The sequence below is a fragment of the Pinus tabuliformis genome, chromosome 1_1 (genome assembly GCF_031772625.1).
Source record: "Pinus tabuliformis cultivar Carrire ecotype Pingquan chromosome 1_1, CPIR1, whole genome shotgun sequence".
Lineage (NCBI taxonomy): Eukaryota > Viridiplantae > Streptophyta > Pinopsida > Pinales > Pinaceae > Pinus > Pinus tabuliformis.
This window is the reverse complement of record NC_142297.1, coordinates 938,635,344-938,707,432: the sequence shown is the minus strand read 5'-3', so window position 1 is coordinate 938,707,432 and position 72,089 is coordinate 938,635,344. Positions and strand designations below refer to the sequence as shown.

General features: G+C 41.1%; 1 pseudogene; it reads left to right on the top strand.

Annotated features, from left to right (window-relative positions):
* The first annotated feature begins 18,477 nt into the window (after positions 1-18,477).
* Positions 18,478-57,903, top strand: LOC149217564 (3-ketoacyl-CoA thiolase 2, peroxisomal-like; annotated as a pseudogene).
* Positions 57,904-72,089: the final 14,186 nt, after the last annotated feature.

Sequence of the window (72,089 nt, the reverse complement as noted above, 5' to 3'; positions counted from 1 at the left end):
CCTGGGTCAGGCCCCCTTAAGCGAACAAATGGTTCCATTACCGGGACTAGAATTTGCATAAGAGATGTGTGATGTCGTATCACTGGAATCCAATGAAGAAGGAGATCGGAGACTAGTTAGATAGGAAGATCCATGAATTCGTGGCACAGGAGAATAGAAACCCGCGACTGACAAAAGAACAGTGGCTGGACAGGTACCTGTATATAGAGATCCATGAGATATTTTTTTGCTCCTTTCCAGTTGAGCTATACGAGTGGATTGTGAAGCTAGAAAATAGCCAAGGAAGGTGGAAACTCAACGGTCCTATTGTTTGGACCCCGGAGCTAGTACAGAAATTGGAAGCATCTGAGGACAAGATCACCCGCACTGTCGATCATTGGCTCGATCACGTCATAGGAGGGTTTGTGACTGAGTTCGTGGTCGACACCTCAGTCAGCTACAGCAAGGCGGAGCGGTGCTTTTTCAAAGGACCACGAGGTAAGTACGTGAAATATTTGAATACCTGGATTAAAATGCTATTGTGCGAAAAATGGGTTATGCAGCTACCTTGATGTTCGGAACTACGTGAAGCAGAAAAACTTACAGAAACGAAGGAAAAAAAGGTCTGGAGTATAGTCCATTGATTTCACCTCCACGAGGTGATGACGAAGGGATAGCGAAGTTTTATCCGTGAAGTGATATTTAGTTAATAAGACAAGGATTCCCGTGAATACCACCTCCACCCACACCACCTCCAACTTCACCACCATCACCTGCAACTTCACCCGTACCACCTCCACCTCCACCATAGTTCAGTATGGAAAATTCAGTGAAGCTGCCTTTGTTCAAAGGCTTAGGAAATGAGGACCCGGACCAATACTGGTTCGTTGTGAAAGCGGTATGGGAAGCTCAAGGAATTAGAGATGATCATGTAAAGAAGGCGACATTGGTTAGTGCCCTGCAAGATCGTGTGCTAGCATGGTATTTCGAGTACTCTAATGATAACCCGAATGCTGGAGTGGCAGACATCCAGACGACACTGAATAGAGAGTTTAGTAGGCCTAAATCTGAGGCGCAGTCGATTGTGGGATTCAAGGAGATCACAATGCAACCAGGCGAGACACCTTGGGAACTAGATCAAAGGTTGAAGTGTACAATCCGCGAAGCCAACATGAATTTGACAGACGGACAACATCGCGAGTGGTTTGTGGCTTTGCTACTACCACACTTAAGGGTTGCGCTGTGACATCAGAAGATAACAACTCAGGCAGAGCCCTTGGAGATTGCAATGAGACTGCATGAAACACTGATGCAATATCCAAATCTAGGGATTCAGCAGATCCATGCGCAGTTGAAGAATCTTTGCCTTGAGATGGAAAGTCTGAAGCAGGACAGAACGGTTCAACCTGAGGTACGTGAAGAAGTAGGGTGCTTGAAATGCAAGAGTCAGGGACATGACAAAGACCATTGCCCGATCTTTGCGAACTATATTGCAGGAGGAGGACCGATTCCTTTGAGGCCAGAAGCTCAAGCAGGACCTAGCGCGGGGCTTGCATTATGGTTCACTATATGTTAGGTAGTAGGAAAACATGCCATGGATAATTGTCATTTGTTGCAAAAGTTTGTACAGACACCGCAGTAGTTGTTCTATAAGTTTTGTAGGTCGGTAGGGCATGATGAGCGTAATTGCAGGAGTTATGTATATATGATGGATAGAACTCCCGCCTATAGGGTTCAGGCAAAAACGCGACCCCCTGACCAGAGCGCGGGGATGACTCGGACAAGATTTCAGGGGCGCGGACGAGGTCGAGGCAGAGGAAGACTTGGCAGAGGTCAGGGACAGTTGATCTGCTACAATTGCGGAGGACCGGGACACTATACCCGCTATTGCACTAACCCAACACATCCATCGTGCAAGTATTTCACGTTGTTCAATCATGAAATGGAAGACTGTCCTACGCTGATAGCGAGGATACATGACAAAGGGGCGTTACCACCTCCATCGACTCAGAACCTGCAGATGATGAGGTCTGAGACATGCGAAGAGGATCCAAATGTAAATATAGTTCTCAGAAGTGGAAGCACGACAGGAGACGACAAGGGGAAACAACCAGAAGTCAGTACATGGGTTTGCAAAGCTTTGACAAAGGAGGCTGAGTTCGATTTGGAGCACACACATGAAACCTTCATGGAAGCTAAGAAGAGCTTCGCTGAGGCCTCCACCTCAAGAAGCAAGGATAAGCCTGATCTGGAGATGGACCCTTCTATGCTCACGACCTTCCTGGAATCCTGCATGAAGTTATTGCGCGATAGTAAGGTTGTGAAGGGGTTATGAGAAATTATCAATATATGCGTTGGGACCACGTCGGGTGATCTACGCGTAGTACAAAATATTGGCAAGCATAAAATAAGAATGGGATGGGAGATGAGACTGACCGCACAGATAGGAGAGTATGAAATGGATCAGGTTATTTTGGACCTAGGGTCAGATGCGAACGTCCTACCAAAGCAGACTTGGGAACGAATGGGGAGACCCGCGCTGCAATGGTCTCCAATTCAACTAAGGATGGCGAATCATTAAAATATCATCCCCATGGGATGGCTACAGGGGGTGACTGTGGATATTGAAGTTGCGAGCGCACTGGCTGATTTTGAAGTAATAGAGATAGTGGATGACTGCAAGCCCTATCCTGTGCTCCTAGGAATTGACTGGGCTACTGATATCAACAGGCTAATCAACCTAAAGAAGTGAAAGATGATATTCAAGAAGAAATCGCTACGCCTAATAGTACCTCTATACCCTGCTAAAGGATTGCGCTATACTAAACCAGTCTGTGATTATGAGAGTGATGGCAATTTGGACTGTATCTATAAGATAACGACGTGAGATCAAGATTGGGTGAATCCCATCGCGGATGTACGAATTAACTGGGATCATGAGAGTTCCCACACTTCAGACTCCGATGAATAGTTATAATGCTAGTAGAATCAGTTACATGAAGTGACTATGCTGAATTGCAACATGATGACCCGATCATTGCGTTGTGTGTCCTTAGAGGTAATAAATATTCCTACTTATGATGGCCTGAATGAGGTAGATATCTTTTTAGGTGCATTTGAAAGGGAGGTACCAGAAAAGCAGTGCTTCCAAGCGTTGGACTGGGCACTACGTGCTACGCCTGCAAGATGGTGGGGTACACATAAAGGAAGCTTTGATTATTGGCGCGAATGTAGGAGGATGATGAGAAGATGATTTGGGAAGCCTAAGATGTGAATGACAGACAAGTATGATGGGTAGTATGATCTGCGCATGCATTTGGCCAAATGGGCCCAGGCTTATGGAGAAAAGCCCCAACCTGAATGGGTGCACTTGTTTTGTCACACTTTGGGTGTTGTCCCGGTAAATTGGTATGTAGAAACAGAGCTTTGCCATGGTATAGGTGAATGGGATATTTTGCGCGAGGGATTCATAATGACATTCAGTTTTGAAGATGAGTTTGACTGTATTGATGAGGTGCTACAAGCAGTGAAAGCATCTATCTTTCGAATACCATAGGATCCTTTGGACTTGATTCAGCCTGAGTGGGCTACTTAGCTAAGTCACGCGTTGGAATGTTATAACGTGACTGCTGAAGAAGAAGATGATGATCCACGGAAGATTAACATTTCAGAAACAGAAGGTCACTGTAAGGTTAAAGGACCACAGATTGAGAACCCTGATTTAAACGCGTCATTGAAAATGAAACAAGTAAACATTGGTAGAGAGGCAGAACCCAAATTTGTGAATATTAGAGACTACTCGGATGGCTTGACAGTGGATAAGGTCGCTAAATTGCTCCGGGAATACCAGGATTTATTCCCTACCAAGTTTATGGATCTGAAGGGGATAATTGGGGACCTAGGTATGATGAAGATTACATTGAAGCCCAATGCGAAACTGATTAAGCAACGACCTTACCGTCTCAGTCCAAAGTATAAGGAGAAGGTCCACTTAAAGCTAGACAAGATGCTCGCTGTAGGCATCATTGAGCCTGTGAAAGAATCTGACTGGGTAAGCCCCATGGTGGTACAGGAGAAGCAGCAGAAGGATGAAATAAGGATATGTGTGGATCTCTGAAAGCTAAATGACGCTTGTGTACATGATCCTTTCCGACTCCGTTCACCAATGAAGTGTTGGACAATGTAGGTGGCCAGGAAGCATATTCCTTCACTAATGGATTCTCAGGATACCACCAGATCAAAATTGTACCGGAGGATAGGAGAAAGACAACCTTTGTGACTGAATGGGGTTGTTTTCAATACATTGTAATGCCATTTGGATTCAAGAATGCGCTTATGATCTTCTCGTGTGTAGTCGTTGTTGCATTCAAGGAATTTATTCATAAGTTCCTGGAGGTATATTTTGATGACTGGATTATGTTTGGGCTGGTTAAACGCCATGTTACAAGCTTGTGCTTGATGCTGGATACTTGTCGAAGATACCAGATCACGCTCAATCTAAATAAGTGTCTGTTTTGTGCTCCTTTTGGGACCCTGTTGGGGCATGTGGTTTGCAGACAAGGACTGATGGTATATCCCGTGAAGATTGCGGTGATACTGAACTTGGAAGCGCCGAGGAGTGTGAAGCAGTTGCACGGTACCCTGGGACATACAGGATATTACAGAAAGTTTATCAAAGGCTATGCCCAGATCACCGCGCCTATGGAGAAACTGTTGAAGAAGGATGTCACATTCTGCTGGAATGATGACTGTAAGAAGAGCTTGGATGTATTGAAAGAAAAGATGGTCACCACACCGATTCTAGTCTTCCCGGAATGGAAGAAGGAGTTTCATGTACATGTCGATGCGTCATGTATAGTGTTAAGAGCAATACTGACACAGGCTAGCGGAGAAGGCTTGGACCATCCTATCGCGTTCACAAGCCGAAGATTATCCAAAGCGGAGAAGAACTATTCCACCACCGAACGCAAAGGGTTAGCTATGGTGTATGCGCTCCAGAAGTTTAGGCACTACTTACTGGGAGGCCATTTTAAGATGTATACAGATCACTTCGCGCTGAAATACTTGGTCAATAAGCCTATGTTGGGGGGGATAATTTGCAAGTGGCTCTTATTGTTCCAAGAATATGATTTTGAATTTATTGTGAAGCCTAGATGACTGAATGTGGGACCAGATCATCTATCATGCATCGAAACAGGGGAAGAGCCCACTAATTTGGAGGAGGGATTGCCTAACACGCAGCTATTTGCAATACGCATTACGGATGGCATTTCGAGGATATAATACATTTCCTAATGACAAGTACTACACTGGAAGGATACATTGTCCAGCAGAAGAAGGAATTAGCGGTGTGCGCGGCAGATTTCTCTGTCATTTTTGGGCATCTGTACAAGATGGGGTCTGATGAGATATTGCGATAGTATGTACTTGAGTTCATAAGAAGCAGCATCCTCACAGACGCTTATGGGGGCGCCGCGGGAGGACATTATGCAGGAAGAGAAACCACGCAGAAGATTCTACGCATAGGGTCGTGGTGGCCAACCCTCCATTAGGACTCAAAAGCATATTGCAAGGCGTGTGATGTGTGTCAAAGGACTGGCAAGCCATCGCGAAGGGATGAGATGCTTTTGAATCCATATATGACGTTGCAACCCTTTAAGAAGTGGGCAATATATTTTGTGGGACCCATTCAGCCCCAAGGAAAGACAGGAGCAAGGTACATTATCACTGCGGCAGAGTATTTGACTCGTTGGGTGGAGGCACAGCCTATGAAGGATTACACAAGCACGACCACTGGAAAGTTCCTCTTTGAGCATGTATTGAAGTGATTCGGATGTCTGAAGATCTTGATGAGTGATCATAGTACACACTTCCTGAATGAGACGATCAGTGTGCTGACAGAGGAATTTCAGGTATACCACCAGAAGAGCACACCTTATCACCCGCAAGCTAACGAGACGGTGGAAGCGTTCAACAAAGTGCTCGAAAATTCGCTGACCAAGGTGTGCAATGCTCAGCAAAGTGATTGGGACCTACGCATACCTGCAATACTATGGGCTTATCGAACGACATGCAAAAAGTTGACTGGACAAACCCCCTTTAGCCTTGTCTATGGGGTTGAAGTCGTAATGCCTATGGAATTTATTATGCCTAGTCTGCATATAGTAGCACTCACAGGTATGACAGATCGCAGAGCCCTGGAGGAAAGGATCGCATAGCTAGATGAACTGGAGGAAGAAATATTTCTAGCTAGATTTCACCAATAGGTCCAAAAGCAGCGCGAAAAGGCATGGCACGATCTACATATTAAGCTTCGCACATTTAAGGTTAATGACCTAGTTTTTCTATATGACCGTAAGTTTGATAAATTTCTAGGAAAATTCAGAATGCACTGGTTAGGGCCCTATGTCATTAAGGAAATTACTGATGGAGAAGCGGTACAACTGGTCAAATTAAATGGAGAACCCTTCCCAGGAAATATGAATGGCAGTTGCTTGAAGCCATACACAGGCGGTTTGGCCATGTGACTAAATGAAGGTAGCATAGTCTTAACGCTCTAGGCAGCTGAAAGGAGGCGCAGGACTATAAACTACGCTACCTGGGTTGGGGAGCTACGCGATTGGAGGATGGTGTGAAACAAGGAGGTGTCACAGGGTCTGCGATAGCATGGAGAGAGCTGTGCTACCCAGGGATAAATCGCGCAGGTCGGCCGAAAAGTGACCGTTAAAGTCACTGTTCATGGTTTGACAGCAGAAGTGAGCCCAAATGGAGTGGGCGGCTGGCATTTGAAACGAAATTTATGGCTCAGATACTTGAATATCTGCTGCCAATCCGAAATTAATGAAACGATTTTGGGGGGAACAGTCGGATTTGAATTCAAAATTCCCTATAAATTACAAGTGGTTGTCCAGTAAGAAACACTTGGAATTTTGAGTATTGAGTTGTTGAGCTCTCAGACACCTATGGACCGAGAGTTCTTCGAGGCTTTCAAAGAGACTCCTGCATTTGCGAACTTGCCAGAGACGTCGTGAGCACTGTTAGAAAGCATTATGTCAGCACCCGCAGAAATTATAAATACCGAACAAGTAGTAGAGGAGCCGACACAGGAAATGGAAAGAGAGGCAGAAGTAGTTGCTCCGGAAGTGGCTGAAGTATTGGCAGAGGTCCCTAAATCACCGAGAACACTGATACCAAAACTAACCCCAACTAAGGAAACCATGAAGGACAAGAAGGGCAAGCAGCCTACCATACCGGTGCACGCATCACCAAGGAGAAACCCACCAAAGCCCACTGCACAGGAGAAAGGCAAGGCCATAAACCTAGCGTCAGAAGATGAAGATATTGAAGACAACTTGATGGACGATGAGGATGTGGGAGCTGAAGTGGAGGAGGTTGAATCCCAGGGTGCCGACCTTATTACTCGATTGTCAGAGTATGTCCCTCCACACAAGCCTAAGTCCAAGGTACCAAAGGACATCGATGAGAGTAAGACTCCCCTGCAAACCCCTCTGCTGCCGGATGAAATTGTTTTCGACGGTCCGCGCTTAACACGAGTACCGCTACTGAAGATTGAAGACTGGGACTTAGCAGACCACGAGAAGTTCCCACACCTAGCGACTGAGTAGCTAATGCACCGCATCATTGATACAAATACGAGAATGACCACATTGGAGCCACAGAGGTGGCTCAAGGGAGTAGAAAAGGCAGGGTTTCTCAACCTGCTCTGGGTGTCACACTATAACCACACCCCGGTGATAGTTTTGGTCATCAAGCAGCTGTTGTGCTTGGTGCATGATGGGTGTCTGTGGCTGGAGGAGCCGATACCCATCACAGATAGGTTGATTCACCGAATAACACGCCTACCGTATACAGGTGAGAATCCAGCCATGATCTTTGGTGGGAAGGGTAGTGAGCCAGCTCTCGCAGAATCAATAAAGGAAAAATTTAAACTAGTGAAGAATTTGCGCGGGTACACCATATCCAGCATTTGCGACCCCGCTGTGAAGGTATCCACATAGATCCTCGTAGGGAAAGTAATGAGGAAATGTCACGTCGATGAGGTGTCAGTGCCTGTCGTCGCGCTCGCACAATAGTGCGCTAAAGGAGTCAAGTTCAACTAGTCAGACTACCTTCGCGGAGAGTTCCGGGCAAACTATCACGAAGCACAAGATCTCGTCAAGACGTTCCACTATATGTGGCTCTTGATTTCAATTGTGATGGTAGCGCAGGAGCTACTAGAGGACAACCAGTTCCCTTCGGTCGCGCCAGACCTCCCTGAAGTAGTGAAGTACGCTTCACTGTGAGTGACCAAGGACGCGCACCGGGTTAGGGACAGCAAGATATTTTGGATCTTGATGGAAATGAACATCTGGATGGCCATCAATGGCAAGTCGCGATTATCACCCATAGTGTACACCAACCTATAGGGCTACACCGAATTCAAAGTCGATTTCCACCAAGTATCCATCAAGGCGTGGAAGGACCCCGCGCAAAAATGGTACGACTTGCCGTATCTAGCCACGGATGACGCCATTAATGCGGTGCTTGATCAATGGCCAGTGGAGCAGCGCATTACCAAAGAATTAGCGGTGGGCGGGAGAAAGTCCGCCACGCAGAAGAAGAAGAGGCCAAGCTAAAGATGGCACAGCTGGTTGAGAAGAGGAAAAAGTAGGCCACTGATAAGGTCCAGGCAGAGAGCGAGGCCGCGCAGCAGGCAGGAAAGCAGACAGGTGGAACAGAGCGGGGTTCTGACAAAGGCGTGAGGTCGCCTTCACCTGAGATAGAGGAAGAAACAGAATAGCACGGCGTGGACCCTCAGGAGATGTCCGCCCGCATCAAGCACCCAAGAGAGTTAGAGAAGGGAGGGTCTAGGAAGAAATCAAAGGCGACCAAGACCTCGCTGGACCCTATCACATTAACAGAGGGTGATTTACATGATATCGGTGACACAGTCATGGATGTCACCACGGAGGCCCTGCAACAATTTGAACAGCAGCAGCAAATCATCCAAGGGGCTATCTAGAAAAGGTTGTAGGAGTTGCAGACCACGCATCGCAGGATAGTACGGTGTCTACCAGCTTGGCTATCGACACTTCAAAGGCTACGGATATGCTACACACGAAGGCTTCCTGTGTGATAGTGCTGCCGGATGGAGCACTAACCACAGAAAATGACGCTAGCAGGCCCACTGTTAGCACCCTAAAGGGAGTTGGGTTGAACCTAGTAGCACTTCCGCACGAAGCACTCCACCTCTTGCAGGATGGAGTAATTGCAGAGCTGAAGGCCCGTGATCACCATGCCCTCCAGGTGACCAATGAATAGTGAATCAACAACGAGAAAATGGACTTACAGAGAAATTTTGTCATCACCACTGAGACCGAGGCTACCAATCAGAGCACGAGGATTATGCAGGTCATTGAGGAGGCATGTCGAATGGTCGTAGAGTTGGCCATTTCGGAGGAGGAGCTAGTTAAGGTATGTATCCGCAAGTTGGCCACAGGGGTTCGCGACACTCGGACTGAGATGGTGCGGGTTCAGTTGGAGCTGAACCTACAAATTACAGAGCTATAGTTGAGGGCCCAGCCTTCAACTCCGCTAGAAGTAAAGGAACAGTGGGCGACTGCTATCACAGAGGTAGTAGCGGTGGTGGACAGTGCAGTAGAAGAATTCAAGCAGTTGTTTGAGCAATCGTTTGAGGTCCTGAAAATCTTGCAGGAGGACCCCATTATACAGAGGCTAGAGATAGAAGCACGCGAGCTACAACAGTGCTACGATGAGGTTAAGGGCACAGCGCGAACCGTCACCTTGACACAAAGACTAGCCAAGTTGCAGGATGCTAAGCAGATGAAGGAATAGGTCGATGCAGTACTGCACAAGGAAGCAATGTTGAAGGCGAGACTAAAGCCCTGGCTGGAGGAGGCTTACGCAGTGACAATAAATATCAAAGGCAAGCTTGCGACGCAACAAAAGCTTCAGGCTGACAACACAAGAGCAATGACCGAGCAGATAGTGGAAGACGTGAAGCAGGTGGCAGCTCAGTGCACGGCTGAGGTAGCGGTCATACGAGTTGAGCTGGAAGGGCTTCGCACAAAGATCTCTGCGCCTACCGAGTGACTCGAGGGCGAGTCACGATGTTTGTGTTGGGGTCTTGTTGGGAGAAGGATCCCCCAAGGATAGTTTTGGGGCTAAAAGCCCATGTTTGAGTCAAATTTTGTAATAAAATTGTAAAGTCTCTGCATTTTGTGGTCGTGGAGCATGAAGTTGTCATGTGTCATAAAGGGTAGTCCACCCTTAGTTTTGCAAAGTAAAGTCAGTTGTAAGAGATCTACCCATGGTCCGCGGACCATGGGATTGTATAAAAAGAGCTAAGCTCTAAGTAGTTAGAATAACGAAGAATGTAATAGAATCGTAGCTTTGAAGTAAGAGGTCTAAGTCTTGGGTCGTAGCGGAGGTAAAGGCTTTGCAGCTGAGTGCAGAGAGGCCTAGGGTAGAAGTTCGCAGTTGAGTGTTCAGACCCCTACAGCTATGTGCACAGGGTGAATAGAGTCTGTAATTACTTGGAAGACATCAATAAAGAGAGATATTCTACTATTTTTGTGTCTTGGTTTTGTTAAATGCATATTGTCGCCTTATGTATGAATTTCCTTTATTTTTCTTATATGATGCGCAAATGAATGTAAGTACATTGGAAAACTGAACTTAATCAAGGATATTTGTTTACGCGGTGTTAACTATAATTGTTTGATAAAGATAACCAAGTCACTTAGATTAATTGGGGAATCTGCATGGTACGCTGCCGTAGCAGCGCGAAAAAACCTGAGCAGCAGGGCAGGGTTGCACAAAGGTTGATCGAACCCTTTCCCGAAGGTATTGAAGGGTGGGATAAGGGGCTAGTCTGGCAAGCCCTAGAGCTAAGTGACCTGCGTGAAGGCAGGGATAAGGGAATTAACCGACATCATAACCATCTGAGGGTGCAGAAACTTGGTTCCAGCATCCCCCCATACGGCTTCAGGTGAGACTTCGGTCCGCACTTTCCGGGCTGATGCCGAAAGGGCCAGTAGTGTAGGGATTTGTTTGGCTAATTAAAGTTGAACCTGGGTCAGGCCCCCTCAAGCCAACAATGTGCCTCCTTCTACTTGCCTCACTAATGGGCACCTTCCCTTACAAGAACTGGGTTTCTCGGAAGGACAAGAAGAGGAATTCCTAGATCTCACAAGGCTCACCTTCGACAAAGTCAGCCTAAAAATTGTGCAAGAAAGGAAAAAGTATTGTGCCATGAATCCAGATGAGCCCTTATCAATCACCACAACCAAGGAGATTGTGTAAAACATCACAGTGAACTTGGAAATGATCGCCTCAACCAGGACAACTTTCGTTGCCACCACAAAACACAATGTGTCTCAGATGAGCAAGTAGATCATAGACATTCAAAATACGCTTTATGCGTCTGAGAAAAAGGATGCCACTCCAGAGCAAGAGAGAAAGAGAGTAGAGGAAGAGAATGCAGATCTCCATTTAGTTCACTCAAGCATAGCAGAATTTCAGGCAGCGATCAAAGGAGAGGTTGAGACCCTTGGGGAAGCCATGGTGATGGTCTACGAAGAGATGTCTAAACTGCATCACACAATGGCCCCAATCTTGGCAATACAAGCTCACACAAAGGAAAGAGTCGCAATGCTAAAGGAGACTGTGATTTCTCTAGATAAAATAAATGAATCGGTTGTTAAGTAACCGGGAGCACTAGCAGTGGTCCCTAAGAAAGATTGGATCACCATGCAGAACGCCAAGGTTCAACTCCGGATCAAGATTCAATCGAAAGACAAATTAACCAAAGATGTGGACAGGGTATTAGCTTCCTAAAGACATATTTTCAGCGGCCTATAATCTATGATCCAACTTCATGGGGTCCCTTCTATTGGAGAATTCAGGCAAGTGAGGAGGCAAGAGGATATCTCAAAGGAAGTATAGGTTTTTGTGGATATGTATAAACAAGCAGCCCATGCAGAGGACATGCCAGTCACCAAAGAAAATATCAAACGTTATGTGGTAGAACCAGTAAGGATTTACACCAAACTGGTGACCTTGAATAACCAGGTGAATTCCAAACAGACCACCCTCATCCTAGGCGCACTCGAGTGCCTACACAGACATGATGAAGATCAGTCACATATCACTCCCATTGCAGCTGAATATAACTTATGAGGCACCTATTTGACAGAACAGCTCAATCTGGACATCCCAGAACTTGCTATTGCTAAATTGATTAATTAGGTTAATAGCTTATTTCTTTGATGTATGTACTTTGGTAGAATAAGACATTTTCGAATATGAAAGGTCATGAGGGAGACCAAGGGTTGTCAGGCAGATGAAGAGTCATAAGGAAGTTCAAGAGTCAAGGGTAGGCCATGAGTCACCCTCACTCTATAAATACACCCTCATGACACATTTGTAAGGAGATTTTTTTTGCCGAGGACATTTTTGGAGATATAATATTGCTTAGGAGAACTTATGCTCTTCTAATTGATTCAAGGAGTGATTGTAATATTCCACTATTGGATTCCTCAAATCTTTAATGTCATAATTCAATGAGTATTTTCTTCGCCTGTTGGATCGGATGTTCCTGAGAGTCCTTTGATGTGCGGTATTGTCATATGTTGTCTCATACTACAAACTTTGTGTTGCTTTGCATGGATGGTATTTGATTCGCTAACTCTATACTCGTGCTGATGAATTGTTTCGTTGGTATTGGTATAATCTATTTTTATTGTACATTTATTTATGCTCATAGATGTTTGATTATTGTGAACTACTTTACAATTGTTAAGCGCTTTATCTTGTAAAACATAAGTCTTATTTGAAGCCTGCTAACAGTTACTTTACATAAGTTTTATTCTGTTAATAGTCTATCTATTCATGTATGCACATTATAAGATATTTGTCAATTATTTCCCTGTGTTTATTAACGTTCATGCTTTTAATTGAGCTCACATCCCACCTCCGTTCAAAGCAAGCTCAACACACCTGAATGCTAGTCAGGCCTACATACCAGAAGGGATCCCTAAAGCAAATGGTGTAGGCTCTGGTTGGGAACCTACACCGGGGAGATCCCCTTTGCTGTTGGTGGAAAATTACAACCCGTCAACAAATTTGGCACTTGAAAGTGGGCCATGGCAATGCTAATCCACGCCCTCACACCGAAACTTCTCATCAACCTAGTAACCAACCCCGACCCCCCACGCCTCCTGACATACCATACATCCCCCTTATGGTTTGGCTTTCAAGAGGCTACATCAAGAAGAGTCCCAACTTCCCCCTCTTGAAGATGCCCTGGAAGGAGAGGAACTTCCCCTGTTCAAAGTCACCAATGAATAGCTCAAGGCCATGCGCCCTATTACTCAACAGTTTTCTAGGGGTTTGAAATGAATTCCTGCCACTAACTCCATATCCAACCCACGCACCTCCACGCCTCATCTCACGTGTCAAGGCGTCCTTGTTAACTCCATATCATAGTTAATCGGCCTATCACTTGATGACTATGTGGACATTGTTGAGAGGCTCTCCATCGAAGGGTTGGACAATCATCCTGAAGATGAGGGAGGTGACCCTAAGAATACCTTCGCCAATGAAAAAAACTGGTAACAATGGGGAGAGATGCAGGGAAATGATCGACGCCTCAAAAAGGATACCCCGGTCAACAATCAACCTCTAATAGGAAATACTAAGGGGACCCTAGGGTGGGGAAACAGGGAATACCTTAGAGGTCGTATAAACTTTTACAACAATCAGCGTCTCCTAAGGAACCTAACGAATACCAAAAATGTGAGAAACACTAGGGATCTAGGACACCTCAGAGTGTCTCGAGGGGAAGGCAGACGACCCTCTCACACCAGTGGGGGATCAGGCACTGATAGCGAATCAGAGGGAAATGATCGTCGCCTCCTATTCCACCCTAGAGGCAACTGTTTCCAATAGTCGTTGGCCTGGATGGCTCAATATCCATTAAACATTAGAGCCCAACTCCATGACATGCCCCACTATTCCAAGAAACACCTCCCAAAGTTCGACCCCAAAAAGGGAACCTTGGCTGACGACCATATTAGCAATTTCTACCTAGCATTGCAAATGATGAAGGTACAGTACGATGATGTGGCTTGTTGCTTATTCCCTCACACTCTCAAGAATAAGGCAGCCATCGAGTATTAATCACTGCTCGTTGCCTCCATCCGAACTTGGGATGAGTTCTAGAAAACCTTTCTCGATAAGTTTTCAGAAGACATGACACCTTTTATGCTCCTCACCGAGCTTAGCACGCTGAAGTGTCACAAGAAGGAGAAGGTGAAATATTTCAACCAACAATTCACCACCATTTTGAATAAGTTCCCGGTGGACGTCGCTCTTGATTATTCCATCACGATTGATTATTACACCAGGGCCCTGCCACGGGATATTGTCATGTTCGTTAAACATGAAGCAAAAGCCACCCTGTTTGAGAACTTTGCTATAACGCCCGTGGTCGAAAAGGATATTCTTTCAATTGGTGCCCTAGATCATGAGTCTCGGGATGAGGCAAAACCCTCCGATGAGAAAAATTAGGCCTCATCAAGTAAAACCACAGATACAGACAAGGATTCCTTCGATTTTGAAGGACTGGCCAAATCCTTAAATAAATTGACTAACGAAGTGTCTGAATTAAAAAGAAATACCAGTGATTCTTCGGGAGGAGGAAAACTTGAGAAACCCTTTTTTTTGGAAAACTAACAATCCCCCCTAAGCGTCGAAGGCCTACAGTTCGAACTTCAATGTGGAAGAGCTAGGACAGGATAACTTCTGCACTTTCCATCAGGCCTCTCACTCTGAGAAGACTTGTCCCCAATGGCTCCATAACATGACCGTCATAGTCACCCAAATTTTAGAAGACCAGGCCATGGGAGAGGGTGAAGAAGAAACTAATGACCCTGAAGAGGACAACTCCCCTCCCAGCAATGATGCTCCATCTGTCGTGTTAACTTTCGAAGTCATCTGTGGGGGAGAGGCACTGACCGCTCAAGAGGCTATTGTAGGAGATGCTCCCCCCAAACCCCCAAAAATATACAACTTTAGGAGTAAAAGTCTCGTGTCAGATGCTACGCTCGAGGATAAGAAAAGGGCTTTGTTAAGAAGGATTCTGCCACCTGCCCATACCAACCAACCATCCACCTCTTCCCCCAAAGGCACGAATGATCTAAGATCTAAGGAGTCCCCAACTGGTGCAAGAGGGGACTCATCCACATCCAAAAGTTCAACCAAAGGAGTGACAGCTAAAACTACCTCGTTAACGCAATGCTTGGCACCAGAGCCTTCGTCCATAGACTTGGATTACAATATCATCCAAGATATGAAGAAGAATCGAGCTAATATCTCATTGTACGAGTTATGCAATTTGACTAGCCAGCATGAGTTGATTACCAAAACCTTTGCCACCTCTCTTACCCCTTCAAAACCCTCCTCATCGGGTAGGGCGAACTCCTCAAGCCGATCCCCAGCCGTGATCAACCTTCAAGCCATAGTAAATGTCGCAAATGCAAACTCTAGAGGTTTGACCCCTCCTTTCCTCTTGACCTTCGAGATGTTCAACTATAATGTACACAACTGCCTCGTTGACTCTGGTGTGTCAACCAACGTCATGCCCTGGTCAGTATGCAAAAAGCTAAACATCCAACCAGAGAAAACTGACGCTAAAATCATCCAACTTGATAGATCCCAAGTTCCAGCTGTGGGAGAGTAAAAGAACGTTATTATTCGGTTGTCTGCTGATTTTATGGGTCATCATTGCATTGACATAATCATCGTAGACATTCTAGAAGCCTACAGTTTACTCCTTAGTAGAGATTGGTCCTGCAAGCTTCAAGGCTACTTCGGCACAGACTGGTCCCACTTATGGATGACCTAAAAGGAAAAGAATAACTAGATCAGGGTTAATAGTGAGCCCTGCATGAATCACATCGTAACTGACCTTGAGGGCTCTAACAAACCAATCATCTATGCCCAAGAAGAACTACAAGTGTGTCTGCTCGAGATCCTGTTTGGTTGCTATCAGCCTCAGACATCGACTGTTCCCCCGGATACCCAGTTGGAACTTCCAATGTAGACCCAAGCCATAATAATGAAATCTGCACCTTGAACTTGCATACGTTGGATCCCCCCTCCCTCAGTGCCGGAATCTGGACGTTATACTATGACGGATCCAAGACTCATGACGGAGTTGGAGCAGGTTGTGTCCTGCTAGACCCCAAAGGAAATATATTCTTGATTTCTTGCATATTAGAGTTCCAATGCACCAACAACACTATAGAGTATGAGGCATTGGTCCTCGGCCTCAAAAAATCCATTGATCTAAAAGTAGATTGTCTGAAGGTAATCGAGGATTCTGAAATCATCATGAGGTAGGTACGTAATACAATTCACTGTTTGTCCCCTCACCTCAAGAATTACCAACAAGAGGTATGGAATTTGATAAACTCATTTAAAGCTTTCAATATCATTTCTTTTCCTAGATTTAATAATCTCTTTGCTGACACTTTAGCTAATGAAGCATCTATATTCACGCCCCTTAGGGATGGCTTTTCTATTAAAATTATGTATAAACCGTTAGTGCCCGATAACATAACTAACTTGAACGTTTTCAATGATTACCAATAGATGCTGGAGTTCATGACAAGTGCAGAAGTGTTTAAATATGCATCCATCGACGAAGAACAACATGAGAGGTCCCTACAAGAAGAAGCAGACTCATAGAAAGGAAACGCCATACCTAAAGCGGTGGTCGTGTTAGAGAAATTGTTCAACCTTCAGATACGTTTCCGAGGACCGCCGAACACCAAGACTCATAGTTCCACTCTCTCACATGAACAGATCAACCTTGGGACCGAATTTGACCCCAAGTGTGTCAACATAGGGCTGGGATGCACCCCCGAAGAAAGACAAGCACTCATCATCCTATTCAAAAGTTAGCATGATATTTTTGCTTGGACATATGATGACCTGAAAACATATGATACTCGAATTATCCAGCATGTCATCCCTACAAAATAAGGGGCCAAACCATTTTAGCAAAAATTGAGGAAAGTGCATCCCGCATTAGAACCCCTCATCCAAAAGGAACTCAAGAAATTGTTAGATGCTTGCATCATCTTCAAGGTCAGACACTCTACTTGGGTATCCAATCTGGTTCTAGTATGAAAGAAATCTAGAGAAATATGTTTGTGCGTCGATTTCTGGAACCTCAAATGGGCATTAGATAAAGACAGCTACCTGATTGCCTCCATGGAGCATGTTCTCCAAACCGTCTCAGGATCAGAAGTCTTAACCTTGTTAGATGGCTTCTCTGGCTACAATCAAGTCCTGGTAGCTAAACCTAATCAAATCAAAACAACTTTTTGAACAAAGTGGGGAACATTTTCATTTCGTCGTATTCCCTTTAGACTGATAAATGTTGGGGCAACGTTCAAGAGAGCAATAGATATCACATTCTGAGGTTTAATGGGTCAGACTGTAGTGGTCTACCTTGATGATGTCATTATTTTCTCGAAGAAAAGGGTTCACCACCTTCACCATTTGAAATAGATTTTCGAACAATGATGGAAATATGGAATCTCTCTCAACCCCAAAAAGAGAATATTTATGATTTCTGAGGGAAACCTACTCAGACACATTATCACCAAAGATGAAATCATTGTAGACCCTGGCTACGTGAAATATATAGCACTGATTCCTCAGCCGAGCACCAAAAAAGGTATGCAATCTTTCCTTGGTAAAATTAATTTTCTTCGCAAATTTATTTCAGATTTTGTGCAAATTGTCAAACCTTTACAGAATATGATAAAGAAATATGCAGTGTTCAAATGGAATCAAGAAGAAAAGGAATATTTTGATCGCATCAAAACAACGATTGTTGAGGCTCCTTCCCTTTTTAGCCCAGATTTCAATAAGGACTTCATCTTATACACTTTCACCTCAGACTCGTCCTTGGCCACGGTCCTCACACAAAAGGATTGTGACCACGATGAACATCCTATATCCTTCATGAGTACAGGGCTACAAGGTGCAGAACTAAATTACCTGGACATCGATAAGCAGGCATATGCAGTCTATAAAGTGGTGAAACACTTTAGATCATACATCCTAAAAAACCACATCACAGTAATGGTCCCACGCCTAGCTGTCAAATCACTCTTCATCCAATAGGAGCTAGGTGAAAGGAGAGCCAACTAGATGACCTCCCTCCAAGAGTATTATTTTGATTTCAAACCCTCTCACACCGTGAAAGAACATGGACTCTATAAACTAACCATCGAGGTGACAGATCAATGGGTTTCAGAGGAAGATCAACTAGTTTCGGTGGCAGAAGGTTGGGAACATGAGATTGAAATGTACCATAACGAAATACTCATCTCACATGACTCCTCTTCATGGTACTCTAACTTGACACAATACCTAGTGCTAGGATCTCTACTCGAGACCATGCCTGCCAAGCAGAAGAGAGTTGTCAGGCTTAAGGTCGACTCATATCAAATGGTTCAGGGAAACCTTTTCAGAAAGCACCACCTCAGCATACTGCTAAGATGTTTGGAATACGATGAGGCTCAGCAAGTTCTGAAAGATCTACATGATGGACCTGCAAGAGCTCATTATGCGAGTGACACCACTTCCCACAAGATCATGCGGGCAGGTTTCTACTAGCCCACACTGTTCAAGGACACGCATACCTATGCTTAGAAATGTCCCATATGCCAGAAGCACACAGACAAGTAGGTGAGATCGTCCACTCCACTCCAACCCATGGCAGTTAAAGAGCCTTTCCAACAATGGGGGTTGGATGTCATAGGTGAGATCATGCCAAACTCATCAAAACATCACAAGTATATCCTCACGTCCACCGACTATTTCACCAGGTAGGTAGAGGCATTTTCGTTACGGAAATTCAACTATGATGAGGTAATATATTTCATTAATCAGTACATCATAGCCAGGTTTGGTGTCCCAACCTCACTTTTCTTTGATAATTCTACGTATTTTTCATCTTTAAAATTACATGATTTTTCTTTGGAAAACGGTATTTTGTTAAATCATTCAGCCAACTACTACCCTCAGGGGAATGGCCTATCAGAATCTATGAAAAAAACCTCATCCATATCCTCAAGAAAACCCTCCTTTATCATCAAAGGAACTGGCACAATGCACTCAACAACGCCCTGTGGGCTGACTGGGTTACCCCCAAACCATCCATTGGCACATTCCCCCCACTTCCTAGTTTATGGGAAAGAAGCCATATTGCCACCTAACCTGTACCTCTCGGCCTTCAAAATAGCTCAAGAGTCATAGGGCTCCTCGTGCCCTACCATTCAAAGTCATACTAGCACACTTATGACATTGGAAGAGGAGAGACTAAATACCAAAGAGAAATTTGTCGTTCACCAAGCCAGGATTAAAAGGTGGTTTGAAAAGAGGTCTGTAGGGACTTGTGAATTTAGTTTGGGGTATTTGGTTCTTAAATTGGATTGAGCCCGTGAGGACAGGGGAAAACACACCAAGCTCCAACCTTTGTGGATTGGCCCCTTCCAAATCAAAGAGAAAATTGGTCAACACACCTTTAAGTTGCAGACACTGGGAGGGCGAGTTGAACCCCTCCCTATGAATGGCCAAGACCTTAAGTTCTCTTTTACCTAGTAGCCCCAAGGTTGCTAGCCCCGTCTTGTACCATAGCTCCATTTTTTTTCTTAGCGAATCGTCGTTTTGTTTTCAGTATAGTTTGATATTTATTTCCTTTCAAAATAAGAGTTTGGGATGGAAGGTAGAGGTTAGAACAGCCCTGCAAATTGGCTTGTGTGGATGCTCTATGGAACCGTTTGCTGACTGAAGCTTAAGTTATGGCCAAGATATAGTGTGCAATATTGGCAGTAGTGGGGAACTCAATGGCACACACATCCTCGTTTCCTTCTCACATCGTTCTATCTCATCTACTTGCATGGCCGATGAGTTTGAATTGTTCTAGCTCACCTATGGTTCTGGGAATGAAGGGGGGACTGAAGAAACCTTTTGAGCATACATACATTTCGGGAAAACAATAAGGTCTCTGAAAAACCAGAAACAACCTCTTTGCAAGTCAAATAAGTCAGGATCCCTCATCCACCCAGGCTTTAAGCCACCATCAAATAAGTGCACATAAGCACAAACAAATAAGTGCTAATGAGCACATCCAACTACTCATAATAAGGGCTAAAGGACCGAGAAATTCTTCCTATGCAAAGAGGTAAGCCAACGACTCCGTCGGGGTACTTACCAGGCTCGCTAGGAGCAAAGCAACATTTGTGATTTCTAGGTAGTGACTCCGTCGAGGTACTGTTCAGGCTCGCTGGCAGCGGAGCAACACTAGAGTACCATGACCACTATACCGAAAAAAAACTTTAAGCTCATATCATAACTTCAATTTCCCTTTTCCTTCCCACGATAGCAGGAGGTAGCACCCTACCTTTTGTGATAAAGATCGATTTTCGCAGATTGGGACAGTCGACCGGTTCGAAGGAGAGGCCCGACTACTATCAACGGGACCCGCAGCTCTATAAAAGCAACACTTATTTAGGTCCCCTTAACCTAGGCCAAAAGGCATCAGAAATCTTGTAGTTCTCCCAGTGAATCGCCAATTGTTGTAGCTGCTGCAACAACCCCTCCAAAAATTCTGAAATACTTACAATTTACGGAGCCCCTGTATCATGCAAGACTTCCTGCACCTTTGGGATCTACTAAGAAGTTCTCCAAACCAGAATAACCCTGTAAAAACCTAAGTTTTCCAACTAAGTGAAGCTAAGTCACAAGATCCTGTTTAAGTAAGTCAGTCGTAGCTTCGAAATGAGACTATGTCAAACACTTTTGACTGTTGCGACCCATGCAACCCACAAGTCGCTAAGTCGCAAAGGTCACATAGGTTGCACTTACCCCTCGATGCGACCATGCGACCCTTGCGCCCTCGCAATCGCCAGGTCGCAAGGTTGCATAGGTCGCATAAGTCTCACTTGACCCTCAATGTGACTATGCGACCCTTTTAACCTTGCAACCACCAGGTCACATGGTCACATAGGTCACAAGGTCACACTTTAGACCCATGTGACCTTCACATGTGCAACAAAAACTATAAATGGGGAGGTCTCCCCATTCATTTGTAACAGCTCCTTTGGTCACACGAAAGATGAAGAGGATTGCGACTTGGGCACGCACGCGTTTTATCAAGGTAGGCAAGCTTTCACCTTCCTAGTAATTATGTTTTTTAACCAAGTGTCATTCCATGCCTTCCCAACCTTCCACCCCAGAGGGATTTTTATCCCCTTTTTCTTAGGTTTTTCACGTCAAACCAAAGAAGGAATTTCCCTGGCATGTTCAGCCTTTCTTAACCCCTTCAATACCATTCTTCAACACCGATCATCCATGTTTTTGCTAGTAGGCCTAACCATCTTGCCTGGAAGAAGTACAGACCTCCCCAAAGCCTCAAATCTTCCTCCTTGGCCCTCCCAAAACCTAGGTCGCACGGCCCACGGCCGCGATACCACTTTTCCCATGACTGCGCGAACCCCATGACCCCTACGACTATGTGACCTAGTGATTATGTGACCTATGACTGTGTGACCTGTGACACTTACGCTAAGTCATACTCTTTGCCTTCCGACCATGCGACCTAGCTCCCTTTGTGACCTGCTAGAAAACCCTCCTGCCAGCTTTTAAAGTTGATTTCATTTAGGAAATTTTTACTCGATTTTCATGTCATCGCTCTCATCATGTGATTGTATTTTTGACATGCCAGGTGACATGGACCTCGAGTGCATATGCATCTCCTCCTTCGAAGACGAGACAGACCCCCCAACTACTAAGGCTGCTCGCAGGGGTTCGAGAAGCAGTTCGTGGGAGATCTACAAGGACGAGGAGCCACCCATCTATGGGGATACAACTTGCAACATTAATAAAACCACGAAACTCTCTTCGTATAACATCTACAAAGAGTGTAAATCTAAACATACCAGAAACCCAAGAGGATTTCCCAATATACCTAAATATCAAAAGGTCGAGGTTATACCAGATAGCATCACACCCTCCGATCTTGCCGTGCGTAGATACTATTGACTAGATCCTGAAAATTGCAAATATGGATTCATGGATGGTCAGAGACCACACTAGAGCATCCTTGGTTGCGATCTCCCCTACAGACATTGCCACCTACTACAGACTCCCAAAGAAATAGGAGACCTTCAATACCATGTGACTCTCAAGTTTTGTAACCCTAGTTAAAGATATCATGAGGCAATGGTGGCAGGACCCGTCAAGTTCTAGGTTAGATCAGATCAGACATATAGGACAAAGGGGTTACGGAAGGTATTTCAACTAATTACCGCTATGATGTGTCACTTGTATGGTAAGACAAACTGCGACGTATTCTATGGCACATGGGTGCCTCTCATGCATGTTTTCGCCACTTGAGGAACTATTTTCAATTGGGAAAACATCCTGGCCTCGTCTTTGAAAACAAACATAGCTGCAGCTAAGGACCCATAGCCAGAACAACCTCCAAAATTCTACATGGCTTCGTACCTCCTAGACGATGTTTGCACAATATGCCAATTTGAGGTTTGGAGCTATAACTGGGATACATCAAAGGCCGACCCCGTGCACCATCACTACAAGGTTTTCTAGGACACTGCCTATAGGGGTATGTTAGATCTAATTTCATAATCTTTTATCGCCCCGCTATACCAGCTGCTATTTGGTGAGCAACCACGATGCATGTCTAAGAGGGCTATTGAGATAGTGATCAAGGTAGCACATTGGTTTCCCATCCAAGAGGGAATGTTCATTAGAGTGTTCGATACCCATAAGGTCCCCCATACCCTACCTAGGTTCATCATGGACAGGACACTCCTGCGAGAATTTTGCTACCAAATGACACAGGGCTTTTCAAAGGTACTGAACAAAGGAAAGAAGAAACCATGGCCTGCCTTCCCTCTCACCATCAGAGCATGTGTAGTGGAAAAATTCAAACAAGTGGAAGTAAAGGTTGAATCATTGAAGGGCAACCATTTTATAAGTCTCAACTATCAGACTTACGATCCCAAGAGAGTCGTGACTGCCCACTGCAAGAAAGCAAAGTTCATCTGGTCATATTCGCACACCAGACAAGATCATGAAGATGGGGTGAAGAATCCGTATAATGCCACGAGGGAACTTAGTTTGAGTGACCAGTAAGCCAGAGATGAGAAGCTCCTTGAGGATTCCCAGGAAAATGTCAATCTTAAAGAAAAATCCTCCACCATCAAGACAAAACAGAGGAGACACAGAGCGACATTGGGGAATTCAACAAGCAAAAGGGGAAAGAGGTTGAAGATATTTTGAGCGACCCCGAAGAGGAATACATTAATGAAAAGTTGGAATAAATAAATGCCACCCTATAAAGAAAAAAGCAAGAGCTTAAGAGAAGAAGAGAGAAAGAGATCAAACAGTCTCAAGATTCCGGTAACTAAGGCCAGTTTAAGAAGAGGAGGAAAAGGAGAAATAGCTACAAGGAAAGTTGCAGGAGGAAAGAAGGGCTCAGGAAGAGACAGAGAATAAAAAATAGGAGGAGGAGCGCAAGGCTAAGGAAGAAGAGGAGAAAAGGAGAATGGAGCATGAGCTAAAAAATATGGAAGACGAGCTTAAGAGGTAACAAGCGCTCGCAGAGCAAGAAAGAAAGCAGCAAGAGGAACAACTAAGAAAGAGAAAAGAAAAGGAAACTAGGGGAATTGAGCAAGGAGAGCCTAGTAAAATAGTCGAGTTAGATACAGAGCAAAGTGAGCTATCCCCATTGGATGTGCCTCCTTATACTCCCCTCACTGGCGGGTACTTTCCCTTGCAAGAACTGGGTTTCTTGGAAGGGCAAGAAGAGGAAGTCCTAGATTTCACAAGGCTCACCTTCGACGAAGTCAGCCTCAAAATTGTTCAAGAAAGGAAAAATTATTTTGCCAGGAATCCAGTTGAGCCCTTATCAGTCACCATGGCCAAGGAGATTATGCCCAAAATCACAACGAACCCGAAAATTATCGCCTCGACCAGGAAAGCTTTTGTTTTCGCCACGGAACATAATGAGTCCCAGATGAGCAAGTAGATCATAAACCTTCGGAATAGGCTTTATGCGTCAAAGCAAACAGCCACCACTTCAGAGAAAGAGAGAAAGAGAGTAGAGGAAGAGAATGCAACTCTCTATTTAGTTCACTCAAGCACAACATAATTTCAGGAAACGATCAAAGGAGAGGCCCAAACCCTTGGGGAAGCCATGGCAATGGTCTATGAAGAGATATCTAAACTACATCACATAGTGGCCCCGATCTTGGAAATACAAGTTCACACAAAGGAAAGAGTTACAACGCTAAGGGAGGTTGTGATTACTCTAGATAAAATACATGAATGGTTCGTTAAGTACTCGGGAGCACCAGCAGTGGTACCTAAGAAAGATTGGATCACCATGCAGAATGCCAAGGTTCAAATCCACATCAAGATTCGTTCGAAATACAAATTAACCAAAGATGTGGACAGGGTATTAGTTTCCTACAGACATCTTTTCAGCGGCCTAGAATCTATGATCCAACTTCATGGGGTCCCTTCTATCGGAGAAGTCGAGCAAGTGAGGAGGGAGGAGGATATCTCAAAGGAAGTATAGGTTTTTGTGGATATATATAAACAAGCAGCCCGTGTAGAGGACATGCCAGTTACCAAAGAAAATATCACACGTTATGTGGTAGAACCAATAAGGATTTACACCAAACTGGTGACCTTGAATAACTAGGGGAATTCCAAATGGACTACCCTCATCCTAGGCGCACTTGAGTGCCTACATAGACATGATGAAGATCAGATGCAATATCACTCCCATCGCAGCTGAATACAACCTATGGAGCACCTATTTGAAAAAAAAACTCAATGTGGACATCCCAGAACTTGTTATTGTTAAATTGATGAATTAGGTTAATAGCTTATTTTTGTGATGTATGTACTTTGGTAGAATAAGACATTTTTGAATACGAAAGGTCATGACGGAGACAAAGGGTCATCGGGTAGATGAAGAGTCATGATGAAGTTCAAGAGTCAAGGGTAGGCCATGAGTCACCCTCACTCTATAAATACACCCTCATGACACATTTGTAAGGATTTTGTTTTGCTGAGGACATTTTTGGAGATATAATATTGCTTAGGAGAACTTATGCTCTTCTAACTGATGCAAGGAGTGATTGTAATATTCCACTATTGGATTCTTGAAATATTTTATGTCGTAATGCCATGAGTATTTTCTTCTCTTAATGGATCGTATGTTCCTGAGAGTCCTTTGATGTGTGGTCTTGTCATATGTTGTCCCATACTACAAACTTTGTGTTGCTTCGCTTGGATGGTATTTGATTCGCTAACTCTATGCTCGTGCTGATGAACTGTTTCGTTGGTATCGGTATAACCTATTTTGACTGTAGATTTATTTATGCTCATAGATGTTTGATTATTGTGAACTATATTACAATTTTTAAGTCCTTTATCTTGTAAAACATGAGTCTTATTTGAAGCCTAATAACAGTTACTTTACATAAGGTTTATGTTGTTAATATTCTGGTTATTCATGGTATGCACGTTATAAGATATTTGTCATTTATTTCCTTGTGTTTATTGAAGTTCATGCTTTCAATTGAGCTCACATCCCACCTCCTTCCGAAGCAAGCTCAACACACCTGAACGATAGTCGAGCCTACATACCAGAAGGGATCCCTAAAGCAAACGGTGCAGGCTCTAGTTGGGAACCTACAACGGGGATATCCCCTTTGTTGTTGGCATAAAATTCCAGCCCATCAACAGATTTGGCACTAGAAAGAGGGCCATGGAAAGTTCTAAGCCATGCCCTCACACTGAAACTTCTCATCAACCTAGTAACCAACCCCAACCCCCCATGCCTCCTGAGATACCATACATTCCCCCTTATGGTCTGGATTTCACAAGTCTGCATCAAGAAGAGTCCCAACTTCCCCCTCTTGAAGATGCCCCAGGAGGAGAGGGACTTCCCTTATTCGAAGTCACCAATGAACAGCTTAGGTCCATGCGCCCTATTACTCGACAGTTTTCCAAGGGTTTGAAATGAATTCCTGCCACTAACTCCCTATCCAACCCACGCACCTCCACGTCTCATCACGCGCGTCAAGGCATCCTCGTTAACTCCATATCGCAGTTAATCAACCTAGCGCTTGATGTCTATGCGGACACTGTTGAGAGGCTCTCCATTGAAGGGTTGGACAGTGATCCCGAAGATGATGGAGGTGACCCTAAGAATACCTTCACCGGTGAAAACAACCAATCACAATGGGGAGAGACACGGGAGGAAATTTATCGTGATCGGCAAGGAGGAGGGGCGATGGGACTTGGATATGGAAATCAGGGGGGGGGACTTTACGATATCTGATATCACAATCACAGAAGTTAAAAAGGGAGATGCTCGGATTTGTATCACAAAAAGGGAAGGGGATGATAGAAATTATGGTTTGTGGGTCCCGACTCTTTAAAAGGGTTTCGGCATGATTTCTGAATGTTTAAAAACATTTCAAAGGTGAATGGGAAACACGAGTAGAGTTGGATATACAAAGCGATTTAGGCTAGAGTTAAAAAAGGGTCACTACGGCTAGAGTTTAAAAAACAAAGGAAAAAAATGGGGTTTGTGAAAGAAATGGTTTTAAGAGAATATGGAAATTTCTCCAAAACAATTTATACTGGACATGTTCTTCCTCCTTTATTCTCCAATTTGCAAAGCACAACAACCTTTTTCAAAAAAGTAGCAGATAGGTGCAAATGATTAATCAACCTAAAATCTATCTCTAGGGGTTATCATGGATAACATATGTCTTGGAGGCTAGCTCCAAAAATCTATGTTCTTTTTCCCTCTTTGTACAACTAGAACTCTCTTTACAGAAGCTGACAACATTGGCTCCACTTGGGGATAGGGAATTTGGTTGCAATGTGTCAAGAACCTATAGACTATGAACTTCTCTTTTGGGCATGGAGTCTTTTTAAACAAGTGTAAAATTTGTGAAAGTGAAATTTTCAACAGAAACTGGAAATTTCATATAATAATTACAACACACACACCGGTATTTACAATGGGTGCAAGATAGGTACCTCTAATTCTGGAAATAGAGTTTGAGGAACTGACCATTTACTGGCAGCTCCAACGATTCACCATCCAGATTTTCGAGCAAGTACGTATTATTTCCTTTCTCTTCTGAAATTTTGAAAGGGTCGAACCAAAGTGGATCGAATTTTCCGTGTTTTCTTTTTTCTTCCCATCGAACGTCCCATCGAAGAACTAAATCTCCTGGTTGAAGAGGTCGATCCTTGGCCTTCTTGTCAATTATGGATTTCATCTTCTGTTGGTAATTTGCCAATTTATCCCCCACTTGTTCTCTATTTTTATGAAGTTTGACTAGTTGGGTTATCTTTCGTGTTAAGGCACTTGGCTCTTCCTCATCTTCTTGTAGTAACTTTTCCACTGACATTGCTAATTGGATTGGGAAGACTATAGCCTTACCATACACTAGCTCAAAATGCAATTTTTCAGTGGACAGTTTAGGAGTTACTTGGCTAGCCCAGAGGGAAAACTTCAATTGGGAGTCCCAGTCCGATTCTCGATGATGGTCTTCTTCAGCACTTTCACCACAGTTTTGTTTGAGGGCTCTACCAAGCCATTACCTTGAAGATAGTAGGTGGTGGAGTGTCGGATAATGATATTTAATTTCTAACAGAAGTCGATGAATTTTGTGGATTTGAAGACTTGAGCATTGTTAGTGATGATTTTGATAGGGCAACCAAAACGTGATAATATGTTTCCTCCATAAACTTAATTACCATTGAGTTAGTAGCATTTCTGGTTGGGATAGCCTCTACCCAATTGGTCAAATAATCCGTGGCTATTAATATCCACTTATGTTGGCCACTAGAAGGTGGGTTTATTTCTCCTATGAAATCTAGTCCCCACTAACTGAAGGGTTCTTCCACATGCACTGAAATCAGGGGGAGAGGAGAAAGTTTTTGTCTCTCAACAAATAATTGGGACTTCTGACATGACCTCACATGGGAATGAACATTTCCAAACAATGTAGCCCGGTAGAATCCTACCTTGAGGATTTTGTGATTTGTGGTCTTCCAGATGTAATGACCTCCACAAACTCCTCCATGAAATTCCTCAATCACTTTATGAGTTTCGTCTTCTACCAAAAATAGCAGCAAAACTCCCACCGGGTCCTTCCAGTAGATTTGACCATTGGATATGATATGATTTTGAGCTTGAAGTCTCAGAGTTTTGTATTTGGATTTATCCAGCCCTGGTGGGCACCTCAGGAATAAGATATAATGGATTATATTATTATACCAAGGTGATCCCTCATATTTACCATATATCTTCTGCTCTGATGTTTTAATCTTGTTCTGTTGAACTTCTGTTTTGCCTTCCTCTATTATCAGGTTTATCCCCAAATCTAGGAAATTAAATTCTGATAAAATCTTGGCCAACCCCTGGCCTTTTATGAGCTTAGTAGGCTTTATTTCTAACTCATATTCATGTATCTTTTCCATCCACCTACCCCTTTTTACTTCACTGTCTCCTTGCACAAGGATGTCCTTGACCGCTATCATTGGGACAAATGCTATGATTTCTGATTGTAGCACATACATTCAAAATGCCTTCAAAGCCTTGACTAGTGCATAGTCTTGTTTCTCCAAGATGTTATATTTCAGCTCAACATCCCTCAAGACTTGGTTGAAGAAGGCGATTGGATGTCCATAACCATATTTATTCTTTTGTAGCAGAACTGCAACAATAGTATGCAGAGAAGCAAACGAAAAGATATAGAAAGGCGTTGAGTAGTCAAGGTTGACTAGTACCGGTGCTTCAGACAATGCTTCTTTAATTCTAGTAAAAGAATCTTGGGGGGCACAGCTCCACTTGAATTCATTTTCCTTTTTTAGCATATTTGTAATACCCTTTACTATTTCTGCATAATCGAGTATCAACCTCCTCAAGAAATTGATTCTCCCCAAAAAGGCTTGGTCCTCTTTATTATTTCTGGGTAGAGGAATATGACTGATAGCTTTGACTTTCTTAGGATAAATTTTCACTTCTTCTTGCACTACTATGTGTCTTAGTAGCTTCCCCTCTGTAAGGACCTATGGTCCGAGGCCTCATCACCATGCAAAGTGCGTGTGAAAAACATAGGCGAAATGTGAAGGAAACAAGTCCGAGGGCGAGTTTATAAGCGTTGGGCTTGTTGAGGGGGTGGTCCCATGAGTTGGGCGGGCCGACCCACCTCATGGGCAAGATGCACACTATAGACGAGTCGGCTGGGCAAGTTTGGCATGGGTCATCCAGGCAAGCTAACCGTGCCACCACCCGTATATATTGATGGATGGTTGGACGAGCTGGAGAAAAAGACAACAACCATCACAACGAGTTCATATGAACCAAGGTTGAGGTGTAGGTTGGAGGTGTAGGTTGGAAGTGCGTGGAAGGGCGTAATTCTTATGTTCCCACACTTCGGGCGAGCTCAAGCTGGTGAATGAGTTCGGGCAGGCTGCGCGTGTACCGTACGAATGGAGGTGTGGTCAAGCAGGAGTCTTGAACGAGAACTCGGGTGAGGGCAATTTCGGGTGGAGGGCTACACGAAGGCGCGCCCGCCTGACGGTCATGCAACTCGGGTGAAGGCAAGTTCGGGTGGAGGGATACACGAAGGCGCGCCCACCCAACAGTCGTGCAAAGTTTAGGTGGAGGTCCGCACAAAGGTGCGCCCGCCTGACGAGTTAACAACTTGGGTGAAGGCGAGTTGGGTGGAGGGCTGCACGAAGGCGCGCTTGCCCAAACGAGTCATGCATGAGTTGGGTGACACGAACCAACCAAGGGCGTGGGTGACCCGGGTGAGGGCGCTCGTGCACATGATTTGGGCGAGCTTTGAAAATTGGCTAAGTGTGGATTGTAAGGTGACCACCATGCAAGGTGTGCACGAGGTGGGTGCCCGGTGACAAGGACACGAGCTGGAATTTGTCTAAGTATGAAACTTGGGGTTCCCAAGGTAATACTTTTATTTTTATAAAAGTGGAATATATATATTGATATCGGGCAGACTCATATCAGGGAGTTGCCCCTCCCTTTATACTATTGCAATTGTGTATATGTGTTAATTGTTGTGGATAATGAATGTGTATGGGTGTTCATTAGTATAAAGGCTAATCTTAATACTTGGTAACAAAAAATAAACTAAGTATTGAATGTTAAGGCGTAGTCCATGAACATAAGTATTGGTGAAAAGAAAGTGTTCGGTGGTGCCGCACCTCGCTATAAGTGGTTGAAATACTATCGCTAGTGTAGGGGCATGACACCCTCACTCAGGGTGAACTGAGATTTATTGGGATTCAAAGAAAGACCATACCTCGTGCATTTCTCAAAGGTGAGCTTCAAGTGGAGGATGTGTTCTTCATCGGTCTTATAGAAGACTGTGATATCGTCCAAATATACCACTACGAACTTGTCTTTCTCCCCTACAAAAGTTATATCCATAGCTCTCTGAAACGTGGCCCCTGAATTAATAAGACCGAAAGGCATGGGAGCATACATGAATGTTCCCCACGGGGTGGTGAAAGAAATCTTCTTCTGATCATCAAGATGGACTGCCACTTCGTTGTAACCAGAGAACCCATCAATCACGGACATTCTAACTGACCCAACCACCTTTTGCAATATGCAATCCATCTTAGGTAGCAGGTAGTCGTCTTTCAACGTCGCCCTGTTAAGATTATGAAAATCTACACATAACCTTATTTCTCCATTCTTTTTTCGGACTAGGACTAAGTTGGCCACCCACTCTGAATACCTTAAAGGCACTATGATTTTAGCTTGTAGAAGTTTCCTCACTTATTTTTCAATGGATGGGAGTAAGAGTGGATTAATCTTCTTGAGCTTCTTCTTGCATGGTTTTATTCCACCCTTTAAAGGAATCTTATGATGTATGATGTTAGTATCAAATGCTTTTAAGTCCTCATAAGACCAAGCAAAACAATCCTTATTGGTTTTGAAGAGATTTGTTTATATTGCGAAGGGATTCCTTTTAATAATCTAACCATCTGGGTTTCATCCTTTGAGCCTGATATTGCAATCTTCTACTTGTTCATCCATCTCCGGAGCCATTGGTTTGGAGGCTACATCATCCTTATTAAATAATCTTTACAGTGGAACTAGCCCACGAGGAATGGTATTCCCTTTTAGTTGTAGAATTTTATGTCCAATGACTGTGTCTTCCCACGAAGTGGGTTCTTGATCTACCTAATTTTCCTCTACTTTATCAAAGGTTGAGTTAGCAAACTCCCCAACTACTCCTATAAATCGTTTGATCTTCTCATCATTCTCGAATACCTACTAGTGCTTGACATTATCAGGTATAGAGGGTCTGTATCTAACCTTCACCTCGTACTTGAGAAGTGGATTCTTAGGGGGTTTATACTTTCTTGCTGCTACAGCAAGGGAATCAATCATTCTATTTCCTTCTCTGGGAAGAAATTAGATATTAAAGGCCAGGAAGAAGTTATCAATCAAGTCACGTACTTCATTCTGGTAAGTCCTCAATCTGGGGTGTTTAGCCTAGCACTGATTTCTGATCTTCTTTACAGTTAGCTCAGAGTCTCCACGCACATTTAAGCATTCAATATTCATATTCCTTGTTGTTTGTAACCCAAGGAGCAATGCTTCATGCTCTCCCACATTGTTGGTTGCATCAAACCCTAGCTTGAATGAGAGGGGTATCAAGCTGCCCTCAGGAGATACCAACAATACTCCTGCTCCATTTCCCTCTTTATAATTTGCTCTGACAAAGTATAATTTCCACACTTTGTTTTCATCTGTGTGTTGGTGTTCTAACCGCATCGTTAGATGTACTGGTGTTTCTTCTAAGATGGTCTCATCTTCTTCTAGGAATAGGCAGGAGAGGTTGCTTTCTTTTCCATACGCTAGAGAATTTTTAGAACGTTCAACTGGGGTCACAGTTTTTACAAATCTAGACTCTTTGTACAACCTCCTTTCTTCGCCTCCAAAAGTGGGAATAGTGGCATAAGTTAGATCTAACTTGACAGGTCCCCCCCACCTTGGAACCCCAAGACCTAGATAGGAGCATGTTGAATCGAGGGGAAATATCTGCCACTATGATGTCCATCACTACGCTCTTCATAGGAATTTGAGCTAGGTTTACCACTAGATATTTTATCATTCCCAAGAATTTTACCCTCTTATAGTCAAATGAGTATATGTCCTTGTAGGTCCTGGTGATCTGCAAGCCAAGTTATTCCATCACGACTAAGGGTATGAGGTTATGTGAGGCTCTAGATTCCAACATGCATTTATGCAATAAAAGGTCATGAATTACCAGGGTCACATAGAAGGGTTCGGTGGAAGGATCAAGTTATTCAACATGAGGCCCAAAAAAAACCATTGGTCTTTCTTCTTGCAGGTTTAAACAGTCATGGGTCAGTGTTGAGGTGGATGGAAGCACGAACTGAGAGACTTGATCTTTATAAGTGGTTTGCTTTAGAAGTTCAATTAGAGGAACAAGAATCTTTACATTTTCGAGTTCCTTCTAAAGATTGAATGAAGTTCGGCCTTTTTGTACACCTCCTAGCACTGCTTCTCTTTCCTTATCAATGGTAGTTTTTATCAGAACATGCGCCTTCTTTTCTATGTGTTCCTCGGAGCTATTGCATTCTTTATTTGAGGAGAATATTTTACCTTGTATGCGTAAGGATTCAACTTACCTTTCCCTTTGTTTGGCACTGGGGGAATATCTTGGGGAGTAGTTCCCTCTTGTTGTTTTGGTTCCCTCGACCTCTTTCTTGAAGATCTTAGATCACACCTTTGGTGTAGTTGTGCTTGCATGAAATACTCAAACTGTTTACAATAGTCACCTATGTTTTCATCATTTTTTGTTGCTTCTCTATCATGACTTGTCTCCTGGTGAGCCATATTTTCATGTTCTTCTTCAGAGAAACACGAATACAAGTTTCCCTACATCTCATGTGTATCTGATGATTGTTCATCGGGATCATCTTCTAAATATAGAGGAGGAGGCATATGATCAATTTGGTCCTTTCTTTCCCTTGGAAGTATTTGCAATGGTGGACTTTTGTACTATGGATTATAACCTCGGTTGTTACCTTGAGAATTTGGTTTCAAGAGACTCTTTTTCTCCAGCTCAAGCTTCACCACCTTATGTGATAAACTTTTGATGAGTATATCCATTTCTTCCCACTTTAGATCTGGTGATTCTTTAGCTTGACCAGAGGAGGATGTTTCTTCTTTCCCCATTTTCTTCTCAGTAGGTTCATCCTTACCTATTGACTTCCCTACCGAGGTGAAATTTTCTTCTACCTCAAGAGCATCAACTTGGATTTGATCCAAAGTGCAAGACTTCCTTTCTCTTAGGGTAAAACCAAAGTCGGATTCAAAGGCTCCCACAAAAACTACGCGAGCAGCAGCTTGAGGAGGCTTTATCTCACCAGGCAAGTTATTATACTACTTATTGAACCTTTTTATGAATTCTGAAATATCCTCTTTTGGCTTCTTCCTTATAGCATTGAACTCTGTGAGGACATACTCATGATTTCTCTTTTCACCCCACTTTTGTGTGAAAGAGTTTTCAAGTTCCTCCCAGGTAGTGATGGAGGCATTAGGTAGGGCTTTAAACCATTTTTTGGCTTCTCCATCAAGGGATTGTACAAAGAGTCTCAAGACCACATCCAGTTGTTCTACATTTAGATTCTCAGCAAAAGCACAGAAGGTTTCAATGTGTCTCTATGCAGTGTTTTCATCCTCCCCATTGAACCTAGGCAAAATCTTTAGGTAGTCCTGAGGAATAGCACTTAGAGGTTGAGGTAAATAGAGAGGGGCATATTTATTTAGTAAGAAACCTGGAAAAACCATCTGAATTAATGGACGGGGGTTCAGATTTGTTGGAGGAACTTGGGCCAAAACCACAATGGTTGGAGTGTCTAGACTGAGAATAGGGTATGCAAGGATCTTAGGAGTAAATTTTTAGCAGTGAATGACAGTGGGTTGGGAGCTAGATGAGGAGGCTTCAAAGAATGATGAGACAATAGCATATGTAGTAGGATTTTTCTCCTTCCTGACTCTCCTGAAAATTAACTTCTCTGGGTCAAACACAAATAGGGTTTTCTGTTGAGAGGTATCTAAGCGAGTGTGAGGCTTTCTAAAAGCCAGGATGATAAATAATAATGGGATTTGTGAAGTTGCCAAGGTGACGAGGATGCAATAAGAACATCTTTTCTCACCTACACAAAGAGTGCTTAACTTGTCGTATCACAGGGGAAAATTCCTTCAATACGTTCCCCGACAACGACGCCAAAATATGTTGTCACTTCCAGAGATAGCCTCGGATTTCTTACAAGACCAGTGCCTGGACACATCTAGATTTTGTGTGTCTCATATTATTCTCAGGAAACTGGAGACATCACATATATTTTTCTATATATATAATAAACAGCATAGGTTGGTTCATTCATCTAAAGGCGTAAGCCATATATTTCTGGTACTTATTAATGTATCCAACTCACAGAAATATATGTATAAACTAGTGGAGGCCGAGTAGTTCAAGGACCTGTAGTTTAATAAGCTTTGGCAGAGCAATGAGAGAGGATAGGGAGATAGAGTAACTCATCACATATAGAGCTTGAAGCATCAGTAATTCTACACTTATCGCATAGAGCTTGAAGCCTCGAGAATTCTACACTTAACTGAGTTAAATGTAGACATAATGGATGAAATAGGATGGGGGCAATGATTCATGGAGCGCAATGTTAAAGATATAATATCAAAGATCCATACAGGAACATGCATTAACAATTCAATACAAATGAATCTAGAAGAACATATGAAACATTCCTAGCAGCTACGATTACATGAATTCAGAGAGGAAATTGAACACATTGGAATTTAACAGAGGGATAACATACTATAGTAGTCGAAGGAGGAATCACCACCATTTCCTTAATATTATGAAAGATGCATATCATAAATTCATACACTCTTGAAAATAACATGTAGTTATTTCTTTAGGATTCTGAACCTTTATGAAGTGTTGCTTCCCACTATTTATCTAGAGAGGGGAGCATTGAACAGTAACTACAACAAAATATCGTAGTCAAGCCTCAATTGTCAAATTGACTAGCTGTCTCAGCCTGAGATGGATCTATGGCCCAAAAATGACTACAAAATATTAATTGCTTCATTAAATGGCAACACATTACAGGATAACAAAACAAGTCAATCAATTAGATGAACATGCCAACACAATATCTGTGTGCCCATCCCTATGATCACCTTTGCTTCAGGTTGTTGCTCGCCCATGGTCTAGCCACCTGTGTCACTCAGTCGATTCCCGTCGCTTTTTCCTTTACTGCTCGAATCGTTCATTCTTCAAAACTAGGAGCAGTCAACTATCAGTTTAATGCCACAGTACAGGAGCAGAGGTCACCTGGGTGGTACTTCATCTTCCCTTTGCATGGAGCACCATGCTAGATCATCAAGTCCTCCCGAGCTTCCATGTCTTCATTTACTCTGTCAGCGTTGACCCTAGTTTCGTGTCATAAGGGGCCTTGCTAGGTCATCCCATGCCAATTTTGAATGTTGCATCTCCTTTCTTAAATGCCTTAGTTGTCGAACCACCACGCCTTTAAAGTTTTGCATTACTTTCTCGCAAAGTTATCACATCGAGGTTTTCCATTAAAGGTCCTCACGGGACAGGACATTTCGATCTTCTTTGGCCCCTTTTGCTTGATGTGACCAGGGGCTACAACCAAGATTTTAGTCCTTGGGTGCTAGGACCTTTGGGCTCATGTCTGTGAGGCTCGTCCCTTTGTTAGAAAAAATCCTCCATATCGGCCATTTCTGATGCTCACATTCAATGTCTCCCCTTGACACTTGCGGGATTGGGCCCACCCGAAATATTGCAATCGGTCATTTCATAATATTACCTTTGTTTTCTTTGTTTGATGATCGTGTTGCTAGATATACGCCGAAAAATACCCTCACCGTCCCATTGAGCCGAAGCAAAATAGACGTTTTAATGTTCGTTGATCTACGCCGTTGATCGAGGCTGATTCAATCTGGGTCATTGATCTATGCCTGTTGGTATCGCAATCGCAATACAGAAGAGGGCCTTTTTACCATATTTCATAGTGCTTTCCAATTGTCTGGATGCAAATCTTCAATAAATCATGATACCTAAAATATCGCATCCTAGAGGGTTCTCGCACATCGTAACCGCAAGTTGGAAGGGACTTTGGTGGAGGAGGGATTTTGACTTGTGCGATCCTCGATTTTGATATCGCAATCAACGGGGGAAGGAATTATTGCAATCAGCAAGGTTGAGGAGGAACTTACGATATGATAATCGGTGGGGAACTTTGTGATATGTGATATCGGCGGAGGAGGGATTTTATCGCAATCGGCGAGAAGGAGGGGTGACGGGACTTGGATATGGCAATCGACGGGGAAACTTTGCGATATGTGATATTGCAATCGCAGAAGTTAAAAAGGGAGATGGGCGGATATGTATCACAAAAATGGAAGGGGATGATAACGATTATGGTTTCTGGGTCCCGACTCTTTAAAAGGGTTTCAGCATGATTTCTGAATGTCTAAAAACATTTCAAAGGGGAAAGGGAAACATGGCTAGATTTGGATATACAAAGGGATTTTGGCTAGAGTTAAAAATGGGTCACTACGGCTAGAGTTTAAAAAACAAAGGAAAAAAATGGGGTTTGTGAAAGAAATGGTTTTAAGAGAATATGGAAATTTCTCCAAAACAATATATACTAGACCTGTTATTCCTCCTTTAATATCCAATTTGCAAAGCACAACAACCTCTTTCAGAAAAGTAGTAGATAGGTGAAAATGATTAATCATTCTAAAAACTATCTCTAGGGGTTATCATGGATAACATATGGCTTGGAGGCTAGCTCCCAACATCTTTGTTCTTTTGCCCTCTTTGTACAACCGGAACTCTCTTTACAGAAGGTGACAATAGGCATATCAAACAACACTTGAATTTGAGGCTCCAATTCAGGGACTAACTTAAGTACTAAATAAGGCAATGATATGCTCAATATTGAAAGAGACTCTCCCCTCCAATAATCGGGTTTCAAATAAATGGGGTATCAAAGATTGGAATATTTAGGATCTCTCGAATTAAATTAAGTGTCTTGTTGCAAATATTCTTGTAATAAGGTTTTCCTACGTAAGAAGATGGTTCAATAAGATGAGGAACTAGATAGGTAACTAAGGAGAACATTTGGGATTAAAGTAAATTTAAGTGAGAATTCAGACGACTCCATGTTGGAAGAAAATAAGAGTGTGACACATGGATGTATGTGAATATTGGCACCTCTGGTCATGTTAAATCTAGGTTCTCCACAAGATGATCCTCGAAATGATAAAGTACTTCACTCTTCCTAAGTGATAAATGAAATCCTCATCTACTACAGACTTCGCACTTTAGGGGGCAATATGTTACACAAAAATATCATCACCATGACTATTTGCAGTCAGTATGGGTTTATCATCACTTGTACTGTCCTCCTAAGCAAGTCTCAGACCTCAACTCTTCAAGTCAAGCTTTGAAAATGAGAGAAAGACATTAAAAATCACCAAAGCTCTGGTTTCGCACTTTCTCTCACTGTTGCCTGCGGTCCCGCACTCCCTGTTCACATTACCTACGGACCTGCCCGCTCTGTCCCTAAAGGAGTGGGTGCGGACCCCTGTGAAAGTCAAAAAGGCGCAAGTTTATTCTAAAAAACTCACTTTGGGTTAATTCTAGATGATTCTAGAAGGAATTTTGACGTGGATTGTTCGCTCTTAGGTGGTTCATGCATCCCAAAAGAGAAGGAGCTAATCCCTTGATGAGAGGAGCTATCCCTTTGAAGGAGGGCTTTATCCCTTTGAAGGAGGACCTAGTAACTTCCCTCCATTGCACTATAAATTACGGCATTGGGCTGGTTGCTGGAGAGGTTAGAAGCTTAACATTTTGAGGGTTAATGCTGGTGGAATTGAGACTTCCTAGTTAAGCTTGAGAGTAGAGATCACATACCTTTTTGGCTTCATTGGGAAGAGAGTGAACTTGTCAAAGTAGAGGAGACTTCTTGTTGGACCCTGGGAGGAGCTTGTACAGCATCAAGGCACAGGTTGTAAAGTTCTTCTTTGATTTGAATTAATACAATCAGATTCATTTTTCTCAACAAATTGTCTTATGTCATTTGTTTCATGAATTCCTTGATCATCATGTTAAGTATGCTTTATGATATTGGATTTTCAGGTGCTATTTAATTTGTTTTCTTGTTTGTGTTTGCATATTCGCGACAAGGGAGCTCATTTGGATCAAAGGAGCGAGGCTTCCACAAACTTGCATTGGACCCAAGGTAGGCCTAAAACACTTGTTTGCCTTTGTTTATATATTGCATATTTAGAGAAAGATAGTTTTTGATTGGTTTGCTTGTCACTAGATATCGTTAGATTCTAGGAAGGTCTATCTTGTCCGCAAGATAGACTCATTCCGTGTGACAAAATGGCAACTTCACTGGGGACTTGATTTTTTCCTTGTTTTTACTTTAACCTAAGAAACTGTGTTTTTGTTTATGTTTTTGGCTTGTTGTGTGTGGAATTAGGTAGATTTAGTAGATCTAGGATTATCTTTTGTTTTTCATAACTTTGGGAGAGGACCGCACCCTCGGCTTGCGACACAGTGCGGACCTATCCGCACTTTTGCTTTTAGCACAAAGCGGTACCGCACCTGTGTGAACTGTGGGCCTGTGGACCCTGTCAAAATTTTGGAAAACCTAAGATTTTCTCTGTTATTCAGCTTAGTTTTTGTTTAGATGTTATTATCCCCTGCCCAGACCTGCATATGACTTGTTAGAAACTTTCCTTAGGTTAATTCCATTGGTGTTAGGGTTTTAGGTGAAATTCCTAGAAGTTTTGGTTGCCGGGCTTGGTTTTTCATTTTGGTCTTGTAGTAGCTCAAAGCTTAGAAGCCTCAGATAACCTTGGTTTTTACTAGCATTCTTATGAGTCTGACCATTTGCAGAATCTACCTTTGTTGAGGAATCCACCTTGTGTTTTCTCTTTGCGAAACTTCGAAAAAGACTTATGTTAAAAGTTTGGATTTCATTTTTAGAAAAGAAAACAAAAATTGGTTGTTTTTTTACTGATTTATGATTCTGGACAAATTAGTCCTTAGTTTGCTTATAGCTAAGTAAAACATCCTTGAAAAAGACATCTTGTAAGCTTTGACTTCAAATAGTTTTTTATAGTTTATAGATCTCAAGATTAGTTATTTTCATAGTTTTGAGTGTTTTATAAAAAATAAAAAATAAAAATCTCTTTTGGAAAAAGTTTGTTTTTGTAGTATTTGAGTGTTTGAAAGAAAAGGGAAATTTTTGTGAAAATAACTAGTTTTCTCATTTTGAGTGCATTGGAAAAGACAAAAAACTCTTCTTTTAATTTCTTTGTGAAGAAAGATTTGTGTTTACAAGTATTTGCATTCTCAAACTCTTTCCTAGCTAAAAGTTCATTGAAGGGAAAAGATTGCTTAATCATCTTAAGTGCATTTTTTTTAGTGATTTCGAGTCGAGTCTTCACACCACGAGTTTCATCTCCGCACCTCTTGACTTAAACAAAAACCAATAAAAATAACGCTTAAAGTAAAATCTATCTAGTAATATTTTTGTTTATAGGGCTCTGATACACCAACATAGCTTAGGCTAGTGTCTTGGAGTAGGGAGTAATTAACTCTCCAAGACAGTAAAACAAACAAGTAGTTGTATCTTGCGGTAGGAGAAAAATCCAATTGTTGCATTTATGCTCTGGGAAAGCTCCTCTTAAAGGAGAAGCACGAGATCGTGTCCAAACCAGTGTGGTAATCAATCCTTCCTCATTGGGAACGATGCCAGATATTCACGTATTAAAAACGGCAAACCTCGGATTAACCATTGTCGAGGAGCCTGGGGTCACTTGTTGGTAAACCTTGGATTATGTCAAGGAGCCTTCAAGGGGATTGAGCTTGTTACTCTGCCCTTGCGTGCGTATCGGATCATAGACTGTTCCCCCAGGTATATTTGTTTCCGTTGGTAACCTTAGTGACCATGTTCTATAGGATTCTTCCTAAGGTGACAGTGGTGGGAAGATCCCACTGTACCTGGAGCAGACGTTGGCTAGACTCACTTGGATTTTCTGGGGGGTTCTCTTCACTCGAGACGGTTTAGTGGAGGAAATTGTGCCTGTCTATTCATTAAGTAGGTTGCCAGGGTAACTGTTCCAACCGCCATTTCTGTATTGAACTCTGCGACGTTGGATTTCATCACCAACTAGTGTTTTCAGTACGAAAAGTTACTGTTTGTGTGTGGTTTGATCTCCTAGATTCTTTAGGCGTGTGATTCAAATTTGTTTGGTTCTTTAGAGGCTTTAGGTGGTTTTCATTGAGATTTTACTTTGTTTTCGTGTGGAGTAGTTAAAATTTTCAACCGTGGCTGAATTACCGAAGAAGTCCCGTAGACTTCGGGGCCAACCTCCTGAGTTTTCATCGAGCCAGCCTGAAGGGCTATGAGCCCTAGTAACTCCTAGAGACAGTGGAGTTGGGTCACCTGAAGAAGGAGAGTCTTCTTTGGTGGTACATCCTGATTATCAAGCTTTAGTAGTAGATTATAATCCACAATCGATGTCTGTTTCTGAAATTACTGGTAGCTTTTCATCTACTAGTGATATAGGTGAGGAACCTGAAATATCTGAACCTGAAAGTGAATTTGCTGCTACTCCAACATCGGGGTTTGCCTCTCCATCTTCTAGTGGTCCTGGTTCACCCAGGGTAGAAAGAATAATTACCCAAAATCTTCCTTCTGGACTAATAGCTATTGAAGAACTTGCTACTCCGGAAGAAGAAGTAGGCGTCCCTATCCCTGAAAATCAACCTACTATAGAGCTTAGGGAGCGTGAATCAATCTTTTACAGTCCGCCTAGGAACAGTGCTTGGTATCTTTCATTGACCAATTTTTTGGAAAACCCGGGACTAAGTTTTTCTCCACCTCGTATTCCTTTTCACCCAACACCTAGGAGTTACTATCCTCGGTTAAATATGTCAAGACAGTCGTCCATGTTTTCTCGATCGCCGGAAACCTTTTTGTACGGCGGTCCTTTTGTTCCCTTGGGGTATTAGTCACTTACTGGTACTTTTTAGGGAGCATCTCCTCAACCTATTGAACAAGGGTTATTAACTGGAAATAATGGAACTAAGCCGTTGAGTGTAGAAGATATTCTCATGATGTCAGGTACTAATCCTAATCCTCAACCTCAAGGCGGCCATTTACCGCCTAGGGGGCAGCCTCAAAGTCCTCAAATACTGCCTGGGGGGCAACCTCAAGGTACCCAATTTGCATCTGGGGGGCAACCTCAAGGACAGTACGTTCCTCAAGGTCAACCCCAGACACAATATGTACCTCAAGGTCAACCCCAGTATCAATATGTACCTCAAGGTCAACCCCAGTATCAGTACATGCCTCAAGGTTATCAACCTCAGGGGCAGTACCCAAACCAAGGTTTCCAACCACCTTCCGGTCAATCATATGTTCAAGGAACTGGAAATGTACCTTTGAATTATCAACCCTACCCTCAACCCGGTTATGGTCCTCCATATCCTCAACCTGTTATGGGTCCGTACCCCGGAATGAATTTAGTGTGGGATCCATCAAAATCTCAACAGGTCTTGCAACCGAATGTACAGTTGTCATCTCAAACTGGACAACCCTCGGTTTCTGGTTCACCCCAGCAACCAGTCCAGTCTACTATTCAAACTTCTGCACCTTCGGTAGTTTCTCAGCCTGGGCCTAGTACGCCTCGTACTTCGCCGCAAACGGCTGCTGCAACTGTTGCAACATCTGTTCAATCTACCCCACCTACTTCTGGAGTATCGACAGCTTCGGTTTCTACTGTTCCTGTATCAACTCCTCAGACATCTTTAACTCAGTCTGTACCCACAATTCAGACTTCGGTTCAAATGCCTGTAGGACAACCTGGTTCAAGTACGATTGTCACAAGTCAACCTAAACTTACTTATCAACCGTACCAGGGACAGTACCAATTCGGTCCTGCTGTGCAGCAGCTAGTCTATCAGTATCAACCGTACCCTGCGTATACATATCAACAACCCCAGTATGGTCTGGTTAATCCTAGTTTTCCGAGAGGATATAATATCCCAAATGCGATTCCAATTCCTAGTTATCCTAGATATCCTCCTCCTGGGGCTGGTCTCATGACCCAGAGTTTTAGGGACCCTAATCGTCAGTTACCGTTTATCGCAACTTTGGACTTGCCTGACTTGTCGCGCCTAACGAACGATCCCATTAACTATCTTCCGTTTTGGCCACCAATGCCGAATAAGTTGCTTAGTGATATTCTTAAGTTTGAATGCAAATCAGGAGAGGACCCGTCGAACCATGTGATGACTTATCACCTCTGGTGTGCGTCTAATTCCATTTCAGATGATTCAATCCGTTTAAGGCTTTTCCAGCACACTCTAATTGGTCTTGCGGCCAAGTGGTACATTGAGTTACCGCGAGCCACTTTTTATAACTTTAGTCAGTTAGCTACTTTGTTTTTAACTCATTTTCAGTTGCGAGTCAGATATGACAATGGCACGGAATTATTAACTTCGTTAAAGCAGTCGACGTCCACTTACATTTCAGATCACATTTATGAATGGAGATGTCGACGGCGTTTAGTGAAGGTTTTTATTCCGAATCAGATCTTAGCTGAATGGTTTGTAAAATCTTTATTGCCAAAGATCACTGAGGATGTAGCTAAGGCCGGAGTCGTTACTGAGGAGCAAGTAATTGCTCAAGCACAGTACCTTGACTTAGTTTATACTCAGTCAGGTACGTTACACGAGAAAATCCCCGATCTTCCCAAGCAAAATCAAATCGTTGCACCTCCTTTAGGGTCTCATGCCGCTGATGGTATGATTGGTACGGTTAACACCAAAAGTAAGAAGAAGTCTTCCAAGAATTCCTCTCCTATCATAACCTTGCCAGATTCCCCGACGGGAGATTCTTTCGCGGAAGTTTCCGCCGATATTCATGTTGTAGAGTCATCTACAGCCAAATCAAAATCCGATGGTAAGAAGAAAGGGAAGAAGAAAAATAAAACAGATAAAAATTCGAAGGAGAAACCAGAAAAAGTGGAATCAAATGATGAAAAACGCAAACCTCGTTATCTGTGTCTCATTTGTGACGAAGAGAATTTTACAAGAGACTGCCCTCATCATGCAGAGGTTGCGAATATTGTCAAAGGTTCCCAAATGCCTGCTGTTTTGAAGGATCCTTTTCCAAGTCAAGGCAGTAAGATGATAGGTTCTTCCTCAAATGCCAACGAAGAACCCATACTGATGATGTCCCATGTTAGGATTGCGACTCGATCGCATGATTATGGTAGTAAAAGTCATGTTGATGGTAAAGAAGCAGAATCTTCTCATTCTAACCCATCAACCTCAGCTCCCGGTTCTGATCCACTACAGATCGAGAAACCTAATCCAGAATTAGTAATCAAACCACCCGCCAAGGGTATACTTCGAAAGTCAGCTTTCAATCCACATGCGAGAGCGGCTCAGAACTATAACATTGTTGAAGATTTAGTTGTTTCACCTTCAGCAATGTCGGCTTTGGAAGTGCTGCAATCATGTCCAGCGCAGCGTAAATTACTTTTGTCGGTTATAGGAGCTGTTGACGTTCAGGACCCGAACCTTATAATTTTCGATCTAGAAAATAGTACACCGCGCTTACCTCATCAAATGGCTTTCCAGATCCCGGTGATAGTAAAAAACAGACCTATTCATAGGACTGTGATTGATGAGAGAGCCTCAACGTGTATTATGTCGATACAGTGTTGGAGATCGCTTAGTTCTCCTTCACTAAATCAATCCCCGACGATTCTAAAGGCCTTTGATGGCCGTGGGTTTCATCCTTTTGGCATTCTACAAGATTTACCTATAGGGGTAGAAGGCAAAACTGTTAATCTAGATGTGGAGGTGGTTGATGCCCCTCTAGATTACAACCTTCTCTTGGGTCGTAGTTGGTCTTACGCTATGACAGCTGTCGTTTCATCGGTCTTTCGGGTTATAAAGTTTCCTCACAATGGAAAGATCGTAACAATAGACCAGCTAGCTTACTTTTCATCCGACCCAACCTCTTCTGAAAGCATTCAGCATGTCGGTAAAACGACTATCCCATATAAGGATGTTGGAGTAGGACTAGTTAAAGATGCCGGTTTACTGGGAACTTTTCCTTTTCCTCCTATCAACGCATCGTCTTATTTTGCAACTATTCATATGATTTCGTCAGACACCATTGTTTATGATGATCCTTGGATCGTACCTTCTGAATCTGAGATAGACTCATTTGGTGATGTTATGCCTTTGAGTCCATATGAAATTGCGTATCAGGCCGTGCAGTCACTTTCCGACCCATCTTCAACCAAAATTGACTTAATGAATGTGGTCCATGAGGAATCACTTTTCACATCAAACTCGGATTCAACAACATTTTCCGAACTTGTTCACTACGATGAGAAAATTCGTGAAATCCTATGTGTCGATGATCTACCATGGGAAGATCTTCATCACAGATCTTCATTTTTACCCGAGAATGATCGTTTTGAAAATGATTTCTCATCAATTTTTACGACTGAATATGTCAAGGAACCTCAGAATCCAATGAAAAATCCTGATTCCGAGTTAAATTTGGGAAACATTTCTCGAACTATTCCTATTGATATTTCGGTTAAGCCTGGAATTGTTGAAAACATTCATATAGATGCCTCGTGTACGGAAGATGAAACTCAAATATATAAGGCCCTATTTCAAGAATTTCGTGACGTGTTTGCCTGGTCGTATGAGGAAATGCCAGGAATCGACCCCACAATTGTTGTGCATGAAAACAAGACTTACCTGGATGCTAAACCCGTCTGGCAATGTTTGCATCAGATTCACCCGAGAAAAGCTGCTGCTATTAAAGCAGAAGTTGAAAAATTATTGAAAGCAGGTTTCATTTATCCGATCCCGTTAACGGATTGGGTATCGAATATTGTTCCGGTTAACAAAAAGCAAGGGACAATAAGAATATGTATCGATTATAGGGACATTAATCGAGCCTGTCCAAAGGACAATTACCCAACTCCCTATATCGATCAAATCATTGATGATTGTGCCGGTAGTGAAATATTTTCCTTCATGGATGGTTTTTCCTGATACAATCAAATCAATATTCTACCTCTCGATCAACAAAAAACGGCTTTCATTTTTCCATGGGGGACATTTGCTTATTGCAAATTACCTTTTGGACTCAAGAATGCCGGGGCAACTTTTCAAAGGGCCATGTCTTATGCGTTTCATGACATCAAGCACATTGTGAAACCCTATCTCGATGATTTGCCTGCTCATTCATTACATCGAGTTGATCATCTCATCCATTTGCGAGCAATCTTTATGAGGTGTAGGCATTATCGGATAAGGTTGAATCCACACAAGTGTGTCTTCTGTATAGAAACGGGTCAATTACTGGGGTTTGTTGTTTCGAAAGCTGGCATTCGCATCGACCCCTCGAAGGTTGAAGCTATTGTCAAATTGCCTCCTCCTTCGAGTCTTCGCCAACTCCAAAGTTTGCAAGCGAAAGCAAACTTTTTACGACGATTCATTCCTAACTACGCCGAGGTTACAAAGGGCTTTACCCGGTTGTTGAAACAGAATACTCCATTCTATTGGGATGAGATAGCTCAGAAATATTTTGATGCACTAAAACACGCGTTGACCCATGCACTGTTATTGCATCCTCCCAACTACAACCAGGACTACTTCTTGTATCTCGCCGCTTCCCATTCCACCATCGAAATGGTGTTAGTTCAGGAAGATGAATTCGGTACTGAACATGTGATATATTACCTTAGTAGAACTTTAAATCCAACTGAGCTAAAATACTCACATGTGGAGAAAATGGCATTGGCAACTGTTCAAGCTGTCCAACGTTTTCGTCATTACATTTTACTACGTAAAACTACAGTAATTTTTTATTGCAACCCTATGATCTATATTTTGACCAAGCAATTGCTAGGGGGCAAGTACTCCAAATGGATTGTGATCCTGCAGGAGTTCGACTTGGAATTTGAAAAGCCTAAGTCGAAGAAATCTTTAGTTTTTGTGGAGTTAATGTGTGACTTCCCGCGTGTTGACACGGAAACTGTGGCGAAGGAGCCCATTGCAGACGAATCCTTATTTCTAATCAGCATTTTAGATCCATGGTATGGATATATCATCGTTTATCTCCAGACCCAATCCTTTCGGCCAGAAATTTCAAGGTCAGAACGTTGGAAAATATGATTCCAGTCCCAACAATTCAAAATTATTGGAGATACACTTTATCGCCGTGGGGCAGACTCTGTTTTTTGACGTTGTTTAACTCATGAGGAATCTGAAAGGGTTCTAAATGACTGTCACTCTGGAGCGTGTGGCAGTCATATGTCTGGGTATGCCACAGCCCAAAAGATATTGGGCGCTGGCTACTTCTGGCCATCTTTGTTTAAAGATTGTATTAACGCGGTCTGAAAATGCCACAACTGCCAAATTTTTGATCGAAAGATGCGTGCTCCACCTGCTCCTCTCCACCCAATAATTGTCATCGGCCCGTTTGCAAAATGGGGTATCGATTTTATTACATGTAACCCTCACTCGGCCGGGGGGCATGCGTATATTATCCTTGCGGTAGATTATTTTACCAAGTGGGCCGAGGTGATGCCTACATTTGAGGCAGACGGCAAAACAGCTGCGATTTTCGTGTTCAATCATATAATTGCTAGGTTTGGTGTTCCACAAGCGATTATCACTAATCATGGGCATCATTTTCGAAATGTTATGATGACTGAACTTACAGGCCAGCTTGGCTTGTGTCACGATAGTTCAACTCCTTATTATCCACAATCTAATGGTCTAGTTGAATCCATCAACAAAGTTTTAGTCATCATGATCCGACGAATCATTGGGATTCATCCGTCGAATTGGCATAACATGCTATTTTCAGCACTTTGGGCGTATCGAACCTCAGTAAAAAAGTCAACAGGGTTCACTCCTTTCCAACTAGTTTACAGTCTGGAAGTTGTGTTACCCATTGAATGCGAAATCCCGTCATTGCAAATGGCTATCGAGTTACTTCCAGCCACTTCCGAAGAGGAAAAACGTTTGTTATACTTGGCTCAATTAGATGAGAATCGACGTGATGCTGCATTGGCGATGAAAATTCATGCAAAACGTATTAAAGCTCAGTGTGATCAAAATGTGACCCCTTGAAATTTTTCGGAAGGAGACCTAGTCTTATTGTACGATCAAGCTAATGATAAATTAGGCGCTTGAAAATTCATTCCTATGTGGCATGGTCCCTATGTTGTCAAGCGAAAGCTGGCAAAAGGGGCCTATGAATTGGTAGACTTTAACGGGACTCTTTAGGTAAACCCAGAAATGGTCTTTACCTGAAGAGGTATTATGCTTAAAAATGGGTGTGGAGATTTTTAGTTAGGTTAGTTTTTCTTTCTAGCTGGTGTGTTTTAGTTTAAAAAGTGTGCTTAGCTTAGAGAGTGTTTTTCGTCATTATTCCTGCTTATCTTGGTTTTACTCTTGATATTGCAGATGTCGATGCCTCTCCAAACGTACATTGGATTTGCTGATGGTGCTTGGCGTAATACACGGAACATTTCTTCCACAGCTTGGGTTATCTATTCGCCCTCTGACGAGTTGGTGTCTATGCATGGGGTAAGCCTCGGTCAAACAACGAACAACATTGCCGAGTATAGTGCAGTGATTGAGTTATTATTTGAATCTATTTCATTTGGGATTCGGAGTTTGATAGTGAGGTTAGATTCTGAACTCGTTGTATTACAGCTTAATAGAGTATATGCCATTAGAAATCCAGTGTTATTGAGATTATTTTTGAGAGTGCGTCTCTTGGAACGTGAATTTGATTATATTGAATATCAGCATATTCCAATATCTTTAAATACATTAGCAGACGCAATTGCTTCTCAAATATTAAGTAGACATTTGCAATAATCATACATGTAAATTTAAAAGCATTCCATAACATGTTTTACAAGATAAGCCGGTAATAGTGATATAGTATAATATAGGAGCGTGTCAAAATATACATTGTCCTCGATCATAGGTTGAAAAACACCTTATGATTGGCAAAAATGATAAGTACAAAAAGCAAAAAATGTCATATGTGTCTACAATAGGCGATCATCCTATCACTGGTGATGATCTCGATAAGAAACCACTGTACGGGCCACCTTACAAAGGAACCTCCTAAAAGGTCATGGGACCCCAATCACATAGCGCTGTAGTCGACAAGGAATGTCATCTATGCCAATCTCCAGAATGTCTCCTGTCAAACGCTCTAGATGGCTCTCCAATTCGGCCAAGGTCTCTGCTGATTCGTCCTGTGGGGCTGGTGCCGCTGCAGCTGGTTGTTTCCTCTCGTAAGGTCGGAGAGCGGCTGGTCGCTGTGGACCCACATTTGCATTTAAAAACTTTTACTATCAGTTTTGGGACGAGATAAAAATAAAAAAATAAAATAAAATAGGAAAATGCTGAAAATAATTTTACCTGAATCATCCCATTGCTCTCCGGGTGGAAGAGCCATGTCTGGGTCACCGCGAAAATCTACCCCAGCGTAAGGAAAGTCCTGAATAGCAAAAACCTGGTTTTCCAACCAATGGAAATACTTAGGTTTGAATTGAACGACCTCTGTCCCCTCATCAGGATGACGGGCCATAACTGCAACCCATCACATCAGTTTGGGCTCTCGAGGAAGTCCAGCTCCAACAGTGAGGTGCTGCGGGACCAACATTGGGACCCTCTCTAGACCAAAGCTCACAACTAAAGCACCATATCCAAAGGTCTTCAGTTGTCTGTTCTTGGCTCTGGTCAGTTGGCCTTTTACATTAGCCAACACAGCGTCGCACCAGTTAAAGATGGTGCCTCGAAAGCAGTCAACTGCCATCTGCATCTGGGATCCAGTGGCAATATGTAGTGCGGCACTCCCACAGAGCCTAGTAACAGTAAACGTGATCACCATGAGTTCAGGACGGGATATGGTTTTGATGTCTATCCCTTTGTCTCTAGTCTGGTTGTTGCAGAACTCTAGCCGGAGGCTATTGACAGACTGGCCACCTGGCCTAGTCCCGAATAGAGTCAAGTCTTCGCCTCTCTTAGGCAATCCAGTCAAAAAGTATATGTCTGCCGGCTCAATTTCGAGCTGGTGGCCACCAATGAAGAAGCACTGGTCCTGTATGCTCCACCTGTCTACCAGCCACTGCAAGAAGTCCACCTGGGCCCTCATGCCAGGTATGGCCCAGAATTTGTACAAGCCGCATGCCTTCAATGCATCGATCGAAGGTTGGTGATTTAACGCGGCAAGATCTACGTCCTCATGCTCCCGTTCTCGCCAATCAAGCATGATGTATACTCTACATCCAATAAAAGGGCGAGTTAGAATGCAAAAAAATGAATTGTTTGGGTAAATTTTGAGAAATTTAGGGTTAAAAACCCTTGCTGCAGGGACTGCACCCTCTCTCTTAGAGACAGTGCGTGGGTCTGCACCTTACCTTCACGGCAGGTGCAGACCCCAGACTTTTTCCCCATTGAGAAAAAAGTCGGGGTCCGCAGGCTGCCTGTGTTATGCTTGCGGGCCCCCGCGCGCGGGTTTCTAACCTAAAAACCCTCTAAAAATGAAATGAAACCCTAAAAAATGATTTGAAATGGATAAAATTGAAAAGTAGGATGATGTGGATTACCTGGAGGAGACGGCGCTCGATTCCGACGAATGGATTTTCCGCAATCTTCACGGGAAGTTTCTGACCAAAAGCACTATTTTCTCACCCAAATTTCAAACGGTAAAAATGAATTGACGAAAGCCCTTTTTATAAGTTTTTTGAATAAATGAATTGTAAATTTGTTTATGTTTCACTTTAGAAAGGTAGCTTTTGCAGCATTTTTATCCATCTTAAACAGGTATGAGTAATGTTTGCATTTTTGTTCAGGATAACGGATTTTCAGGCAAAATCGGTCATTTTCGACGAAAAAACATCTAGAGTCACCTTTAAGCTCTTTTCTGACTCCTAAAACATGAAAAGATCACCAAGTTTTTCTTTTTAAACTCGTTAAAATGGAACTAAAAAGACGGTCCACTTACAGCTCTTTTTGTGACCGTAAAAACATGAAAAGATTGCCGGATTTTTGTCGTTTCAAATTCGATATTGGTTATAAAACGACGTGTCATTGATCGCTTTTTTACTTTTTCGGATCAAAGGCACTAATTACGAAAAGTAATCCTTGGTCTTAAAGATCAAGCGGTTCTCTCAAGTATTATTTTATACTTTTTAGGGCTTGGGAGACACAAATTTACAAAAAAGGTCAACCCTGGAGTCTTCTTAAGTTTTTTTAGACTCTCTAAAATTGAAAAATGCCGAGTTTCTCCTATACTGGACTCGTTAAAATTTAACAGTAAAGGACCTGTTCAATTACAAATAGGAACGAACCACTCCTTCTTAAGGTTCGAATTTAAACTAAGTTGGACTCATCCGAAGGATGAGCTTATAATCAAGCAAATGTTATCCTCCTCAAGCTTGTCAAAAATAAAGAGGTACTTGCCAGAAATGGTGGGGGAAAAGAGAGAAAAATGAGCCTGTTTGTCATACTTTGTAACCACTCTTGAACACGACACTTTTATTCACCTGGGTTGGGAAATCCTTTACCTAACAGTTGATCAAACCACATTGAAAATCTTCAGCCGATTTCTGGGTATTAACTTTGGGTCAATTGTCACCAAACCATCTGTTGTGTCGTTATGTGTTCAAGAGGACAGTGCCAATAAGCCATTCATCTACAAAATATCTTTCATCCATCTTGACCATCCCTGAGTCAGTCCTTGCAACTAAATTTCTTCAAACTTGATCTATGATTTCGTGTTGTGGGCTTGCCTACGACGGATCGCTTCCTATCAACTTCAGCTCATTATCTAGAAAGATGATCTAGAAATCGTCAGTACCTTGGGATCTGCATGCCTCAATGGCAGGTTTCTCGCCTTCGACGATAGGTTGCATCATTGACCTTCGATCAAAGGATTCCGTGACATGTTCGACATCAAAACATATATTCACATCTCATGGATTGTACTGGGTACTTTGAGAGCCATTGACATTACTGGTGGTTTCTCTCACACTTGTTAACAGTTTACATCATTGACTAGTAATCAAGTGGTTTCTACCATGTTAGACTTCAACACATTCATTCGCATGGTTAGAATTGTACTATTTTGGGAAGTATAAATGAAGACCCTGGATCTAGTTTCCACAATCCAGGCTGCGAGGAATTTTGTATTCATTATATTGTGGACTATTCATAAACATATGGCTGCGTCCATACTATGTCTACATGTGTCTATACTTGTGATATATTACAATATCATTCCTATATCAGAGCAGTAGTTAGTTTTCTAGTCAGTTTTGATCTGAGTATGGGAATGCCTACCTCAGCGATGATATGATCTCATATATATATTTTGCATTGAATGTTTTTACAGGTTCCAACCAGGCTCTCCACAAGATGATCCTCGAAATGATAAAGTACTTCACTCTTCCTAAGTGATAAATGAAATCCTCATCTACTACAGACTTCGCACTTTAGTGGGCAATCTGTTACACAAAAATATCATCACCATGACTATTTGCAGTCAGTATGGGTTTATCATCACTTGTACTATCCTCCTAAGCAAGTCTCAAACCTCAGCTCTTCAAGTCAAGCTTTGAAAATGAGAGAAAGACATTAAAAATCAACAAAGCTCTGGTTCCGCACTTTCTCTCACTGTTGCCTGCGGTCCCGCACTCCCTGTTCACATTACCTGCGGACCTGCCCGCTCTGTTCCTAAAGGAGTGGGTGCGGACCCCTGTGAAAGTCAAAAAGGCGCAAGTTTATTCTAAAAAACTCACTTTGGGTTAATTCTAGATGATTCTAGAAGGAATTTTGACGTGGATTGTTTGCTCTTAGGTGGTTCATGCATCCCAAAAGAGAAGGAGCTAATCCCTTGATGAGAGGAGCTATCCCTTTGAAGGAGGGCTTTATCCCTTTGAAGGAGGACCTAGTAACTTCCCTCCATTGCACTATAAATTAAGGCATTGGGCTGGTTGCTGGAGAGGTTAGAAGCTTAACATTTTCAGGGTTAATGCTGGTGGAATTGAGACTTCCTAGTTAAGCTTGAGAGGAGAGATCACATACCTTTTTGGCTTCATCGGGAAGAGAGTGAAACTTGTCAAAGTAGAGGAGACTTCTTGTTGGACCCTGGGAGGAGCTTGTATAGCATCAAGGCACAGGTTGTAAACCTCTTCTTTGATTTGAATTAATACAATCAGATTCATTTTTCTCAACAAATTGTCTTATGTCATTTGTTTCATGAATTCCTTGATCATCATGTTAAGTATGCTTTATGATATTGGCTTTTTAGGTGCTATTTAATTTGTTTGCTTGTTTGTGTTTGCAGATTCGCGACAAGGGAGCTCATTTGGATCAAAGGAGCGAGGCTTCCACAAACTTGCTTTGGACCCAAGGTAGGCCTAAAACACTTGTTTGCCTTTGTTTATATATTGCATATTTAGAAAAAGATAGTTTTTGATTGGCTTGCTTGTCACTAGATATCGTTAGATTCTAGGAAGGTCTATCTTGTCCGCAAGATCGACTCATTCCATGTGACACCACCCCCCCCCCCCCCCCCCCCCCCCCCCAAAAAAAAAATGAACATGCTACAACATGCAATGAGTAGCAAAGATAAAGAGGAAGATTACCCATTGAGAAGCTTGTGATTTTTGGGACTTAAAATGTTGACGTAATTTTTATCCATGACGAACACAAGGAAACACATCACCAACACCTTTGCAATGGGTAATACTGCAAACTTTAGAATTTTAAAGATGGATTCTAAGTCGTTCCCAATTCTTAGAATCATTACTGAAAGAAATCCTTAGAACATAGAAATAGAATTGATTTATTTTCATATTAGCTTTGCTGGTAACTCTTTACTTCATGTTAATCTCCTTTAGTTAAATCCAAACACTCCTCTAATTTCCACTAGAAGCTGAGCCAGATCCACAACATGGTATCAACTTCCAACAGTCGTGATTCTAAACAATCATCAACCACGTCAAAATGCAATTAAAAAAAAAATCTCAACAACGGACCAAAGCGGAGCCTGTAATCACCAAACTTATATGGAAGGATGTTCATTTATTGAAGGGAAAAATAGTAGGCAAAAGGTACTGTAACTCTTGTAGGACACAATTCAATCCAAATTAATATAGTTGAATATTTATCAAACTCATGCAGCAACTATTCCTTGGAATGAGTGACAAAATTACAAAGGATCTGCATATCTCGAAAATTCATTGTTTCAATAATCACAATTTTATCAGTAAACTTGCATTGAAATTGATGCACAAATATATTCAAATCAAATTTGCTCCAAAAACCATTTAGTGTTCAAAAATTTTATAACGCTTAAACCATTTTCCGAATATCTAAAATTAATGAAGAACAGAGCACTATGTTTGATATAAATAGAAGCACATTTAAGAATATTCTATAGGAAACCAATCTAATATGATCTAGATTTTGATGTAGTCTCTAAACTATTTTTATATATTTTGAGAAGATATTGTCAAAGGAAGTGACTAGAAAACTTGGTCAAGGTCCCAACAATGTCTACTCATAATGCAACTAAGAGTTAAACTGCAAAAGAAACATGTGAGGCAATGCAGTATTATTTTACAAAGTTGTTCATGATGAACTACTCAAGAAGGAAAAATCATGAGATTGCTTGTCTGAAGAGTAACCAACTACTTGTAAATTTTGCATAATGCATGGAACCATGAAACAATGATATGAGTAAAAACATAATGGCTACAATTTTTATTCACTTTCTACACTTTATTTTCCTCTTCAAGTGCACCTATTATCAATTCCATAAGTTTAGAAACTTATCATATTAAAATAGGAACTTTGCCTCTTCAAAGGGACAAGCAAAAAATTCTCACCAAATACTAGAACGAGCATACCAAAAGATAAGTAATAATCCATAGAATGTGAAGAAGATTATATTACCATTCAATCATCTTTTGTAGTGTCACAGATCTTCCAAATTGTGTGAAAATCAGACATCGTAGAAATAAATCAAAAACAAGGTACACAAAGAAAAACAACAAGGTCCATCAACAAAGAAAAGAAAAATCAAAATAGTCAAAACAAGAGCACATATATACATACATCCACAACTTGATAAAAAATTCCACCAAACTAAACACCTTGCCTAAAGAGGTACCTCCTGAGAGTTGGTTCATACTAAATCTTGATGGGGTAACTAGGGTCCAAGCCAGCAGATTTGGGAATGATGGGGTAATAACGAATCACAATGATAGTATCATTTTTTATTTCTCCATCAACATATCAAATGAATAAGGCAATGACAAGCTCAATATTGAAAGAGACGCTACCCTTCAATTAACAAGTTTCAGATAAATGGGGTATCAGGGATTGGAGTATTCAGGATCTCTCAAAGGAAATTAGGTGTCTTATTGCAAAGATTCATGTAATAAGGTTTTCTTATGTAATAAGATGGTTCAATAAAATGAGGAACCAGATAGGTAACTAAGGAGATCATTTGGAACTAAAGTAAATTTAAGTGAGAATTTAGACCACTCCATGTTGAAATTTAATAAGAGAATGTGTGACACATGCGGATGTATGGGAATACTGGCACCTCTAGTCATGTTAAATGTACAATTCCTTCAAACTTGTTAGCTCACCAAGCCATGGTGACATGACTTCCATGATTCACCCGCTAGGAAGAGATTGTATCATGTGAGGTGACCTAAGGTTATAAAAGGTGGAGAAAACAGTCATAGAATGTAGGGGATTGATAATGAATGGGGTTGAACAAAGAGGATTGGCATCTTGAAGATAAGGTTCTTAGGAACATTGAGTTTAAATAGAAAATTTCATTGAAGATGGTAAAGGATAATGATGGAAAAATCACATACCTAGAGGACATCATAACAGATGACAACCTGAATATTAATAATAGACATAACCATTTCAATCTAGGCCAAGGTATTGTCAGTTCAACTATCTAAGACATTCGTACGGATGTCGCAAACATCAGGGCCGGACTCTTCAGTGATGATATATGAGAGCCAAGGTTGCAGGCAATTATATTCGCAACCAAAATATGAAGAGGTTTCTTCAATTTTTAATTTAATTACAGGATTATTGTTTTTTGAAATTTTATGGGTTTTGCCAAATAGGTTTTAGAAATTATAGTAGAACCTAACTTCATACAAGATATTTTATTTTTTCAAAATGGAACTAGACCCTTCTGATCCTTTTCATTTTTATTTTGGTTATTGGGTGCAATTTGAGGCTATGGTTTTTTGGATTCATTAAGTGTTAGAGTTCATTTTTAAGATTATCTATGAGTATGGTCTAATGAACCATGTTTGGCACCACCCAAAATAATTCCACAAAACTACTGGAGAGGAGGGGAGTGAAAGGAAAAATCTCAACTCTCTATGTGCCCTGAAGACTGGGCAGCCCCAACCTGCACATCTGTCTATTGTGTCAAAGCCTAAAGGGAATTGTAACACTAGAAGGAAAGTTAAAGTAATCCATACAAATTGAAAATAACTGAGAATTATTTCAAATAAAAAATATGGTGAACTCTACTCTATGCTTACATATCTGTCTTTCCTATTTTTGTTTTCTTTCTTGAATTTGGTCTGGGTGGGGGTTGGGGCAGGGGTTGTGAATGTTTTGTTTTGTGGAGTTTTTGGGTGAAAAACTATTGTTCATAGCTTTCTGTGCAATGGTTGTGGTCTTTTATATTGTTTTCAAATGATAAATTTGATGTTGTATGTATGAATGTGTTGATGGATTGGGAATGCTTGAGGTTCTATTGTATGGGGTTTAATGGATGCTTGTGCCAAATTCAGCTTATTTGATGTTCATCATCTAGTATTTCTTTATTTGATTGTCACTCTTGCATAGCTTATCGTACCCCTATTTGCAAGGCTAAACGTGGAGGATTTAAGGATACTCTTTCCTATGACTTGCTTGCTCCTGTTTTGAAGGCCTGGATTAGTGGTTACACTGATAAATTGATTGATATTTTTGTATGCAGTTTAAAAAATCCCCCCCCCCCTACCATTATGGTCCATGGACAATGAGTGCACAGATGTCTTTGAATGTTCTCTATCTTCTTGCAACCATTGATTGACAAGACTGGACTTAATCTAGTTGAAGTTGGTGATATTTTAGTGGGTATTGTTCTTGCACCTGGCTCTCAATGTGTCAGTGAGTGTAGGATGGTTGTTGTTTATGTTGTATTCCCAGGTGTATATCCTACCATTTCATGTGCCAAATGAATTATTTTCTTGTTGGATGCCTGAGTTCTTGTGACAACTGCATGTTGCTTACCATGTCATCTCTCCACAAACTGTACCTATCAGGATTGTTAAAAGACAATGCTCTTCGGGCCTACAAGTAGTTGCAGATGTTGTAGTTGCAATTAAAGTTTTGTTTTATGACATTGGTATGTCAATATTTTTTTTTGCTACCATTGGATTATCATATCAGGTTTGAATTTAGAAACGTTTCTTATTTCAATTTGTCTACTTTAGGCATCGGTGTAGGAGTGGAGTCAATGTCATCCTATAGTGTGGGAAGGTTTTATCAGTTCAAAGGTAGGCATCAATAAAATTCAATGATGTTGTAAATAGAGGGCCTTTAATTTTGTCAGTAGTTTAAATTTGATGTTTTTGTCCATACTCTTCTATGTCTTTAATATAGCTTACTATTGATGTCTTTTGTTGCCCCTTGCAATAGGTTGATTTTTTTAGAAAAGCACAAGATTGTATTTTTCCCATGGCCATCACCTCAGAAAATGTAGTTGAGAGCTATGGAGTTTCATATCAATACCAGGATCAAGCAGTGGTATATGGATGTTGTTTTAAGCTTTTGATTTGAGTGATGTCAATGTTGGTGCAGTTCATATGAATTAGTCAGTGAAGGAAAGGATTGTGAGTTGAATATTAACTGCTATAATTATTTTCAGGTTGAATCTCATAGGCATGCAGCGGTAGCAACAGCAGAAGGGAATTTCAAAGATGAGATCATCCCAGATGAAACAAAGGTACAAAACACCCATGTTCTGTAATTTCTAAAGTTTGATTCATTAGAGAGTTGCTACAATGGTACTTAATGTGTTTCTTTTTTTGTGTTGAAGATTGTTGATCCTAAAACTGGAGATGAGAAGCCTGTGATGATATCTGTTGACAATTGCATTCATCCTAATGCTTCTCTTTCTAATTTAGGGAAACTCAGACCTACATTTAAGAAGGGAGGAAGCACCACTACTAGTATAGAGTTTTTTTCTCAATTGCATGCTATGCATGTTTTCTATGGTGTTGATTTTATTAAAAAAGTTACAAAATGCTAGATTTTCTGTCATTATAAAGCATTGGGTGTTGAGTAATCAGTCTATGTCAGTCATGTCTATGTTCTATTCCAATCTCTCAAATTCAAGCCAAGTGATGGAGTTGGTGTTGTATCGCTGATGAAGAGGACTGTGGCCATGCAAAAGGGTGTGCATAGAACAATAGAAAACAAGTTGATCAATGCATGAAGCTTCATTATAACCATAAATCTATGTTGCACAAAACTTCTAGGAACCTAACATTTTGGGTCGTACCCATACCTGAAACGCCAAAACTCGGCTGAAACTCAGCCAAAACTTGACCATCATGTAATCATCTATGAGAGTTAATATAGACTTGGTTTTCCTTCTAAAATTTCATCTATGGTTCTTATTCCCTTTTTTCTTACAAGATTCAACCGACATTTCACCCGACATTTCCATTTTTGGGAGGTGATGTTTCTAAATGTACACATTTAGGAAACTATGAAACATTTTTGTATTTCATGCAACTTAGATCTGTAAAAATCAGCAAACATTGACTAGGTCAAAAAATTGGGATTTCGGGATTTTATCGTGATAAAATCAGGATGTTTGCAACACTGGCGAACTCATGAGTTTGGGCAAGTCTACATCGATTTCTGTGAGTTCACTAGTTTCATGCAAAAATTGCCAAGATTCATTACATGTCAAGTTTCACTGCAAATACTTGTTTCAAATTTGACTCAATAAGACTCGTGAGTCTTGGCTGAGCCTCACAACAGTGGATACAACCACATGAAATTGCCTCCCATTTCACAGTTGATTCCAGAGAGAAACAAATCTCCTGAAGAGGATAGCCTTTTGTATCTAGAAATCAAACAAGGAAAAGTTTATTTGATTTATATCAAGATAAAACATGGGAAGATATGACAAACAAAAAATGGTGTACAATTGAGCAAGTCCAAAAATGAGTTTTTGCATCTCATAGGTAGGATGTTGAGGACCATCATCCTCAGAGAGGAGAGACTTGATCCAATTTGGGGCTGGAGAAGAAGATCACCTTAACCAGTGGCAAGGGGATAGCCAAACCATGCTTGAGATCTAGAAGTATCCACCTCAAGAGTACAACATTAATGACAAAATAAGCATGAGGCCAAACCATCTGAAAGTTGACATTCGAAATCTATAAATTGTACGATGTTACAACTCATATTGGAATATGTATGCAGGATTAAATTTTTTAAAAAAAGTATGTCTCCACTTATCTCTTGAATTTCTGTGGTGAACGATTCTTTTGCAATTCACATGCAAATCAAACTAGGCAGTGGTGTTCTAAGAACTATACTCTTGAAGAGCCACTAACTACATTTGGTATCGATGACAATCAACATCACATGTAAACAAGAAGCCTACAGACTATTCAAAAATGTTCGTCTTGGTTAGATTCTTCCATCATTTCTCATATATATCTGATGCCAAACAACTCATTTGCATTTTTTCTAAAAGCACATTATGTTTACAATTCATGAACTATGACATGGAAGTGATGAAACCTATATAAACTTTAAAGTCCACTACTACATGTTTTAGCACTGGAAATTTCCTTACCAATAACATAGAGGTTTTTACATTTGCTTTCACCCAATTTTGCATATTCCCTTATGTCAGACATACCACTTCATCAGATTGTAAGTGCATCACATGCCAATTATGAGATGAAAAGTTGTAATAAGAAAGCCAAAAAGCAGAAGACATAATATTTCAGCTACTTGGGAAAAAAGGTGTTGGTACATTTTTAAAAATAACACCATTTGTATTGCAAAAGGTAAGCGACACGTACTGTTGAGATAATGATATGTCGTGGGGCTAGCTAGAAACAATGTCCTACCATAGACCGAACAACTTCTGCAACTGACTTGTAATTATTAAGTTATCCCATTCCCTACACCACCCAAAGCAAGTAAGCTATAACCAAGTGATGGAAGCTCAAAGACCAACATTTGCAACAAGGTGGATCATAAGGGCTGCCATGAATGGGAAGGGTCCAAGGCAAGTTCTTGTCCACCATTTCCTATAGGATGTTATCCATGCAGATGGCATAAAGGGTTCTTTCATATCTATGATGTAGTTTATGGACCCACACTTTTCGAATTTCAGGGCTAGGGATTTTGAGCTAAGTTCACTATCTTGTCATCAAAAAACAAATTGATCAATGCCTCACTAGATTTTTATTATTGGGCATGATGACTTTCCTCGCGAGATTTTTATAAAATGGAAAGTCTTTCAACCATGGCAGTTATAAGGCACCTGTGTATTCTGGTTGGAATTGATGTTTCTTCAATAGACCTATGGAATTGGATATTGACCATGATTAAGAACAAGATTAAGAAATGATTCACTTAGATATACCACTTGTAGGAAGAATCACCATAGCAGATAGAATTTTGGAAGCAAATCATATTTACTGTCTTCCTGCCTCTTTCTCTCTACAACATGATAGAGGATATTAGAGATATTCCTTAGGCAGTTCCATCAAGGGAGCATGGAGGAAAGAGAAATCTCCTACTAGTATCATGACCAATCTATACAATGCCTAGGTAGGCTAAAGGGCTTGGTTTGACTGATATGCAAGCTCAAAGACCAACATTTTAAAATAGGTGGACATAAGGGTTGCCATGAATGGGAAGGGTCCAAGGCAAGTTCATGTCCACCATTTCCTATAGGATGCTATCCATGCAGATGGCATAAAGGGTTCTTTCAGATCTATGATGTAGTTGATGGACCCACACTTTTTTAATTTGAGGGCTAGGGATTTTCAAGACAATTGTGTAGCCATGGTAGCTAGTTTCCAAGGAACTATATTGGGATTGTTTTGGTCCAAGGAATGGATGGGATTTGGAAACAACATAGAATTGGACTTTTCCTTCACAGAAAGTACGGATTGGTTTAATGCCTTGTTTTTCAGGAAAAAGGTTAACTAAGAGAGGAATCCATTCCAAAGCTTAGGAGACCTATGGGACAAAGAGATGGGAGGATGGTTGAATTGGATAGTTATCAACCATACACAAAAGTTGTGAACTACTAACAATCAGACGTTTTCATAACTCTGCCTAGGGACCAATTTGTAAGCATTGGAAGTGGATCTATAACAAGCCTTGTAAATATTATAAGACTAAAAAGTTATCTGACAAATTCTGCCTCAAACGTCCCATTGCAGAACAACTTAATAAAATTATATATCAAGATATTGAAATCAAATGGATTAGGAGATGTCAAGATATATGGAAAACTCACTCATCCTTTCATACCAATGTGCTTAACCTTTATATGGGTGGTGTTCAACCAAAGCCTAGTAGTTGGAGAAATGCCTCACCACTAGAATGTCTTGGATGGTTGTTATGTGATTTGAAGCAAAATACAGATTGTCAAGCAAGCATGTTGGGAGTTCAGAGTTGAAAAATCTTCTTGGTATGAGCTACATTTAAATAAACACTTCCTTTTGTTCGCCCTCTTCATTGGAAATGGGTAATTTTCGAAGAGTTAAGTGGTTGATCAAATACTATGGCAGAGGAAAAGGGAAATCATGAGGTTGAGACTTGAGAGTTATAGATCCAATCTATGAAAAACAGTGTCGTGAAATCCCAACAAAAAAAATCACAAGTAAAAATTGTGGATTTTTCCTACCGAAAAAAGCATGATTTTACGATAAACCTCATGATAAAATCACGTGATAAGTGGAAAAATCACTAGACCACCAATAGGGGGGGCACTCTAAGTTGAGTTTTTGGACTTTTTTCACTTATTTTGCAAGCGGATGAAGGGTTTGGAGAGCAAAGGAAGAGGACACCAGTTTTATTTGAGCCAAGAAGGAGGAGGACACCATTTTCTTCTACCATCACCATGTTTTTTTGGAGTGGGGATTTATTTCCCTCAACCATGGTGCATATGCAGGTATCGACATCAATTTCCAACATTTTTTTTTCATTATCCATTAGTTTTCCTTAATCTTGCTAGGGATAGTATGCTTTGTTTGCCATCATCAATTTATTAAGGAGTGGGGAGGGTTTCCCAAATTTCCACAACTGGTGGTGTACTTGCGGGTATGTCCACCATTTTTCTTTTTGTTTTTACAATTTTTAATATATTTTACATGCCTATCAATTTTCCCTCTTTTTCCTTAATTTTTTATTGGAATGCAGGAGCTTATCAATTTTCCCTCTTTTTCCTTAATTTTTTATTGGAATGCAGGAGATTTACCTTTAAGTAAATTTTAGATTTGTCTTATTTTATACAATTTACGTGGGCAAGAAGAGGAACCATGAATCACATCCAACACAGGCATGGGAACATACAGTTGCAAATGAAAATGATATATTACCTTCTCTTCAAGTTGGGCATCAAGTTACTAAAAGGCATAGGTAAAGAGTATGAAGGATTTTGTGGTTTGCAAACCATAAATCTCAGGTGGAAAACATCTCCAAGTAGTAAACCAGGATGCTTAGTCATATGTTGTCATTTTTTTGGCCTTCTGGTATTGATATCATATATAGTATGCTAGAAAACAACAAGGTAATATTTAGAAGCATAAAATTGATCTCATTTTATCAGATGTTAGCAATAGAGATCATAGTTAGTAGTGAACATTGGGAGAATCTTCCTATTATGTGTGTCAAACAAAGAAATTGTAAATTCTAAAGTATAGGGTTGATCATAAGAAGGGCTTTGCTATGAAATGTTTGAATAGGAGGTGCAACCAATAATTGTATCAAGTGGTTTTTATCAAAAAATTGAATATTCGGAGGATAATTTTTATTCAGTTTATATGGTTCAAATGATATTTTGTATTAAAATCCTTGTAAATCCCATGCAAATTAATAATAAAAATAATATTCACCAAAACAAGTGTTAGTTATAAATATTGTAAATTGTAGATCAAGAAATCGATGGTAGCATTAACTTACAAGTACATACCTGCATTACTTCTTCAAGAAACAAAGAATACATGAAAGGATCCCTCTTCTTTGACAACACCCTTTGAAAATGCCACACCAAATGCAATTGGTCCATACAAGATCCCATCCTCTGCCACAGCCCCTCCTTTGCCTTCAGACTGCCTCTAATATGCAATGTGACACTTATCTGAAGCCCGAACCAAAACTAATCATCCCAGTCAAGTAGAGTATAACCCAGTGGATTGGATCAACGAAGTAGCCCGAGTATAGTGGCCAATTAGAGTAACCAGGCAAATTATCTGAGCCTAACCCAGCAAGTATGGTACTCATGCTTGTCGATTCATGTGCTACTAATATGAGAATACCCTCCATACTAGTTGTTAGTAGTGTGGCAATACCTTCCAGTAGAGTCACCACAAAGTACAATAGGTTCATTGTGGCTGAATTTTTTACCTGGATCAAGGATGTGGATTCCACAATCACCATTACCTAACTTGTAAACCAATTTCAACAATTAATTCCTTAGAAAGGATATTGTTACATTTTTCTATTTATTCCTTTACTATATAGTTTCGAATACACTAGATATAAACCACTGCCATGATTGCTCCAGAACAAGCTGCACGTTTGAAAAAACTCTCAAATTTCCTCTCTATATATAGTTGGAGAACTAATGGGATGTCACTACTCGTTGAAGATGCTTGAAGGCCATTTGAGAATTAACAAAATCCATGAACCAGAACTCGTGATCGTCAACAGTCTGTATTTGGACATAGGTTAATTGATCTCACTCTTCCAAAAGATATATCCACCTACAATATCAAACCCAATATCAGACTAGCATTAGAAAACCCTAAATCATAAGAGCAATAATTATAAAAACAAGCAACTTCACAAACATTAGTATAACATTAATGTGATAATATATCTTACCCTGTAATAGCTGGAGGCATGTTCTCCTTGAGAAGATGTGAAGTACAGTGGATGATCACTACAGAAGGCTACCTTTTCTGTTGATACAAAGTTTAAGCCTGCCACTGGGAAACTGTTGGTTGACAAGTAACAAGATGAATTTTTCAAGAGCTTCTCTGTAAGACCAACACTAAAGCTTGACTTGAATGTTTTCTCCCCTCCACATTTTACTACTATTTTGGTACCCAAGCTGAGATTTCCCCATACTGTCTCAGGCATGCTTTCACCAAGCTTCACTGAACACGGTATAAACAATGAAAAAATCTCTAACCACATGCATTCCAACTTTATATGGAAAAATCTTCATCCACTTTGCATATAAGGAAATCTCGGTTTCACTCCTATTGAAAGATTATGTAGACAAAAGAGTTTATAGACTTACTGTGAGCCCAAAAATTCTCAACTAACCCATCAAAATTTCTTGATCTGCATCTATTCAAGCGCTTTATGAATGAATCTACCTTACCTGTACACAACACAAACAATAACCCAATGTATATTATCATCTCATAACCATCCATACGAGCAAAGCTAAAAGTCTAGAACTTTAAACACAATAAAAAATAATAATTGGTGGAAAAAATGTTAGTACATAAAAATAACATGTATATTTACCACAGAGTAAGGATGGGAATGTGAGCATCTTGGTAACATCTTTGAAGGAAGGAACAAATGGGGATTTACACCTTCTAGAGGGATTTGAAGGAGGGGTGTGATCGCCTTCCAAAACATAAGGGCTTGCCTCCATTAATGGGTGATGAGTCCCCACAAAATTCCTGATGTGGGTATCTATCATATTTCTATTTCAACATTTACAGTATTAAGATCAGGGGCTCCCCAACTTCTTGATGGTTCCTCCTTGCTCTAATAATGGCTAGACCTTTTTCCTGGACCTCCCTTGATATATGTTGAACCCAAGCCATTGTTGTCTGTTGGAATTCCTATTACATGACCACCCATATCATAAATATTATCTTTTTTATCATCTTTCTCGAATATAACCTCTGAAGTAGCATCATAGTTATTGTTGAACCTGCAATAATGCTCAGAGTCTGCTAAGCTTCCTCATGCAATCCCATTACATCAAAAATATATATAATTGTGTTCTTGTAATACGGTACTCTCTAAATCTGGATTACGAAAACACTGCCTTCCGCTGCTGCCACTGTCACCTAACAGGGCACCTGTAGAATTCTTGCCCATCGCTGCCTGCAAAATCGAAAAAGGGAAACTTTGCAAAGACCAAACCCAAACATTGGACCCCTTGTCCTCCGCCGCCAGCAGTGAGTTCTGATTCCTCAAGCTCGGAAGATGAGGAGAGCGATGCAGAACCGGACCAGGCGCCTCAAACGATGGATCCGTCCACTGATACTCCTGCGCACACCACTGTCACAGCAATCTCCCAGAAACGCATCCATGAGACCTCCTCTTCTAAATCAGATAAGGAGATCCCCCTGCTGGAGAACTCCAGCCTTCAAGCTGTTTTAGCTCATACTCCCCAGGATGGTTGTATAAAAGTCAATAAAAAGAAAGGGAAAAAACATCGTGTTGAGAATTCTGCCCCTGCGGGGTAAATGTCAGTTTTTGCTCTCAAGTTAATTGTTGTAGCTCCGTGATTGGTTCACCCCTTCTCCGGGACCGAGGTTGATAGTTTCATCATTTTTGGTCAGCCGGTTTCTTGTCACTCTTGATTGTACTATATTTTACTCAATAGAAATAGTTTAATTTTACAACAAACAAAAAAAAACGGTACTCTCTAAAATCTAGGAGCACCAATTAAATCAGAGCAGGAGCCTCCATTCCACTCTCAAAAACCTTCATCGCTTTCGATGGAAATCGAATCCCAGCTACTATTAACCAAGGGATATCCTCATTGACAACCTTGATGCCCAACAGATCCCCTTCATTTCTTAGAATTTTGATTTCATTATACATTTGAGCAACTTTCATGAGGTCCAACTTGTTGCTAGCACCTTCAGAATCCATTAATTCTCTCAGCTTTCTCACATGTCTTATAACCCTAATAATGGTCTACAAAATCTCAACAGTCTCATTGAGGTATGAAATTTGTTGGGAATTTAACTTGAGTTGTTTTGTAGGGCTTTGCAATCTCAGACCTAACTCTCTGCACCGACCCCTACAAAATACTAACCCTAGGTTGAACTACGTTCAAAACCCCTTCGTCATCCTTTAAGCTCTAGAGTTATTGAATCAACTCGTCATGGTGTGAATAAGCTTCTTTTCTTACCACTCTTAGAGCAATTGAATCCCTTCAACTAGCTTATTTGCGCACGAGACCGCGAAGCCACTGTTGAGGGTGTTGCTGACAAATTTCATTGAGTTGAAATCATCACAAAGAAATCTGGCCATGATGGGATCATTTGTGAATTATTCTTTGAGGGGTTCACCATTCAAATACCACCTAGGATCATTCAAATTGTTAGAATAATAATCACGCCTAATCATATGATAGTGATGGTTGGCGGGAAGTCGGTGATAGTCGGGGATTTAGATACAAAGTAAATGATAGTCGATGAATCCCTGTACATTATTTGGTTGGGTTTTGTATAAATTTATGTGTTTAGTAATGCAATAGACAAGCTCTTTGATAGAGTTTCAAGTTTATGTCATGGTATCAAAGCTCAGGTGAGCTATAGGAGAGGTCACGTTGTGTGGTGACACTAACTGCCAGATTTTTTGAACCAATGTGTTGTCGTGAGACTATTGGTCTCGACTGGTGGAGTGTGATAGTGTCGTACCGAGCGTGAAGGAGCCTGGAGGCCGAGGAAGAGCACAAAGGTTTGTGTGTCCTTGTTTAAGAGGAGAGAGCAGAGTTGTGTGAGCCTCTCCGTGAACAATCAAGAAAGGAGTGTGAGACAATGTGAAGTTGCTTGATGTGTTGAGTGTGCAGAGAACGTGAGCTCTTACTGCTGAAGGGAATACGGCCAAGTCTGGTGTGAAAGATGAGGATTTGAGCAGCGTTGTGAACCTGATGAGTTGATTTTTCATGTGAAGTAGCTGGGTGCGTGGGACTGGTGTGTTAAATCAGGAGATTGAGTGTCTGCATGTTGATTGGTGCTGTTGGAGAGCGTCATCACTAAGAGTCGATTGTTAGCTACTGAAGAGATTTGCGTTGAGTGACATTGTCTACTGATTGTTAGAGTGTTGAGGTGTGTGCAAAGAAGGAGGCATTGATCTGTGAACCTGCTCAAATATTGATTTTGAATCTTTTGTAACTAATAAAGGCGAGATGCGAAAATCGCAAATTCAATGAAACAGTCATGAAGCCATTATTACTGCCACATGAGTTGGAAGAGCGGCCTTAGAGCATTGTTGGAGCGAGGCGAATTTGATGAACCATTTTGGTGAGCTGCTGCAAATATTGCAAGTGTTGTTCTAATCGTTGGGGCTTGCAGATCGAGAGACAATATTTGTGTTTTTTAATCTAGATTTTTTCTGTGTGAGAGAAGTTTTTGTGAGTGTTGACCGTATTTATCCACTGGAAGATCGGGCCCTCGGCAGTTCATTTTCGAGAGATCAAACCCATTGTGCAGTAGAGTGCTATAGATAGGGACGATCGTTGTGCATTAAGTCTTCATTTCTGATAGTGTGAACTACTGTATGAGTGAAGAGTCGTCTGGCTCGGTGTTGTGAAGGCCTAGTAGAGAGCCCGTTGTGTTAAAAGAGATTTGTGACTGTGCTGGAAAGTGTCGGTAAGAGTGTTGGACGTGTATTGTGGTGAGTAGGCCCTACATTGAGTGCTTTGTAGACGTCGCAAAACCTTCTGGTCATGTGATTTCTTGAGCTAAGATCTAAGGGCCGAAACTAAAAATTGTGTTGGGAGTAGTTGCCATGTGCATTTGAAGGCTCACTATAGAGGCGTTTCGAAGGCAGATTGTGTTTGGGGGCTGTGTGGCTATAACCCCACCTGGTTAGTTGGATATCTAAGAGGCTAGATCTCGTCAGTTGCTCAAATTGTTATTATGTTTGTTGGGTGATGGTTGACTTGTGAGAAGTGCACCATCGTTGTTGGGAGATGCACACTCGTTTAGCTAGAGGAGCATTGGTGTGTTGAATCAGAGGTTGGACTCAAAGGTTGGAAGAGCGTTCATAGGCAAGATCGTGAAAGTTGTGTGGTCCTTTGAAGCAGTTTTTATTTTATTTTCTAATTTGGTTCTTCTGAAGTTTGAGTCGAGTTGTAGTGAAGGGAGATCTGCCAGATATATTTGTTGGTTGTAGAGAAAAAATCGACTGTGTTTTTTTTGGTGCTGGTTGTGGGTTACGAACCCACTACGCACTTTTTCTGTTGTAACCGACTTTGGGGGTCATAAACCACATGTAGGATATGTGTGTAAGGCGAAGTTAAGAACTGACTGCGGAGATCAAGTTGGAGAGCTAACTCTGGGAGCTAATCGGACGAGCGTGGAGCTGCAACCTATGACTAGTGCATGTGTAGCAGAGTGCCAATCTTTTGAAAGGCGTCTTCATTTTGTTTTGAGTAGTGTGTTCATGTGAAGCGAAGTCTCAAGCTGAGAAATGAGTGCGATAATGTTTGATAGTGATTTTTTTTATGATGCTTTTTTAGTGAGTCCATTTGGAAGTATTTTTGGGCTGGGTAATATTTTTTATTTCGGTAGTATTTTTTAGTTAGAAGAATTATTCAATAAACAGAATGATTTTATCGATGACCATGAATATCAGGAGGTGCAGTCTATTTCACATGTTCCTACAATCACTAAGAGCAAAACTTGCTTCTCATGGAACCCAATTGTTGGAAATTTGATTGGATCTACTTTTAAGATGGATGTGATAGTGGAGGATACAACCATGGATGTTGTTTAGAGGCCGCTCATGTTCAAAGATGAGTGCATTTTGGTGGCTCCTCATGGAAAGTGGGGAGAGAATGAATTGGATTACCTTGTTTTCATTGTTCAGGATGTTGCCATGCATCCCAATCCAGAAGAGGTTGATGATGTTAAGTACGTAAGAAAAGAGCAAAAGGAGCTCATAAGGAAAGCAAGAAAGGTGAAGATGAAACTGCATCAACAAATGAACAAGCATGGACCCTTTAGCCAAAAGGAAAAATTGAAACGTATCATTGCAAGCCTAGCTGAGACTTAGACCAGTAGGCAAGTTAAATTTTAGGTTGTCATGATTAATGGGAGGTGTTAGAATAATAATAACGCATGATCGTATGACAATGATAATCGGTGAGGCTTCGGCAGGTTTAGATACAAAGTAAATGGCAGTCAATGAATCCCTGTACATTCTTCAGCTGGGTTTTGTATAATTTTTTGTGTTTAGTAATGCAATGGACAAGATCTTTGATAGAGTTTCAAGTTTATGTCACAAAGTGAGCTCTCAAGGGGTTGAAGAAGGTTTAATTGAGATGATGTTATGTAAAGGGGAGGACAGAATGTTGTTTGCGGGTGATAGTATCTCGCCTCTTCTATGAAATGTATTGATGGACCTCGCCATTTTCTTTGCCCTTTTACTGTGAATGGGAATGTGATACAGTGCAGATCCAAAAGCCCGCATGTCTGAAATGGATTGAAGAATGCGCTAGTTAAGATATTGTGAGAATTTAGAAAATTCAAATGGCAGAAGAGAAAGGGAACAAAATTTAAATTCCCTGGTCTAGGAGAGGCGCATGTTGGTGTTTAATAGTGCTTAAGAATTATTGTTGACCGTGACTCACAAAATTTTACCTTGTAATTCCCTTTGATAATTACCGTGTCACTAAATAAGAACTATTGTTGACTATGAATCACAAAATTTTACCATGTAATTCCCTTTGATAATTATCGTGTCACTAAATTTCCTAGCATTTATGTTATAGGTTTAATTTTTAATATTGGCATGGATACTTTGTTAAAATGATTCCGAGTGAAGTACCCATTTTTATAAATGATTTGACAAAATATTAATATGTTAACTTAAGAATAAAAAATAAAAAATAAAGAGTATATTAATGAATAAGGTTGTTACACCTCGGATTTAAGTAATATTTTTTAAAATCAACATGTTTTACTGTGTTCATGTCCCTTTACTCACTTTTATGAAGAAAGAAGGGTTGAAGGTTGATTTTTTTTAATTTCTTGAATTATATTAACTTTTTACAACATAGATATGACACTTATCTAGCATTAAAAGGGTGTGTTCTTTAATGGAATAGATAGATTGGTAATGGGATCACTTAAAAAGGCACATAGATTATCTCACCATCTTCTCTTGCACTCTTTTCTCATTAAACAAAGTAGCTTTTATTTAAGTTGGAAGTACTAAAAAATTATGGTTTTAATTACTATATTTTCATTCTCCACCTGTTAATTCAATGTAATCACAATTAAATTTGGTAGAACAATCAGGCCTTGAACAAAAGTAATAGTAGTATTTCAAGCTAAACCTAATAACATGTTTGAGTCAAAGGAATCATTTCAATTATCCATGGAGCTACAACGAAATTATGCCAATTCATCTAATATTGGATCTTGATTGACTAAGAAAACCCAAGATTGTGGATATGTCATATTTATGTTGTTTGTGTATTTGGGAGATGACTCTATGATGAGATGAATGGAATGCAAACACGCAAGATAAATGCAAAAACAAAATGGTAATCCTACTTAAGAAATTGGTTGCACTAGTTAAAGTGGCAGTTAAACATTTGTAAGAAGACAAACCATTTAAGGGGTAGAAAAAGTAATGTGGCATCTCCATCCCATGCATTTTCAACCATGGATGGATAGCCACATGTAGGCCATTAAAATTTCGGCCTTGACGGACCATTTCTCCATTATAACACAAATATGGTTTTCTTAAGGAGGCGTGTAATTCATTTAAATGCACACATAAGGTGTAGTAAAAAAAATGCAATGGTATTAAACAAGCATTCATTGACATTTCATAGCAACCAAGAATCTATATTCAAATTAAACCTGGCCACACATAGCATGCATAATCCATGTAAATTTATTACAATAAATAATATTCAATTACATTTCATAGAGACCTATTTTTTTAATTAAGAATGGTCCAAGGAAATTATTTTCATATGAAGACTTTTCCTCATAGTTGTAGGCATCCACTTAAGAAGCCATCCCCAAGTTGGGTTATGAGGTCACTAGGGAAAAATAATGTAAGATATAGGCTCTCACTCACTCAACCCAACCCGTTTCTCTCGTGGAATGGTTAATTCACTCATTACAAATCATTGCACATATAATCTAACCCAAAAATATCAATGGCACTCTCTTTCACTTCCCTACATGACATAAGGAAAATCTTCCCCTACTATGCTTGACAATGCCTTAGGGATATTCTTCCCTTTAATGCTCTTTAGTGTAGGGATAAAGAGTCCAATTTGTTGAATGCTTCTAGGAATATCTTGGAAGATTAAAATATGCCTCTCAAATAACGAATGATCAATTTAACTAATTCCCCTTTCATGGTATTTATTTTGATCATCTTCATATTTATGGTTAATTAGTGGTAGAAGAGAATGTAGCAAGCACTACAACCATAAGCCTTTTTTTATGCCTCAAATGCACCTTCAAACTACTGACGAAAAGTTTTTTCAACCTATTGTGTGACTTTGTGATCCACACATATTTAATATAGGGATCGCAAATTAGGTTGATAATAAAGTTGAAAAGTATTTAGTCCAAAAAACCAATATAATATATGTCAAAACACCCATTAAAATCTAGGTCAAAATTATTTATAAAAAGCATAATTTTAGATTCAAAAAAATATGTTGAAAATGGATATTACAAATGTGATTGAAAAATGATTTGATAGCTTCCATTTATTACACAAATAGTATTAATGAGGTAGAAATTTATTTTAAAAGTTTAATAGGAGGTATAGGTTGAAAATTTTATTTAAAAAAAAACGTTCTTGATCATGAGAAGAGAGATGATCCTAGTCATAATCAAAGATCAAATCCTAATCCTAAACTCACTTCCTACTCTTAAGCTTTGCTTGTTGAGCTTAACAATTAGCTAAGTCTAAATCACATTCTAAGTAGCTTTTTTTTCCCTTGGAAAAATTCGTAATTTCTATTAATGATGAGAAATTATATTCTGTAGATGCCATAGCATATGCATATTGAGGCTGGTTGGCCTCACCATCTGTTTAACAAAAAACAAAAAATCTAGATTCTCCACGCAGGGAGTACATTTGAAAATCTCAAAATTGAACTGTCACTTAACAGTTATAGCTATAAGCCTTCAAAAGAGTAAACTATCTCTATGGAAAGAGAACTTGTGGGACTATATGTTCAAATTAAAACAACATACATAATACTAGAAAGACAAAAAATATAAACAGTGTGCTTATATCCCCTGTGGCATATGAAGATCTATGAAAGGTCTGTGATAATACTGATGGAAAGTTCCATCAATTTATTCTTGAATTAACCAGTCCTCTTCTTGCCAGTGTGCTGCCTCCTTTTATAGGAAGTCTGCCCCTGTGTTGTGCTCCCTGAAA